Genomic DNA, 72,089 nt, shown 5'->3' with positions numbered 1-72,089 from the left:
CCTCAGCCACTCCTGGGACACAACATAATGCCCCTAATGATTTGAAATTTGGTGGAAAGTGGGTCACCAATCCCTGTGTCCAGGGACAAAAAGACATCAACAGCAAAAAGTGATAAAATAAGTGGGCCTAACATCTGCTTCTTGTGGGAGGTAGGGATTTAAGATATAAGAATTTAGCTGCAGGAGCAAGCTCACACCTGTAATCTCAGCACTTGGGGAGGCCAACGCAGGAGGACAGTTGGAGCCCAGGAGTTTGACATGAGCCAGGCAACGTAGTAAGTCCCCATTCGTACAAAAATGTTTTTGGAGAAAAGTAGTTGAGTGTGGGGGCACATGCCTGTAGTCCCAGGTACGTGGGAGGCTGAGGCAAGAAAATTGCTTCAGCCTGGGAGATTGAGGCTGCAGTGAGCTCTGATCACCACAATGCACACCAGCCTGTGAGTCCGGAGACCCGAGCTGGCGCCTTGAAGCGGGGTCCCCCTGCACCGGTAGAAGTCGGCTCAAGGAGGTTCTGAGAACAGGACTCCCGGGGGTCCGGCCCTGGAGGACCCGAAGCCCCCACTCCCATAACGCCCCTTACTACATCCCCACTCCAGCCGCCACTGCAACTGCCACAGAACCCCCGCCACGTGTTGCCGAACCTGTTTAAAGCGGCCACAGCCAGAGTTTGAAGAGCAAAGCAGGAGTCGGCCTGGGCAATGCGCATGCGGGAGGCACGAGCCCATTCTCCCGTGACGGTGACACCAACGGTTGGCTGAGGACGATTCCCTGAGCCTTGACAAAGCAGGAGCCCTCCGTGGCGGTGCGTCGGTGTCGAGGCTCCAGTCTGACTAATCCAGGGGGTCGACAAAACAGATTCGGGACACTATGCTACACGGAGGGCCTACCAGGATGCAGAAACAGCAGACGGAGTCCAGGGAAAGCAGTGCGGCATCCCAGCCTCAGGCCTGCCCGTACGGTGTTCGGGTGAGTCCCCCCAAAGTCGTGACCCCCGTGATCTCGAGGACAGGTCTGCCTCTGTGCCCAAGGACTACTCTCTCACCCGAGGGTCATTCTCACAAAGAGCAGAAACCCGCAGCCTCAGTGATTGCCTGGGGGTTGTGTGTCTCTGCCACTGCTGTATGTCTGGGTGCGTGTGTCTCCCATTCTCTCTTCTCTCTGTCACTCACTCTCTGTTTCTCTCACTTTCTCTGTCTCTCTCTGTGTGTGTGCCCGTGAGCGTGTGTGTTTATGTGCCCAGTGCGCTACAAAGCGGTCTCTTGCATGTCAGCGTGTCTTTAGTGGGCCTCTGTCTGCATCTCTGCCTGGGTCATGTGGGCGGTTGTCAATCATTTCCACGGCGGTTCCACTTTGGCTTTCTGAAGACCTCGACAATGTGAGAAGCTTCGGTCTCAAAGAAACCGAAATTTCATCACGATCCTGAGCTACCTCTTTTGTAGAATCAAGATGACCACACTCGAACCAAAAAAAAAAAAAAGGTAAAAGGAGCTCATTGTTTTCCAGGAGGGGAGGAGACCAATGTGAAAGGAGATGGTTCTATCTCCTCGCGGCTCTTCTCTGAGGAATGAAGCCACGATACGAAACAGTCTTCAAGAAGAAGCTGAAAACCGGATATGACACGGATGTCCCCAGAACACAGCAGGCATCCTGAAGCTCCGCCTCCTGAAGCTCCCCCTCCCTCGGTGGAAGTCGGCTCAGGGAGGTCCTGAGGACAGGACTCCTGGGGGTTTGGCTGCAGAATGAATTCATTAGGACTTTATATAATTTTTCAAATCATGAAATTGCGCAATCTTTTGAATATGGAATTGGGAGGCCTTTCAGTTCATTCAGTAGAAAACTGGAACATTTTTGAAAGGTGATCTGCTTGACACCTTTCAAAGAGCACAAAACCTTGTGAAGTAGCAGATGCAATGATTACCAATGTACTTTATAAAATGACTTTCAGAGTTTGAGATTAAATTGGCTTTTCTGAAATATGTAAGTCTCTGGAAAAACTCAACATTTCTAATCTTGCTTTGGAAAGCCTTTAAGTATGTAAAAATCAATTTCTTAGATCTTCTCTGAAATAAACATGGAATATCCTAAGGTTTTGTTCATGTTTCATGAATTTCACAGCATTCATCATATTTTAAAGTTATTTTTGATGCTTTGCATTGTATTAAAATCTCTCTTGGAATGAGAGGCCTGAAAAACAATCATAATATACTGTTGTTGTCTAACAATATATCAAGTTTTTAATGACTCTTACAATGCAATATTTTTATCATTCTTGTAGTTTATCCACGTGTATTTAATATTACTAGCAGAAATTTAGATTTTAGTAAATTAATTCTGATCTTTGTAAAATAAAATACTTTAGTTTTCAATCTATATCTATTAATTCTTTAGTCCATGAATCCATCTAACAATTATTATTGAACAAGTTCTAGGAGATAAGTACTATACAGTTGCTAAGAATTCTGAAAGATCATCTTGTACCTATTATACAGAAGCAGAGCGAGACAAATGAACCAAAACTTACATAACACTGTGACATGTGTTTCAAGTTTAAACATCTTAAAAAATACATTTCATAAAACTAAAGATAAAACTTGATACTTGTTTCTACTACATTTGGTTTTATATACTTAGGCATATTATTTTTGAGTCTGATATTAAATAAGCCAACGTATGTTTGCAGTCTATATCTTTATTCATGCCTTTGATTAAAAATTGAATAAGCAAGATCTAAAGGAAAGTAACATACTGAATATGTGACTAGAAACCTCTCTCCAAGTGACCAGCCTGGACAAAATGCTGAAATCCCATCTCTACCAAAAAATAAGATGTGGTGGTGCACCCCTGTAGCCCCAGCTATGCTGGTGGCTACTCAGGAGGCTGAGACAGGAGGCTCACTCAAGCTCAGAAGGTAGAGGCTACAGTGATCTATGACTGCCACTGCACTCAGCCTGACTGACAAAGTGAGACACTGTCTCACAAAAAAGGGAAGGAAACCTCTCTCTAAGATGAAAAAGGAGTAAGAGGGTTTTTAAGGCACACATCCCCAGTGAGGCAGATTAAATCAATATGAGCTTAAAATCCTTCCTAAACAATATTTACTTCACTTACATTGTTCTGTTATACAAAATCAAAGTATTCCTCTTAGAAAAAATATTTACCAAATTTTCCTTTAGTATACCAATTGTGATACAATTATGCCACTTCTCTTTAATCCTGCCTGGTAGTCCATGCTATCTGGTATAGTGTTCAAGTGTGCAGGCTTTAAGCCACACCATATGGGCATGAAAATTTCCTCTGCCACTTAAAATTGGGTGACTTACTTCACCTTTCTATGCCTCAGTATGACACTAGTTGCTACCTCCTATAGTTGTGAGGATAAAATGAGTGTATACAGGCAAAGCACTTAGTATTTAAATACAACTTATAGTCATAATTATTACTATTACTATGATTATGGTTATTATTTGATTAACTGCCTCGATGAAAACAAAGCATAGGAAGTTGAATTAGAAAAGATTAGAATGGTGTTAAAGTTGGGTCCTGTGAGGTAAAGAGAAGAGTCATGACAATTCCTTTGGCAAGAGAAGCCTCAAAATAGAATCTGGGTTTCAAAATCTACTTCCAAAGTAGAGAGATATGAGAGCTGGAAATGACATAAAGCTATTTAGGTAGTCAAGTGAGTTTTCTTCTAAATCCATAGCTTTCTTCTAAATCTATAACAACCAAATGAATTAACCCTTTTCTTTGCTCAGGTACCTATTTTTAAAGTTAAGCCATTCTGGATGCAAGTTCCTTTGTGTTTTGAGATGATCATGATGGTCTTCACTCAGTCTTTCCCCCAGGTTGACACGTGGTAATTTCATTTAATAAGATTAAAATCAATACCTGGAAATACAAAGAAATGTATTTTTTAATTTCTCAAAAACCAATATTCACCAGTATGGAATGAATAATTGCATGCCTAGTTTTCTGTATACTTGCTCTTTTAAGTAATATAGCTCAGTTTGCTTTCTTTTTCTTTTCTATCTACAATCAAATTCAAACTGCTATCACTGGGTCATACACAATCAATCAAATAAACTAAAAAGCTACTGAAAGAATTTTCCATCACTAAGCTGCCTTTTGGGAGCTGTATAATTGGTCTGCTTTACTAGACAGTCAAATGCATGCAAATGCGTTAGTGCTCATGACTTGCTTCCAGGCCATCCCCAGGCTCACACTGCCAATTTTTTTTTGTCATTGTAGGTAGGCGACTTTATGCATTTTTGGACTTTTATTGTATAATAATAGGGACAAGAAAAATAAATGTTCACCTAGGCATCAAAGATAATTATTAAGCCACTATTTTAAATGATAGTTGACTATGGGATTCTACTGTTTTCTGAGGAATAGAGAAAAATGTTTAGAATAATTACTCTTCCTGGGACGCTTTGAGGGATCAAATGTATTCTGTTCTTAAGTATCAGTTAAAACATCTTTTGCATTCTCTCTGATCTTAGTGTTTTGATGTTGTGTACAATGAACCAAAACATTGCATTACATAAAGAAATCTTTATGCAGTTGACAGCTTGTAGGTCTCTGAGGAATCTATTCAATTAGTGTCATGTCCTGGTTCCCTATCGTATCAAAATTCACAGAGAATTGAGATGTCTTAGAAGTTGTATCTATTTTTTTTATTGTACTTTAAGTTTTAGGGTACATGTGCACATTGTGCAGGTTAGTTACATATGTATACATGTGCCATGCTGGTGCACTGCACCCACTAACTCGTCATCTAGCATTAGGTATATCTCCCGATGCTATCCCTCCCCTCTCCCCCGACCCCACAACAGTCCCCAGAGTGTGATGTTCCCCTTTCTGTGTCCATGTGATCTCATTGTTCAATTCCCACCTATGAGTGAGAATATGCGGTGTTTGGTTTTTTGTTCTTGCGATAGTTTACTGAGAATGATGATTTCCAATTTCATCCATGTCCCTACAAAGGACATGAACTCATCATTTTTTATGGCTGCATAGTATTCCATGGTGTATATGTGCCACATTTTCTTAATCCAGTCTATCATTGTTGGACATTTGGGTTGGTTCCAAGTCTTTGCTATTGTGAATAATGCCGCAATAAACATACATGTGCATGTGTCTTTATAGCAGCATGATTTATAGTCCTTTGAGTATATACCCAGTAATGGGATGGCTGGGTCAAATGGTATTTCTAGTTCTAGATCCCTGAGGAATTGCCACACTGACTTCCACAATGGTTGAACTAGTTTACAGTCCCACCAACAGTGTAAAAGTGTTCCTATTTCTCCACATCCTCTCCAGCACCTGTTGTTTCCTGACTTTTTAATGATATATAAAAAAAGAAAAAAAAAAAGAAAAAGAGGAAGAAAAAAATAAAAAAAAAAGATTTGCATCCCATGCAATAAAATTGTTTGTTAATGAGAGAATAAAAGTAGGCACTTTCTAAATGAAAAAAAAGAAAAAGATAAAAAAGAAATTGTATCTAATAAACCAAGAAAAGCATCATGAAATTTTTTCCTTAAAATGAAAGATAGAAAAAAATGTGTTTCTGCATAACTCACGTAAAAACAGCAGCCTAGAATCTGGCACTTACTTGTTCGTCACTGAAATGTGTTATCTCGGTCTGCTAACTTGACATTATATAGCTATAATTTAAATCAGATATATCAAAACCTACCTTGCCTTTGACTCATGCTGCCTATTTTTTTTCTCAAGGGAATCTGAGAAAATCCTATTTCTTGGGGAGGAAAGGACATCAATTTGAGATTATTGATTGGAGTCCAGCATTGGGATCATGTGGAATAGGATAGATGCTCAGTGTGGATGGGAATGAATAGAATCTTCTAGGTGAATGTCAACTGCTATTCATGGAAGGCACAGAAAATGAAGACTAGACCAGAAGCCATGTTGAACTTTATAAAGGCCTTTTCTGCATCTATTGAGATAATCATGTGGTTTTTGGGTTTAGTCCAGTTTATGTGATGAATCACTTTTATTGATTTGTGTATGTTGAACTAGACTTCCACCCTGGGGATGAAGCCTACTTGATCATGGTGGATAAACTATTTGATGTGCATCTGGATTTGGTTTGCCAGTATTTTGTGGAGGATTTTTGCATCGATGTTCATCAAGGATATTGGCCTGAAGTTTTCTTTTTCTGTTGTGTCTCTGCCAGGATTTGGTATCAGGATAATGCTGGCCTCATAGAATGAGTTAGGGAGGAGTCCCTCCTCCTCAGTTTCTTGGAATAGTTTAAGTAGGAATGGTTCCAGCTCTTCTTTGTACCTCTGGTAGGATTCAGCTGTGAATCCTTCTGGTCCTGAACTTTTTTTTTGTTGGTAGGCCTCTCAATAAAGTAGCTATTAAAGGAATATACCTCAAAATAATAAGAGCCATACATGCAAACCCAGAGCCAATATCATACTGAATGGGCAATACCTGGAAGCATTCCCCTTGAAAAACAGCACAAGAGAAGGTTGTCCTCTCTCACTACCCCTATTCAACATAGCGTTGGAAGTCCTGGCCAGGGCAATCAAGCAAGAGAAAGAAATAAAGCATATTCAAATAGAAAGAGAAATTAAACTATCTTTGTTTCCAGATGACATGATCCTATATCTAGAAAACCCCATCATTTCTATCCAAAAGCATCTTAAGCTGATAAGCAAATTCATCAAAGTCTCAGGATACAAAATCAATGTGCAAAAATTTCCAGCATTTCTGTATGCTAACAATAGGCAAGCCGAGAGCCAAATCAGGAATGAACTCTCCTTCACAATTGCTACAAAATGAATAAAATAGCTAGGAATACAGCTAACAAGGGAAGTGAAGGACACCTTCAAAGAGAACTACAAACCACTGCTCGAAGTAGAGAAGACACAAACAAATGGATAAACATTCCAAGCTCCTGGATAGGAAGAATCAATATCATTAAAATGACCATACTGCCTAAAGCAATTTACAGATTCAATGCATCCTATCAAACTACCATAGACATTCTGCACATAATTAGAAAAAAAAACTATTTTAAAATTTATATGGACCCAAAAAACAGCCTGATTAGCCAAAGCAATCCTTAGCAGAAAGGACAAGGCTGGAAGTTATCACACTGCCCGACTTCAAACTATACAACAGGGCCACTGTAACCAAAATAGCATGGTACTGGTACAAGAACAGACACATAGTCCAATGGAACAGGATAGAGAACCCAGAAATAATGTTGCACACCTGCAACCATCTGATCTTTGACAAACCTAACAAAAACAAGCAATGGGGAAATGATTCCCTATTTAATAAATGATGCTGGGATAACTGGCTGACATCAGTTGAAAAAACTGGAACTGGACCCCTTCTTTACACCATATATAAAATCAATCCAAGATGGAATAAAGACTTAAATGTGAAATGCCAAACTATAAAAACCCTAGAAGAAAACCTAGGCAATATGATTCAGGACACAGACACTGACAAAGATTTCATGACCAAGATGCCAAAAAAAATTACAAAAAAAGCAAAAGTTGACAAATAGGACCCAATTAAACTAAAGTGTTTCTTCACAGCACATACACACACACACACACACAAAAAAAAAAAAAAAAACAACTATCAACAGAGTAAACAGACAACCTACAGAAAGGGAGAAAATTTTTGCCATCAATCCATCTAGCAAAAGTCTAATATCCAGCATCTATAAAGAACTCAAACAAATTTACAAGAAAAGACAAATAACCTCATTAAAAAGTGGGCAAAGGACATGAACACACATTTCTCAAAAGAAGACATACATGTGGCCAACAAACATATGCAAAAAAGCTCATTAGTCATCATTGGAGAAATGCAAATCAAAACCACAATGAGATACCATTTAACACCGGTCAGAATGGCAATTACTAAAAAGTCAAAAATAACAGATGCTAGTGAGATTGTGGAGAAAAAGGAACTCTTTTACACTGTTGTTGGAAGCGTAAATTAATTCAACCATTGTGGATGACGGTGTGGCGATTACTCAGAGACATAAAGTCAGAAATGCCGTTCAACCTAGCAATCCCATTACTGGGTAATTCCCAAAGGAATATAAATTATTCAATTATAAAGGCACATGCACAAGTATATCATTGCAGCACTATTCACAATAACAAAGACACAGAATTAACTTAAATGTCCATCAATGATAGACTGGATGAAGAAAATGTCACATATATATATACACCATATATATATATACACACACCATATATATATATACATCATATATATATACCATATATATACACCATATATATATACACCATATATATATACCATATATATACACCATATATATACCATATATATACACCATATATATACACACCATATATATATACACACACACCATATATATATATATATATATATACACCATGAAATATTATGCAGCTGTAAAAACAAATCAGATCGTGTCCTTTGTGAGGACATGGATGAAGTTGGAGGCCATTATCCTTATCAAACTAATGCAGGAACAGAAAACCAAACACTGCATGTTCTCACCTATAAGTGGGAGCTAAATGATGAGAACACATGGACACACAGGGTGAGGAACAACACACACTAGGATCTGTTAGTGGGGGGCAGGAGGAGGGAGAGAATCAGGAAAAATAGCTAATGCATGCTGAGCTTAATACCTAGGTGATGGGATGATCTGTGCAGCCAACCCCCATGACACACATGTACCTATGTAATAAACCTGCACATCTGCACACGTACACTTAAAAGTTGGAAAAAAAATCCATATAAAAAAATGAAGAGTAGAGAAGTTGGATCTACTACCTACATGAAATAATGAACAAAGTTCTATGAATGACATTAAAATCTTACCAAAAAAGTAGGTGGGGAGTTAAATATAGGCATAAAATAAAGAGCAGGGAACAAGTAGCAGGAGGAAGCAACTCAGGAATATTTTGTTTTTAGCTCCTCAAGCTCACTTTAATTGGTTATTGTCACTATATTGTATAGCCTTTTGGTTATTGATTGTGTAATATTTGGTTGAAAGGTTTGGCATAAAGGTACAGTTTTTTACATAGACAGCTTCCTTCCCAGGCTGCAATGACTGCACATCTGCTCCCACCTGCTTGATACTGGCCTCTGCTCTTGGAGAATATAGAGCGACGGATGGCTGCTTAGGGTGCCATCGATGCCCTGATAGCTTGAATGATTTCTGACTCTACCTAGACCTACAGCATGACTCCTTCAAATCCTTTGATTTTTTTTTCCTTTCTATGCCTATGTTCTTCTAGTTTTTCTTATTTACTGCCTGCTTAGATATACTTCTTTGTCTCAACTTCCATTTCTGGCATGATGTCAATTCCTGGTTGCCTACTTGCCTTGTGTGCAGGGGTATCTTGATCTCTACTCTGTTATTGGTCCTGACCCTGCTCTATTCAAGTGGTCACAATTTATCAACAACCTCACACTTCACTCTTCATTCAGTTAATGGGCCCACTATTTGCCAAATTTTGTTTTTATCTTATAATCCTAGAAAGTAAATAATTAAACAGCAAGCATAAAATACATTTTCTCCTTTAATCAGAATTTGGTACCTGGAGACTAAAATAATGACTGTCATCCTGGCAAACAAATTGATGATATTTGCTGGTGGGAGAGTTCTTACTTTGGAAATACTTTTGGCAAGATATGCCTGATTTTCTAGCCTTGTCAATAGCAAACAGCCATGCACTTCAAAGATTTATGAGGCATGATTATCCGAAGACAAATGACTATATTTTATACCAAAAATTACTCCTCCTGTGTATGTGATGTGACTCCATATGTGTTCTGGAGAACTTCATATTTTAATCTGTGCCAGGTGTATGTTCACGGCGTAAGAAAAGGCCTAGAGATTTATGTTCGTCGTCTTGGACCCATTTTTGTTTGTTCTTTGTCTCATGATTAATTGTTTCCTTTGAATAATTAGTAAAACTTACATTGGATAAGCTTTCTGATTCTTATGATACTGAATGTACAATCTAATCCTTTTTGCATTACTATTTACTCAATATTGTTTTGCTGTTATTAATCAATGTCCACAGTTCTAAGGCTGAAAAACTATTAAAATCTCCAAGAGTAAGATAGTTTCATTATAAAGTTCTGTCATGAGAAAATAAATCATTGTGAATATATGAAAGAACTTATTTGAGCACTGCAAGGCAGATCATGGCTTTCACTTAAAGTTATTTATTTTTAATATATAACTTCTGTAATCTCTCTCAGAAATATTCATCAAGAAAAAATACCAATTATGTTAGTGCCATTTCTAAGAACCTACCTTTTCTTTTTCTAGAAATATGGGAATGTTGTAAAAAATTGTATTTCCCCAAAATTTTGGGTAAATATAATTGCAAAATGCAACCTATGGCAAATATTTAAATCTTTATTAATCCAAAGGAAAATAAATTGGCTTTCACTAATAATTACTAAATATCTACTAAATACCAGGACATGTGCTATGTTTAACATGTGTTAATTAAATCTCATATGCCCCACAATTTTTTTCAGGTAGCAATTATTATTTATAGGTGAGAAAATAGATTTGAGAAATTAAGGAGTAGGTAGTCCCTGGATTACAGTCACAAAATGACAGAGGACAAATTAAATCATAGCTCGTTTAATGAATGCCCATCCTGTCTTTCCTACAGCATGCTGTCTAATATAACACTGATCTAAGCACACATTGCTATACAGTAAACTGGGAAAAGAGTTGCTCTGGATTCTGTACAATTATTAGAATGTTTAATAATAATTTTATAGTAACTATTGATTTTTAGTTTAAAATTCCAAACAATTGATAGCAATTCATCTTTTAATATTTTAAACACATTTAGTTATATCTCTGTTTGTAACTGAATCAAACGTTGTCAAATTAATTCCAACAAAACTATATTATTTATCATTTGATATAAATTATTAATTTTAATTTATTGATTGTGTGGTTATACATGTATTGGATTTTTTTATAATTGCATAAGAACTGTAAACATGAAAAGTTTGATGGAGATTTATAAAAGAATTTAAATCAACAGTAGGAGCTCAGACTTTTTTTTTTCTTGAAAAGGTGGGTACCTTGGACATTTTCAGAAACAGAGACTAAAATTCCTTGTGCTTGGACAATTATGGTGGACAAAGCTAAGAGATTACAATTTGGCAGGGAACAGAATGCTCAGGCTTTTTGGATCTTATGGTGGTTGTTTGTCAATGCAAATCAACAATCTTTTAATTAAGTTATCTTTCCCAAATTTGTATATATTTTCAGTAACGCAAGTTTCTTAGAGCCTGATTAGTTCTGGGCCCTCTTTTAAAAAGTGAAAGGTGAGATAATAGAAAATAACCCCCTAATATTGTTGTTACTAGCCCACCTTCAACTCCATATTAAATTTTATATAAAAAGTTAAAAATTTCTAGGTTTTTAAAATGAGAAATTGAGGCACAAAATGTTTACTTCATCAAAATGGGGACATACGTCATACATGAATGGGGAAAGAAGGAAGGGAGACAGGAAGCACAGGTAGAAAGAAAAATGTATCCTACAATTTGACTTGAATTTAGGCATTGGGATAAGGATGTTTAGGCATTCGAGTTAAACAATCAGCTACCTGCTTTCAATATTTCTTCCAAGTCTGGTTTTGCTTTACGTGGATATTTATTTTTCTAACAGAATGAATTAGTTTGAGAGAAACTACCACCGCTCAAAACTGAGCTATCATGTTTGCTATCATTAACAGCTAACAAAGTAGTAGTATTTTAAAATTCCTGCATTTTTAACTCAATGTAATCTCATGATGTTTCAGAGAGGTAGGTACTGGGATTATGACCATTTTACTGATGGAGAAGTAGAGAAATGAGAGAAAGATGATGTAATTTAAACAGACTGTAGGGATAAATTCAAACTAGTGTACAGCTCCTTAGTCACTATATTGTATAGCCTTTGCATGACCTGGCAAATTAGTTTTGGCAGTCAATGGTTTTTTTTTGTTGTTGTTGTTGTTGTTGTTGTTGTTGTTTGAGATGGCGTCTCGCTCTGTCGCCCAAGCTGGAGTGCAGTGGCGCGATCTCGGCTCACTGCAAGCTCCGCCTCCCAGGTTCACGCCATTCTCCTGCCTCAGCCTCCCGAGTAGCTGGGACTACAGGCGCCCGCCACCATGCCCAGCTAATTTTTTATGTTTTTAGTAGAGATGGGGTTTCACCGTGTTAGCCAGGATGGTCTGGATCTTCTGACCTAGTGATCCACCCACCTCAGCCTCCCAAAATGCTGGGATTACAGGCGTGAACCACCACGCCTGGCTAATTTTTTGTATTTTTTTTTTTTTTAGTAGAGACGGGGTTTCACCGTGTTAGCCAGGATGGTCTCGATCTCCTGACCTCGTGATCCACCTGGCTCAGCCTCCCAAAGTGTTAGGATTAACATATTTATGGATGATTTAGTTTAAGACATGGAATCTATAATGGTCGCTATTAAAGAGTATTGATTATTTGTTGGGTGTGTCACAGCTAACTCTTATTCAGTAACTAAAGCTGGTATGTGATGCCAAGGATTGAGCACAGAATGCATGCCTGCTAGTCACGGTGATCTCTTTATAATACTGTTCTAAGGACTGTGCATCAATAGTTTGTAATCTATAGGCTCAATATTTGATGAGATATTTTATCTCTATTATACTTCAAATTAAACTTATTTTGCAATTAAAATGTTTTAAATAAATTGGTTATTATTTTGAGGTTTATGCCTTTTAGGTTGAAAATGTTATGGTAATACTCATGATTTTATGAGTAAAAATGAAGACTGTTTAAAGTGGATTGATTGGGAATATGTACACACTGAGGCACCCTTATGCTCAATATCTCACAAATCAGTTGGTAGAATTAACTTTTAACATGGTTAAAGTTTTGACTAAACCTACATTCTTATTGTGATTAAAAATGGGCTATGTATGAAGTGCAGTTTATGTCAAGAAATCTAATCATATTTTATTTTCCTCATAGGAATATTTTATTTTACTTTGATTTCTATTTATAATTGATTTGTATCAAATAATGCTGCTTAAAATAATTATCATATTAATTAATATAAATAAAGTATCCCAATCATAAATTAATTCTATTTTCCTTTGGTAGATATTTCAAAGCATTTTGTCATTATTTATGACAGATACACAGAAGTACATACACCTCCATAACCTGTTAATTTTCATGGTGGAGCCATCAGATTAAGCTTCTTTCTACTGAATTTCTAATTTGTGGTAGGTAGCCAGATGTAACTCTTTCAGTTGATTTGGTAGCAGGAGATAGATTCACCCACACTCCTTCTGCTAGCATTATGGTGGTATAGTAAGAAGAGAGATTATAAAAAGAAGCAAGCTCTGTTCTGTTACATTGATCTATATCTCTGTTTTGGTACCAGTACCATGCTGTTTTGGTTACTGTAGCCTTGTAGTATAGTTTGAAGTCAGGTAGTGTGATGCCTCTCAGAAATAACGCCACATGTCTACAACTATCTGATCTTTGACAAACCTGAGAAAAACAAGCAATGGGGAAAGGATTCCCTATTTAATAAATGGTGCTGGGAAAACTGGCTAGCCATATGTAGAAAGCTGAAACTGGATCCCTTCCTTACACCTTATACAAAAATCAATTCAAGATGGATTAAAGACTTAAACGTTAGACCTAAAACCATAAAAACCCTAGAAGAAAACCTAGGCATTACCATTCAGGACATAGGCATGGGCAAGGACTTCATGTCTAAAACGCCAAAAGCAATGGCAACAAAAGACAAAATTGACAAATGGGATCTAATTAAACTAAAGAGCTTCTGCTCAGCAAAAGAAACCACCATCAGAGTGAACAGGCAACCTACAGAATGGGAGAAAATTTTCGCAACCTACTCATCTGACAAAGGGCTAATATCCAGAATCTACAATGAACTCAAACAAATTTACAACAAAAAAACAAACAACCCCATCAAAAAGTGGGTGAAGGACATGAACAGACACTTCTCAAAAGAAGACATTTAAGCAGCCAAAAAACACATGCAAAAATGCTCATCATCACTGGCCATCAGAGAAATGCAAATCAAAACCACAATGAGATACCATCTCACACCAGTTAGAATGGCAATCATTCAAAAGTCAGGAAACAACAGGTGCTGGAGAGGATGTGGAGAAACAGGAACACTTTTACACTGTTGGTGGGACTGTAAACTAGTTCAACCATTGTGGAAGTCAGTGTGGCGACTCCTCAGGGATCTAGAACTGGAAATACCATTTGACCCAGCCATCCCATTACTGGGTATATACCCAAAGGACTATAAATCATGCTGCTATAAAGACACATGCACCCGTATGTTTATTGAGGCATTATTCACAATAGCAAAGACTTGGAACCAACCCAAATGTCCAACAATGATAGACTGGATTAAGAAAATGTGGCACATATACACCATGGAATACTATGCAGCCATAAAAAATGATGAGTTCATGTCCTTTGTAGGGACATGGATGAAATTGGAAATCATCATTCTCAGTAAACTATCGCAAGAACAAAAAACCAAACACCACATATTCTCACTCATAGGTGGGAACTGAACAATGAGATCACATGGACACAGGAAGGGGAATATCACACTCTGGGGACTGTTGTGGGGTGGGGGGAGGGGGGAGGCGGAGGGATAGCATCGGGAGATATACCTAATGCTAGATGACGAGTTAGTGGGTGCAGCGCACCAGCATGGCACATGTATACATATGTAACTAACCTGCACATTGTGCACATGTACCCTAAAACTTAAAGTATAATAAAAAAAAAAGAAGCATGCATAGTATTACGATCAGATACTTGAAAAAAATTATAATGCCAGTGAAAAACTCAACGACGCTTCAGTATCCTTACATTCATTTCCAAATGCAAGTACCTTTTATTCCTTCTCACCAGTGTCATATCACAACTATACTTTCACCAAACCAATAGCTGGCAAACATTTACTTCTGTGAGTAAACTCAGTAGTTCCATCTATAAACAGTTATTTCTATATCAGCTGCTTGGTTGTTAAAATTATTTAGCTGTTGTTGAAAGATTATGATCCTTGTTCTGTTAAATAAGTTGATAATATGTAAAACGTTTTGACCAGTGCCAGGATATAGTAAGCAATATAGAATGTGATGTGTTATATTTTTTCTCAAATTAAAGCTTGGATCTTTTGGCAGATTTTAAGATGAGACAATACATCTAACTTTCTAGATTTAAAATATAATACACACACTAACACATATTATTTAAAATATATCTTTTAATTTCATCCAGCTACCCCCATACTGGGTATATCCCCAAAGGAAAAGGTATATCCTCTAGCAAAGTGGCACCTACTGAATATTGCTATTGGTAAACTTCATGATCACATAGCACTGTGACATAAACTGTGTTGCTATAGTCAAATTCTAAGGAGAAATTTAATGCATATTTTAAAATGGTTTTTTTGTAGGATGCTAGCCTTTAGAAAAAAAGATATGTATAATCTTAATTCTCATATAAGCTGTAACCCGCACTTTTCAAATAAGCAAACTCAGAATTGTGAACAAAAGAGAAGAAACAGGCTGAACAGGAGCATTTCCTGTGTCCTTTGTCTGAGAAAACCTAGGGAATAAAGTATCAGATCAAATGCCATTTTCAAACAGCAGGTTGAGTCAGAACAAATGAATAATTTAGGAAACTTATTTTCTGGCTTTAATATCTTTAGTAAAGCATTGAGGTCTAGGCACCCCTCACCACTCTCCACTGCTGTCCCCACTCACCTTCAACAACAATGGTCAACATCAAAGTGATTTGCTTCTGGGCATTTCAGCATACTAATATGACATTCTAATTAATCCAAACAAGAAGTCCTGTTGCTTTTAGAAGCTAATAATCAGAGGAAAGCCATGATTAGTCATGTCAGGTTAAAAAATTTTATCAGTCTCATACTTTCTTACATTACCAAATTGACAGAAAGTGACAGTCCTTGAAAAAGATGACAGCTGTTTACCACTATTTCAGATAGAATCAAAACAAATCCAAACGGGACAAAAGAGATAAAGGGAGACAGAGAAAAGGAGCAAGAGTAAAATAACGAGAAGAAAGGGATTATTTAGCTACTACTTTGTATCATGTAGTAGCAGCTTTACATTCCAAGTAGAAAAGTCTAAGACATCCAGAAGTTCTCTTCAGCAGTTGGTGACACTTGCACCCATATGCTCATCATTTGAGCCTTTTCCTATCACTGGAGTATAGGACAGAACTAGCCAATCACACCAAATGTGCCTTTCAGAAGGAAGTCAACTAGTTCACCATGATACAAGCATAAAATAATTAAAAGATGATGAAATTGATATAAGTAATTTTCAAATTATACTTAAAAATGTATAGCAAGGATTTTATTCAATGATACTTTAGGTAAATATTTTTAAATATGAAAGTTTCATATTTTTTCCTAAGAAATAAAAAAAAGTTGACATGTGTTACATGGAATGCATAATTTTATTGTGCTAGCTGAATTGTTAAGATTTGAAAATGTATTTTTATGTTTTAGCACAATATTTGGCATTCTAACATGGTGAACATTAAAGAAATTGATAGTGACATTCACAGAGTAGTACTTAGTTTCTTACAAATTATTTATAGAAGTACATGTGGTGGATGCTAAGAAAGACCCCATGTACAGTCACATAATATAAACAAAATTAATTTTTACTACCTAAAATTCCAATGGAAAAAACGCACTGAAAATAAAATGCAAAACATCTCCATCTAAAGAGCAAACAACTTCCCTTTTAAAGCAGCTTGAAATCACTCCTAACTAGCTCAAAATCAGGAACCACATTACCTAGGACGTCTTGATCCAACTTCTTACAATGAAGATGTCCTCACATAGTTGCAGAATACTCCCTAGTTCAGCAAGTACTGCCAACAGTCAGCATGTTTAATTTATGGTGGAGAATGGGAACTGTGGTGGTTTTTATAAAATAGCCTCCACAAATTTTTTAGAATTGTTTTCCTTTTATCAATGGTCTATGTTGCCTACCCATGGAAATCTCAGCAGACTTGAGCTGGCTGAGAAGAAAGTGACACAGCCTGTCATCAGAGGCTAAGTCATAAAAGGCCATGTAGCTTCCAACTGGTTATCCTGGAATGTTTGCTCCCAGACAGGTTTGTCTTGAGTGTGTGCTACTGGGACACAACAGTCATGCTGCAGGAAGCCCAAACCACACAGAGAGAATACATATAGGTGTTCCTGTTTATAGTTCTAGCCTTTGAGTGATTCCAACCTAGGGTCCAGGCAAGTTAATGAAGACAACTCTAGACAATTCCACCTACTTAGGTCTTCCCAGCTGAGGCCCCAGAGTTTGTGGGCAGATTACCTTCCTCTCTGTACCCCATCTACACTCCTGACCCTCAGAACTATGAGCATCCTAAAATGTTTGCTATTTTATGCCACAAATTTTAAGGTGGCTAATATACATCAATAGATAACCAGGAAACAAAAAAACTAATTATCAAGGTAGTTTTACATACTAAATCTGTGTATTTCGAATCTTACATATACTTCATTTAATCTTTACCACAACCTAAGAGACAGGTATTTTTAATCTGCTTACACATGGAAAATTGAACTTCAAAGAAGTTAAGCAACTTTCCTGAGAGCATTCTACTTTTAAGTGGCAAGGTTGCAATTACTCATGTCTGAAGTCTATTTTTAAAATGTTATTGAGTTTTTCTAGTCAGGTTTATAAAAATTAAAAAAAGAAATGGTCTTCTTAAGTGGTTATTTTAATGTTTCTCAAGCTCATTATTCTAGATCTTGTCAAACATGATTCAAATTAACATCTCTTCATTTCAATGAAAACGCACTTTTGCATAACATAATCTGAAAGAAGGGGCAGTTGCTGAGTTCATATTTTAATTAGTCTGATGTCTGACTCTTTTTAGTGGATACTTAAACATACTTCTTGAAAAGATGAATGCATGAGTGAATGACTTAACCAGTTCATGTTAACCTTAGAGTTCTTTGAGGAATGTTCTAGCAGATTGCTTGATACTTTCAAAGAAGCATGCAGTAATCTTTCATGATCATATTTGCTTTGTCCTGCTCTATTTATTGTAAGATAAGAGTGACAGATATTTATTCCTTTCATTACTTCAAACCAGTAAAATACTTTATTTAAGTGAATACTTAATACTTTTTGATAATGCCTTAAACTGGAAAGCGTAGAATGGAGATACAGAATGAATCAGCATTATTGAGCCATTTCTTCTAAGTGAACTTGAAATTACTGCACAGCAAGAATAGGTGTCTTCCAAATCTCATAGACATGCTATAAGATTAAAAATGGTAAGACACAGGAAACATTTTTAATGTTTTGGAAGTTAAAATGCTGTTTGTAATAATGTCTCTTATTAATATTATCATCATTAAAATATTGCCATCTTTAAATAAATGATATTAACGTGTTTGTTGAAGACTTTTTTGTTGATGTTTCTATAATACTAAAAATCAGATAAGTAAAGACAAAAATTTGTAAGCCTCTACAAGTAGTTCAATACATCTTATATTTTCATTGCTTAATTACTAGGTTAATGATGCTTTTAAGTGAAAAATAGCTTCAGGGAGTCATGGAGGCTAGAAACGTTAAGCACTTAACTGACAGAAACCTGCCCCTTCATCTCAGATTTATCATGACCCAATCTCATATTTATTTCATTTCATAATGGATTACCTTAGCTTTATAATATTTCATAGGGGGAAATTTTTGTATAAAGATATGGGCAAAACATTATTAAAAAACATTTGGACTACAGAGGAAAATTCTTAAAAGACACAATTCTGTTACAGAAAAATGCAGTTAACAGAAGTCTTCTGAAGACCTTTTGCTAATTACAAGTACTACTTGCAAATATAATCCATCAAACAAACTAACAGAGATCAACACATTAATTAAGTAGCTATGGTTATTTTTAAAAAGTATTTCTGGTTTTAGTGTTTTCTTTTAAAAGTATCTACAATCTAATTGGTGACCCAGATACTAAGCAATCATTTGAACTTAGTTGAGAACAAAGCTTAGAATCCAGGTACATATTGCAGCAGTAAGAGTGTATTTAATAGGACCATTTTACTCATTAAATGAAGTGAGTGGATGCTTACTAAGAAGTTGCTATGCTGAATTAAAATCCTACTTCATCTGGCAGGGTTGAGATTAACTTTACTAATTAAAGGGTTTGAAATTCTTGGGGCACTACCATTTGAGGCTAAACAAAGTTGAAAACCTGTTTTTCTGCTCGTCAAAGTCCTTCCTCCCTGATTCTCATCTCCTTTCTGGGGATCAGTCTTTTCTTAAAATGATTTAAAGAAGAAAATATGATCTGTCTTTAAGGTAAATCTTACTCTACACACTACAACAATATCCCAACTGGCAAGGCCACAAACCTGAGAAATAATACTCATTTAATGAGACCACGTCTAGTACATCAAGCATCCAGGCCTGGTGGAACTTTGCCATGCTGGGGTTCATTTTCTTAACAATCTCTCTACCTGAGAAGGACTATCAATGCTATATGTCTTCTCTCCAGTGCTCTTTCTCCTTATTCCTTATTTCTAACTAATGACCGTACTTTACAAGTGCTTGAGAACCACCCATAGTTCATGGTATCTACTACCACACGAGAACACAAACACTTTCCCCAAAGAAGTTGCAGTATCTATAGAACCATAACTCTTTTAAAACAATTGAACAGCAATTTGAATTTCCTTCACAGCTGGATTTTTGGATTAAAGTGTCTGCAATCAGGATATTCTAGTTTCTCTCAAGATAATGGGTCATATTTGCTTCACATATATGTAAGGAAATGATTGATTTTTGCACTTTTCATAAAACCAAGGAATGCTATTTCTTACATTTGAATTTGTGTCCACCTCTTGCTAAACTGAAATAATATATGGCTGGTAAATAGTTGTTTCTGCTCCAGGTACCACTCAACATGGTTCAAAAATTTCAAGGTTGTTAGAGCCAGGACACCCTTTGCTATTCACAAAATAATAAATTCTGAATTCTAACAGTGAGGAGGCAAAACTGATGAGCATATTAAAAATTGAGTTCTATGTGGCAATACATTAAGTTACAAAGTACAACTCTGAACTATAGACTTTTAAGTTACTGTTTGCGTATACAGTTTTTGCATATTTATGGTGGGAGAAATCTAAATAAAAATATTAGCTTAGATCATTCATTCTTTACATATTTTTATTTAGACACTGTAGATAGAAAAATGAATAAGACATTCTTAAGAGTTGATGGGTGGAGAGTTATATAAATAAAGAATTATTTCAAAAGATGTTTGTAGAGTGAGAATGACATTTAATAGGAGCATTTTACTCATCAAATATAGAGGTTATGCTGAGTGTACCCAGGTGAGAGCTGATCATTTAACCTGGAACCAAAGTTTAAACATCATAATAAATTAATTGAGGAGATGTTTTTAAGTGAAATATACATTTTTAAATATGACCGAGTCCTTTTATAATTATCAACAGTTTTGGTTTTCATTAAACATTAAGTGCCTCTTTCTTAATTCTTCACCGGCTTTCCCTGCCACGTGCTACACATTATGGTTCCCCCAACTACCAATCTTTAGTGCCCTATAAAATGAAACTCATATTAATTTTAGCATGAATAAAACACAATAAGAAGGATTAATCAGCCACCAGAAGCTCACATAATATATTCCAGGCACAAATTTAAGTGACATTTGTTTAATAAACTCCTTTTATATCCATGAACTGGCTTGTCTTCATTGAAAGTAAATATTCAAAGCCACTGGGATTGAGCTAAAAAGTCAGAGTAACACTTTTGGACTCTCCCAATTTATTCTTGATTAATGACTAAGGTATTAGGTTTCATTTCTTCTCAATTCCAGTAAAAATTAACTTTTTAGTTTTGCTAATGCCTTTTCATTAAATGTAAAATACTGATTACTAATGATTTTCTTCTATGTTGTGTAATTTAAAAAATAAGATTTAATTTTCCCAGTAATAAGCACAGTTTAAAAATTTTTTTCCACATAAGTTTATCATTCAAAATTTCAGAACTTGCTATAATTGCCACAAAAAAGTCTTGATGTCACCTCCTCTGAAAACTATTTTAGGCAGAATAGATGGGCCAACCTGAGTCACAAACAATAACTGTGTCTTGTAACTCTACGTACTATTATCCAGAGTTTCTGCTGTGCCACAATGGTGTCTAGAAGAGAGAAAATTTCCTTCCTCTGGTGTTCCGTTTAATTAAGAGGGCTCCATGTTGCAGATGAACTCCCACTGTTCATTTAGTCAAATTCTTTGAATTCACTTGGCGTTAATTTCCCCAGTACACACCCTGCCAGTAGGATGGTTGGACTACAAGGGATTGTGGTGTCAGTTGTTTTGCATATATCAAACTAACATTTCTTCTCCATCCAGCTTTTGTGGCAGATAATTCATTAACAAATTTATTCTTTTCCAGTTCTTACAATCGGTTCCCTAAGACACCTTATTTTCCTTTGCTCCCATTTGGCCTTGGTCAAGTATCATAGCCTATGTCATCAGCTAAGTTATAGTAACTGTAACCCACAAAGACACAACAGGTCGTGAGCCCGAGTGGCCATCTCCTCCCTATGTAAATTTGTGGGCACAAACAGAAATGTGCTCTTACTGAATACATCATAATCCTGTATGTTCTACAAATGTTCTTACTTATTCAGGAAATTATTGACAGTTTTGTGGCCAAACACAGCAGTAATTTTCATAATTATGCTATGAATACTTTGGAAATACAGATCCTATGAAGTATAGATTTTACTATATAGCTACTTGGTCATTCTTACTGATGTTATTACAGGATCATTTCTACTTTATTTATGGGACTTTTTACTTTGTCAGAGGTGATTTCAAGTCTCTCTGTACAGTCATGCTTATTTCACTTTGCATTTCTTGAATTTGTCCAAATTTTATGTATTTGGGACATAAAGATTTCTAAATATTATATATTTATTATAAACTATATCTTTCAATATTAAGATTTCTTAACTCTGATAGTACAATTTCAATTCCTAGTTTCTTCTCTTGTTTCTTTGCCAGGTTATATTTTTTGCTATCATTTTACTTTCTGCTTTAGGTACTCTTACTGAGTCTGTAGTATATACCAGCTGTGTGTTGGGTGTGCTTTTGTGTTTTCATAACACACTTTAATGATCTGTTTTTCATGTTTTCCCCCAATTTTTGGTCGTAATAAGTATTACAACATTTAAAAATGTATATTTCACTTAAAAAACAGGAAGACCGAAAGACCAGAGTGAATAGAAGAGCTTGGGAAAACTGGAGCCGAGGCTGAAGTGATGTGCTGTATCGATGGAGGCAGAGGCCAAGAGCTCAGGGATACATGTGACCCCTCAAACCTGGTGAATTCTCTCTTGGAATCTCCAGACAAAATATAGACTTGATGATAACTTGATTTAAGCACACTAAGACCCATTTTGGACTTCTGACCCACAGAAGTATAAAGAAAAAAATGTGTTGTTTTAAGCCTCTGAGTTTGTGTTAATTTATTATAACAGCAGTAAGAAACTAACACAGTAAGACAGTTTTTATTTTTCTTTATTTGATGTATAGAATTAAATTGGATATTCTAGGAAATATTGGGAATTTATTTTCTTTTCTTTTTTCTTTTTTTTTTTTTTTTTTTTTTTGAGACTGGAGTCTCGCTCTGTGGCCCAGGCTGGAGTGCAGTGGTGTGATCTCGGCTCACTGCAAGCTCCGCCTCCTGGGTTCACGCCATTCTCCTGCCTCAGCCTCCCAATCAGCTGGGACTACAGGCGCCCGCCACCACGCCCGGCCAATTTTTTGTATTTTTAGTAGAGACGGGGTTTCACCGTGTTAGCCAGGATGGTCTCGATCTCCTGACCTCATGATCCACCAGCCTCGGCTTCTCAAAGTGCTGGGATTACAGGCGGGAGCCACCGCGCCCAGCCGGGAATTTATTTTCTTAAGGTGGTTCTTCATATTAGAATAATGAGAACCATCGAGAAATTAAGTATTCTATTTTGTGAAGGATGATTATATAAACAGTATGAAGGTTAAAAAAATGGGCGGGGCCGGCTGGGCACAATGGCTCATTCATGTAATCCCAGCACTTTGGGAGGCCGGGGCAGACGGATTGCTTGAGCCCAGGAGTTTCAGATCAGCATGGGCAACATGGTGAAACCCCATCTCTACAAAAAATACAAAAACTAGGCAGACTTGGTGGCTAGCGCCTGTAGTCCTAGCTACTCAGGAGGCTGCGGTGAAAGGATCTGAGCCCGGGAGGTGGAGGCTGCGGTGAACCGTGATTATGCCACTGCGCTCCAGTCTGGGTGACAGAATGAGACCCTGTCTCCATTAAATAAATAGATAAATAAATAAATTACTAAAAGGGGAAGGTGTCTTTTGAAGACTATTAAAGTCATCTAAGTGTCCTCTGATTATATGAGGCTGGGATGGTGCATGGAAGGTTGTGTCGATACTCTTTCTGAAACTATAGAAGCATTAGTAATTTTAGCCTGAGAGTGCTATAATCTGGGATAATTTGGTCCAATACTTCCAGGGAGGGTTGAAGTTTTGAGATAGCTTGAGTTATTTCAGTTGAAGACCAGAATATGAGGCAACTGGATACTCAATTATAATTCAATTTCTACTCTTTATATTAAGTATATATTCGCCAGCCACTTATGTGTGGGACATTATGTTAAAAGTAATGCAGCCATAGTGTAGAGGTAGAAGCAGATGAAAAGTACTACAATAGTCATATAGATGAGGTACTGGAAAGAAGCAAAGTTGAAAAATTGGAGATGACAGTTTTCCAGAGCCATAGGATTAAAACCAAATAGGATTACAACAGATTCAATTCACTCAAGATGTCTAACTTGGTAATAGGTCAGAAAACTAAATTTGTCATATTTTCTTAAAAGTAAACAAAAATGTTCCTTTTGCTAAAAAATGTGTAGTGCACCTTCGGATTTGATTTTTCTTTATATTCTGTAAACTGCTCACAGTGAAACAGAAAAAAAATCTGACAAATATGATGGTCCTTAAATCTTGTAGGAGTATGATGTTCATCCAAAGAATAGAGGTTTTGCTAGGAAGGCCCTAAGCAAGGAATCAAATTTCCTTTTGCAAGAAATAAAATTCTCAAAAGTTCCCTGCACCTTGGAAAGGCTCTGGTTGAAATTAATAGCACAACGTTATTTATTTAAATTTTAACTTTTAAGTTCAGGGGTACAAATGCAGGTTTGTTACGGAGGGAAGCTTGTGCCATGGGGTTGGTTGTACAGTGTATTTCATCACCCAGGTATTAAGCCTAATATCCATTAGTTGTTTTTCCTGATCCTTATAGCAAATATTACCCCCATAAAGTTTTATGGTTACTTTTTTCTTATCTTCTGATTAATGCCATTAGATTCACAAATTGAAATTATTTTTCAGTAGTTTAGTTTCCTCTGGAAGGTTTAAAAAATGTATCCTAATTTCCTAAGTCTTCTTTCTTTGTTAGTCTTCTAAAAAACTATATTAAATGGAATTCATGTGCTCAGGCACACTTTCACTAAAAGCATATCTTCAACATTTGACCTGTTTAAAAGTTCTTAAGGTGTTGAGGAACATTAGGTATCAGAGTTTATGGCATTTGATTAATCTGAATAAATCTTGGCATCAAATTGAATTCAGCAAAAATAACAGTGATAAATCAAAGAGCAATATTTGAAATGTCTCCATCAAACATTTTAAATCAATTCTTAAGTTCACTAATTTGAGTCATTACACTTGGCCGTAATATAGTAGATTTTTAAATGAAGCTGAGTCAAACTTGGCAGATATCATATACCAACTTTTAATAGTCATAACAATTCCTGTACCTCATTTGGAAAAAGATTATTTCCAGAGCATCAGTGCTTTGACCAGAAAGGCATTTATTATTCTGTAACACTTTTCTTGAGAAATTAGCATGATTTATCATTTGAGTACACGCTCTCAGATAGGATTCTAATATTTGGGTGTGAATAAAACTTCAGGGCATTGAAAGCAGCTGGAAGATAGACAATAGGGCAATCATCCTCTCTTGTCATTCTCTATCAAGGTCCTCTTTAATTATTGGCCTAGACAGCTATAACTTTATAGTGAAAACAAACTGCTTGGATATAGTGTTAAAGGTTGAAATAATGAATTATACATAAATCTATTTAGTTCAGTTATATTCTGTTGAATTGGAAGAAAATCCAATTTTTAAATGTCTCTGCATTTCTTGAAGTTAGGAATAAACGCTGGGGTGGGGTGTCCTGAAATAATGAGGTCTAGAATAATTTCTGTTGTTAAATTTACTTTTTAGCAGGATAAGTCTACTAAAATCAATATGAATGGAACCTTCAATGTACCACTTAAGATAATTAGTCTTTGAGAGGTTAAGTAACTATTACAAGGTAATTTACCTAATTAGCAACTAAGCCAACCGATTTTTAGATTTCTTAACTTTAAGACTATTGCTCACATAGTCACGTAAAGTATATCTTCCACATAGTCACAGGCAATCACAAGCTAACATGAGCAGGTAGCACAAAATATATGTTCCACACAGAATGCAGAACAAAAAAAGACACTTTTAAAATCCTTTTCCCTTTTCCAAATTCATATTTAAAAAGTTTCTTGTGGAATTTCCCAAATGCCAGCATGGCCACATATAATACAGATTGATTACTCAGACCTCTAATGAGAAACACTTAGAATTATGCTAAACAAGGAACATTCTATATTGATTTAACAAATTCTCCTCTTTCTACTTATAGTTTCTCCTAAAATAAAATGTAACATGTTTGTCTTGTTTGGAGTCTGTATAGAAAAAGTGTGATAACTGAAGATATAGACACACAGGTGTATGTGTGTCTGTGTTTCCTGTGTATTATAGTCTTTCTTTAATAGTTTTCTCTTTTTTTAAAATATACTTTAAGTTCTAGGGTACATGCACACAACGTGCAGGTTTGTTACATATGTATACATGTGCCATGTTGGTGTGCTGCACCCAGTAACTCATCATTTACATTAGGTATATCTGCTAATGCTATCCCTCCCCTCTCCCCATATCCCACAACAGGCCCCAGTGTGTGATGTTGCCCTTCCTGTGTCCATGTGTTCTTGTTGTTCATTTCCCACCTATGAGTGAGAACATGCGGTGTTTGGTTTTTTTGTCCTTGCGATAGTTTGCTGAGAATGATGGTTTCCAGCTTCATACATGTCCCCACAAAGGATATGAACTCATCCTTTTTTATGGCTGCATAGTATTCCATGGTGTATATGTGCCACATTTTCTTAATCCATTCTATTATTGATGGACATTTGGGTTGGTTCCCAGTCTTTGCTATTGTGAATAGTGCCACAATAAACATACATGTGCATATGTCTTTATAGAAGCATGATTTATAATCCTTTGGTTTTATATATATATATATATTTATTTATTTATTTATTTATTTATTTATTTTTGAGACGAGTCTCGCTGTGTCTCTCAGGCTGGAGTGCAGTGGCCCAATCTCAGCTCACTGCAAGCTCCGCATCCCGGGTTCACGTCATTCTCCTGCCTCAGCCTCCCAAGTAGCTGGGACTACAGGCGCCTGCCACCACGTCCGGCTAATTTTTTGCATTTTTAGTAGAGACAGGGTTTCACTGTGTTAAACAGCATGGTCTCAATCTCCTGACCTCGTGATCCACCTGCCTTGACCTCCCAAAGTCCTGGGATTACAGGCATGAGCCACCGTGGCCGGCCTCTATTTAAGTTAGCTCTGTCCAGGGCAAACCAGCATTTCACAGATGCAAACTGTTTTTGCAAAAAGCAGGTATGCACCTATCCATAGTGCAGACATTATGCCTACTTATTTCTCTGTAAATAGATCTTTCATTTTAACAAGTACTTCACCTTCACAAAATTTAGTTTGAGTCAGTGAACTCTTATCCAGATGCTATACCTTGGCCAGGCCATCAAGAATTGAGCCTCACAGATAGGTTGTTTCCATTTCCTTAAACAAAGTTTATCAGCCCTGGATTACTTCTTGATTTCTTGCCAGTGGCCACTTTAAGGCTTTAGATCTTTTGCTCAATATCATCTTCAGGCAAGTTCAGCCATCATTTTAGTGGCTCAACATTCACATGAAAGGACCATTACAAACCTCTATTCCCCATTTTTTGACATCTTTATTTCCATTACTTTTTTCCTTTCCTCCACTTTATTGTCATCAAATCTGAAACATTTTCTATAAGGATATGTACCACCAGGATCTAGATGCAAATATTCTGCCTCCTGGACATCACTCCTTGCAAGCTCATTGGCTCGGATATCCTCATTTCTACAATCCTTCATTTTTATTGAGACTCTCCTTAGGACACAGCTGCTGCTGCTCCCTCACAATCCATCGGTACTCTCTTGCTTTCAGTTTCCACGTTTTGCTCCTCAAATGCCGTAGTTCATTTGTACTCTCTTGCTTTCAGTTTCCACATTTTCCTCCTCAAATGCCATAGTTCATTTTTAGCATTCCCTTGCAGCTACCCTGAGCTTCGTTTTCCCACCATTAATAGAAGATTTATTTGTTTCTATTTCTCTTCCCAAATTTTAAATATTGATGTTTCTAAGGGTTCTGTCCTAATTGCTCTTCTTTTCTCTCTACACACATACTCTTTCTAAGCTCTAAACACTACTAAACAGCTAATAATTTCCACTTTTAGAGTTTGGCCCAGACTTTTATTCTGGGAGTTGATGATTTACATGACAATAGCACTCGAATAATTCAGAGGTAACATGTCCCAGTTTCCCACATGTCAGTAAGTGGCACTGCCAGCCATGCTAGATGCTTATAAGTCATTTTTGGCTCTTCCTCAATATTCTGACAATATCCAATTCAACATTCATTTAAAAAATATTTTGGTTCCAAATATATCTGTAATTTCCTCTACTTATTTTGATTTCCAATGTCCCCAGCTTAGCCAGATCCACTTATTTTCCTTACCTACTCTATTTTCTTAGGCTCATCCTTAGTCAACCAACTTTAATTCTTAATTTCCTATACTCTGTTAGCTACATAGACACCAAAGTGATCTCTTAACATGTCTTTCAGTTTCCAACTCTCCCACTTTTCTGGTGTACTTGGACTAAGACCTATGTTCCTCATCATTACTAATGAAGACCTGTAGAGTTTCACATACCCTTCTCTTTCAGCCACATCTCACATTAGTCCTTTTGTACTTCATCCAGATTCCTACTTTTCAGTTTTTTAATTTCATCCAATTCACAGATTTCTTCCACATGCCAAGATCTTGCTCATACATTAGGGTCCTTGAACACTGTGGGTTTTTTCCTAAAAGACAGACCTTTCTGTATTGTATGAAAAGCTAACTCTTTTTATTCTCAGGTCTTAGCTTAAATATTCTCACTTGAAAGAAGTAGTTAGAATCTGTATAATCCAAATTAGTATTTCTTTTTTTCTTTTTCTTTTGAGACAGGGTCTCGCTCTGTCACCCAGGCTGGAGTGCAGTGGCACAATCTTGGCTCACTGCAACCTCTGCCTCTGGGGTTCAAGCAGTTCTCCTTCCTCAGCCTCCTGAGTAGCTGGGACTACAAGCACGCACCACTACACCTGGCTAACTTTTTTATTTTTAGTAGAGATGGGGTTTTGCCATGTTGATCATACTGGTCTCAAACTCCTGGACTCAAATGATCCATCCGCCTTGGCCTCCCAAAGTGCTGGGATTACAGGCATGAGCCAACACGCCCAGCCCAAATTCATATATCTATATATAAAAATTATATGTATGAATCTTATATAATCTGAATTAAGATTATATCTGTCTCATGTTCCCCCCAACACCCTTGTTGTGTATTCAGTCCCTTGCTTGACTTTGCATGTGAACACATTTTGTAATAATCTCCTCTCTTTGCTTAGTTGGATTTCTGTACCTGTCTTTGTCTTCAGAATTAAAACCCTAGGAGTACAGGACTATGGCTTTCTTACTCACCACTGCAGCTCCGTAACTAAGATAGCATCTGATACGTATTTGTTAAGGGAATTGATTAAATATAGACCACTAGGTCCAGTGGAGTCCACAGTCTATTCACTTCATGTAGTTTCCAAGAAACAAAGGTTTCTCAACCTATATTAATGAATGAGATATGGGCCAGGGTATCTGGTCTGGCTGGAGATGGCTTAACTTGAGAGAACTTGAGTTCACTTGAGAGAATATCAGTGTAAGCAGGAATGCTTTTACTCACTTCAAGAATTTCATGGTGTTTAGGACGAAAAATCACCCTGCTTCTCTGGAGAGACTTGAGGGCTCTATGGCTCCTGTGGGCTCTCAAACTATTGGAAGATGACTACTAAACCTGAGTTTTCAGGTCTCTTAGTTACGTTCATTTAAACTTAGACATAGATGTTTTGTCACTATTTTAAGTTGTTTTTCACTGAAAGGTCAGTCTGAATATAGAGCCTTATTTCATTCAGATCAGAAAAACTGGGTTACTGTGAAATCTGTTTATCTATAATTTTAAGTAAGTACAATTTTATAAAGCAGTTATTCCTAACTTGAGAGGCCTGGAGGATTTATTACAATGTGTATTTCAGGGCCACATCTGCAGAAGTTTTGATACAACATTTCCTTACTAATACCCCTGACAGCACATTTTAGCAGGCATCCTGTGTTATTCAGAAGCAGAATGTTTATGCACTACACTTTGGGAGAGAGAAGTGCATGTTATGTTACCATTTAAAGATGCCTGGTTCTTGTGGGGGAAATTGGCAAATGATTTATCTGAACTAATGGCAGAGTGGAATTTTAATACTTTAGAGTTTTCAGGAATCTTAGAGCTGTTTTCATTTGTCTCATACATAGAGCCTGAACCTTGAAGACATTAATTAATTTGTCACAGAAATTACATGGGGTCAAAATTTACATTTCCAACCCATGTCTGTGCTCTTCATTCTAAAGCACAATGGCCTAGAGTCATATTTTAACCTCTAAGTTTTATCTTATTAAAAAAATTAAATTAATAATTGTAAATACATGCATGTATTATATCTACATATACAATTTATATACATTACAATGTTAATTTGAATTACACAGGACTTTGGACATCACTATTAAAGGCCAGGTACAGTTTAGACTGAGATAAGCCCTACCTGTGAGAATTTACTAAGGTCAAAAAGACTCCTTTTAATGGTGACTCAGTGGCACCTAGTCTAAGGACAAAGGCTCCAGTATATATCTTAATCTGAGTTATTACTGAATGTGAGTCATGTGAGGGCTTCTAATGAAAATTTTCCATTGAAAAAAATCAATGTTAATAAGTGGAACTCGAGAGCTATAATGGGCTCTGCTGTGTTTTTCTGGCTTAGACTGTGTGCTATAATATGCTAAGAAGAGGAATTGATGACCTGTGAGCTCTGGTCACTTCCTGACCTCATTTGATTCTTTGATCTTTAGTTTTAAAAGGGTGATCAGAGAGGTTGCTTATAATGGAGAAGTTGAACAAAAGGACTGTCAACCTGCAGGCTCACTGGCACAGCCCAAGTTTCACCGGATAAGCATTTCAGTAAAGAGGACTATTGCCAACAGCAATGCTTGCAAGGAAGCTTTGTTCCAGAGAGGATTTTTTTTTAAAGAAGCTGCTAGAAAAACTGACACTAGAAGCTAACTAGAGTCACTCTTTCTAGATAACAATGAAATTGCCAGTCTGAAGACATTACTTACCTAGATATAGAAATGGACTTTATTTAAGAACCAACTTTATACATACATAATATACCCAGGCTTGTTGGTCAGGTTGGCTGGCTGGGGAAGAATAAAACCATCTAGAAGATCCACATGATGAGAGGAACCATTCGGGGAGGGCAGACAGATACCTGATGCTGGCCACAGATAGAACCCAGAGATGCTCTGTGATTGAAGTGGTTCTAATACCTGGAAGCTTCAATTTGCTCTTATAGTGTTCTAAAGCCGTTTAATTCAAGACTACCCTTCCTAGTTGGTACTTGTAGATGTAATGAATCTCTTAAACTGTGGTGGTATTATTCTAGGCTCCATCGGACAGAACAACTATCTGGAGGTAGGTTGTGGAGCCTCTGGACTCCACGACACATTTCACAGTGCTGTTTACTCCAAAACACTTGCCTAATTAAACTAATGTAGCTATTGGGTAAGACGAGAAGTAATACACGGACATTCTTAAAGTCTGTTCTCTTTTGCCTTGTGACCTTAAACATTTGAAAGACCAAGATGAACACTATTGAATGGAATTGTGTTTCCATCGTCATAACCAATCTGAAAGCTTAAGTTTTATCTCTCTTTCACTGCATATCCAATCTATTTTATGGGCAGAAGAGCACAATGGGCTCAACTATCCAGGCTTTAGGAGTTATTTTAATCTTTAAAGAGCAATAGGTACAAGTAAAAGTACATACATAAAGAAGGTATTTAATATTTAATTTTTATTCTCATATGCATGAAAAGGGTGTTCCAAAAAAAGATTAGAGAAGTCCATGGCATGTCTTTATGGTTAATCTTACTTTATTTTTTGGTTCATCTAGCATGCTTCTTACAAGTTACTTGTTTTTTGTTTCATGGAATTTTTTTTTCTTTTTTTTTTTTCTTTTTTTTGTTTTTTGTTTTTTTTTATTATTATACTTTTAAGTTTTAGGGTACATGTGCACATTGTGCAGGTTAGTTACATATGTATACATGTGCCATGCTGGTGCGCTGCACCCACTAACTCGTCATCTAGCATTAGGTATATCTCCCGATGCTATCCCTCCCCCCTACCACCACCCCACAACAGTCCCCAGAGTGTGATATTCCCCTTCCTGTGTCCATGTGATCTCATTTTTCAGTTCCCACCTATAAGTGAGAATATGCGGTGTTTGGTTTTTTGTTCTTGCGATAGTTTACTGAGAATGATGATTTCCAATTTCATCCATGTCCCTACAAAGGACATGAACTCATCATTTTTTATGGCTGCATAGTATTCCATGGTGTATATGTGCCACATTTTCTTAATCCAGTCTATCATTGTTGGACATTTGGGTTGGTTCCAAGTCTTTGCTATTGTGAATAATGCCTCAATAAACATACGGGTGCATGTGTCTTTATAGTAGCATGATTTATAGTCCTTTGGGTATATACCCAGTAATGGGATGGCTGAGTCAAATGGTATTTCCCGTTCTAGATCCCTGAGGAATCGCCACACTGACTTCCACAATGGTTGAACTAGTTTACAGTCCCACCAACAGTGTAAAAGTGTTCCTATTTCTCCACATCCTCTCCAGCACCTGTTGTTTCCTGACTTTTGAATGATTGCCATTCCAACTGGTGTGAGATGGTATCTCATTGTGGTTTTGATTTGCATTTCTCTGATGGCCAGTGATGATGAGCATTTTTTCATGTGTTTTTTGGCTGCATAAATGTCTTCTTTTGAGAAGTGTCTGTTCATGTCCTTCACCCACTTTTTGATGGGGTTGTTTGTTTTTTTCTTGTAAATTTGTTTGAGTTCATTGTAGATTCTGGATATTAGCCCTTTGTCAGATGAGTAGGTTGCGAAAATTTTCTCCCATTTTGTAGGTTGCCTGTTCACTCTGATGGTAGTTTCTTTTGCTGAGCAGAAGCTCTTTAGTTTAATTAGATCCCATTTGTCAATTTTGGCTTTTGTTGCCATTGCTTTTGGTGTTTTAGACATGAAGTCCTTGCCCATGCCTATGTCCTGAATGGTAATGCCTAGGTTTTCTTCTAGGGTTTTTATGGTTTTAGGTCTAACATTTAAGTCTTTAATCCATCTTGAATTGATTTTTGTATAAGGTGTAAGGAAGGGATCCAGTTTCAGCTTTCTACATATGGCTAGCCAGTTTTCCCAGCACTTTTTATTAAATAGGGAATCCTTTCCCCATTGCTTGTTTTTCTCAGGTTTGTCAAAGATCAGATACTTGTAGATATGCGGCGTTATTTCTGAGGGCTCTGTTCTGTTCCATTGATCTATATCTCTGTTTTGGTACCAGTACCATGCTGTTTTGGTTACTGTAGCCTTGTAGCATAGTTTGAAGTCAGGTAGTGTGATGCCTCCAGCTTTGTTCTTTTGGGTTAGGATTGACTTGGCGATGTGGGCTCTTTTTTGGTTCCATATGAACTTTAAAGTAGTTTTTTCCAATTCTGTGAAGAAAGTCATTGGTAGCTTGATGGGGATGGCATTGAGTCTGTGAATTACCTTGGGCAGTATGGCCATTTTCACGATATTGATTCTTCCTACCCATGAGCATGGAATGTTCTTCCATTTGTTTGTATCCCCTTTTTTTTCCTTGAGCAGTGGTTTGTAGTTCTCCTTGAAGAGGTCCTTCATGTCCCTTGTAAGTTGGATTCCTAGGTATTTTATTTTCTTTGAAGCAATTGTGAATGGGAGTTCACTCATGATTTGGCTCTCTGTTTGTCTGTTGTTGGTGTATAAGAATGCTTGTGATTTTTGTACATTGATTTTGTATCCTGAGACTTTGCTGAAGTTGCTTATCAGCTGAAGGAGATTTTGGACTGAGACAATGGGGTTTTCTAGATATACAATCATGTCGTCTGCAAACAAGGACAATTTGACTTCCTCTTTTCCTAATTGAATACCCTTTATTTCCTTCTCCTGCCTAATTGCCCTGGCCAGAACTTCCAACACTATGTTGAATAGGAGTGGTGAGAGAGGGCATCCCTGTCTTGTGCCAGTTTTCAAAGGGAATGCTTCCAGTTTTTGTCCATTCAGTATGATATTGGCTGTGGGTTTGTCATAGATAGCTCTTATTATTTTGAAATACGTCCCATCAATACCAAATTTATTGAGAGTTTTTAGCATGAAGAGTTGTTGAATTTTGTCAAAGGCTTTTTCTGCATCTATTGAGATAATCATGTGGTTTTTGTGTTTGGTTCTGTTTATATGCTGGATTACATTTATTGATTTGCATATATTGAACCAGCCTTGCATCCCAGGGATGAAGCCCACTTGATCATGGTGGATAAGCTTTTTGATGTGCTGCTGGATTCAGTTTGCCAGTATTTTATTGAGGATTTTTGCATCTATGTTCATCAAGGATATTGGTCTAAAATTCTCTTTTTTTGTTGTGTCTCTGCCTGGCTTTGGTATCAGAATGATGCTGGCCTCATAAAATGAGTTAGGGAGGATTCCCTCTTTTTCTATTGATTGGAATAGTTTCAGAAGGAATGGTATCAGTTCCTCCTTGTATCTCTGGTAGAATTCAGCTGTGAATCCATCTGGTCCTGGACTCTTTTTGATTGGTAAGCTATTGATTATTGCCACAATTTCAGCTCCTGTTATTGGTGTATTCAGAGATTCAACTTCTTCCTGGTTTAGTCTTGGGAGAGTGTATGTGTCCAGGAATTTATCCATTTCTTCCGGATTTTCTAGTTTATTTGCGTAGAGGGGTTTGTAGTATTCTCTGATGGTAGTTTGTATTTCTGTGGGATTGGTGGTGCTATCCCCTTTATCATTTTTTATTGCGTCTATTTGATTCTTCTCTCTTTTTTTCTTTATTAGTCTTGCTAGCGGTCTATCAATTTTGTTGATCCTTTCAAAAAACCAGCTCCTGGATTCATTAATTTTTGAAGGGTTTTTTGTGTCTCTATTTCCTTCAGTTCTGCTCTGATTTTAGTTATTTCTTGCCTTCTGCTAGCTTTTGAATGTGTTTGCTCTTGCTTTTCTAGTTCTTTCAGTTGTGATGTTAGGGTGTCAATTTTGGATCTTTCCTGCTTTCTCTTGTGGGCATTTAGTGCTATAAATTTCCCTCTACACACTGCTTTGAATGCGTCCCAGAGATTCTGGTATGTTGTGTCTTTGTTCTCGTTGGTTTCAAAGAACATCTTTATTTCTGCCTTCATTTCGTTATGTACCCAGTAGTCATTCAGGAGCAGGTTGTTCAGTTTCCATGTAGTTGAGCGGTTTTGAGTGAGATTCTTAGTCCTGAGCTCTAGTTTGATTGCACTGTGGTCTGAGAGATAGTTTGTTATAATTTCTGTTCTTTTACATTTGCTGAGGAGAGCTTTACTTCCCAGTATGTGGTCAATTTTGGAATAGGTGTGGTGTGGTGCTGAAAAAAATGTATATTCTGTTGATTTTGGGTGGAGAGTTCTGTAGATGTCTATTAGGTCTGCTTGGTGCAGAGCTGAGTTCAATTCCTGGGTATCCTTGTTGACTTTCTGTCTCATTGATCTGTCTAATGTTGACAGTGGGGTGTTAAAGTCTCCCATTATTAATGTGTGGGAGTCTAAGTCTCTTTGTAGGTCACTCAGGACTTGCTTTATGAATCTTGGTGCTCCTGTATTGGGTGCATATATATTTAGGATAGTTAGCTCTTCTTGTTGAATTGATCCCTTTACCATTATGTAATGGCCTGCTTTGTCTCTTTTGATCTTTGTTGGTTTAAAGTCTGTTTTATCAGAGACTAGGATTGCATCCCCTGCCTTTTTTTGTTTTCCATTTGCTTGGTAGATCTTCCTCCATCCTTTTATTTTCAGCCTATGTGTGTCTCTGCACATGAGATGGGTTTCCTGAATACAGCACACTGATGGGTCTTGACTCTTTATCCAATTTGCCAGTCTGTGTCTTTTAATTGGAGCATTTAGTCCATTTACATTTAAAGTTAATAGTGTTATGTGTGAATTTGATCCTGTCATTATGATGTTAGCTGGTTATTTTGCTCGTTAGTTGATGCAGTTTCTTCCTACCCTCAATGGTCTTTACAATTTGGCATGATTTTGCAGTGGCTGGTACCGGTTTTTCCTTTCCATGTTTAGTGCTTCCTTCAGGAGCTCTTTTAGGGCAGGCCTGGTGGTGACAAAATCTCTCAGCATTTGCTTGTCTGTAAAGGATTTTATTTCTCCTTCACTTATGAAGCTTAGTTTGGCTGGATATGAAATTCTGGGTTGATAATTCTTTTCTTTAAGAGTGTTGAATATTGGCCCCCACTATCTTCTGGCTTGTAGGGTTTCTGCCGAGAGATCCGCTGTTAGTCTGATGGGCTTCCCTTTGAGGGTAACCCGACCTTTCTCTCTGGCTGCCCTTAACATTTTTTCCTTCATTTCAACTTTGGTGAATCTGACAATTATGTGTCTTGGAGTTGCTCTTCTCGAGGAGTATCTTTGTGGCGTTCTCTGTATTTCCTGAATATGAACGTTGGCCTGCCTTGCTAGATTGGGGAAGTTCTCCTGGATAATATCCTGCAGAGTGTTTTCCAACTTGGTTCCATTCTCCCCATCGCTTTCAGGTACACCAATCAGACGTAGATTTGGTCTTTTCACATAGTCCCATATTTCTTGGAGGCTTTGCTCATTTCTTTTTATTCTTTTTTCTCTAGACTTCCCTTCTCACTTCATTTCATTCATTTCATCTTCCATCGCTGATACCCTTTCTTCCAGTTGATCGCATCGGCTCCTGAGGCTTCTGCATTCTTCACGTAGTTCTCGAGCCTTGGTTTTCAGCTCCATCAGCTCCTTTAAGCACTTCTCTGTATTGGTTATTCTAGTTACACATTCTTCTAAATTTTTTTCAAAGTTTTCAACTTCTTTGTCTTTGGTTTGAATGTCCTCCCGTAGCTCAGAGTAATTTGATCGTCTGAAGCCTTCTTCTCTCAGCTCGTCAAAGTCATTCTCCATCCAGCTTTGTTCCGTTGCTGGTGAGGAACTGCGTTCCTTTGGAGGAGGAGAGGTGCTCTGCTTTTTAGAGTTTCCAGTTTTTCTGTTCTGTTTTTTCCCCATCTTTGTGGTTTTTGTCTACTTTTGGTCTTTGATGATGGTGATGTACAGATGGGTTTTTGGTGTGGATGTCCTTTCTGTTTGTTAGTTTTCCTTCTAACAGAGAGGACCCTCAGCTGCAGGTCTGTTGGAATACCCTGCCATGTGAGGTGTCAGTGTGCCCCTGCTGGGGGGTGCCTCCCAGTTAGGCTGCTGGGGGTCAGGGGTCAGGAACCCACTTGAGGAGGCAGTCTGCCCATTCTCAGATCTCCAGCTGCATGCTGGGAGAACCACTGCTCTCTTCAAAGCTGTCAGACAGGGACATTTAAGTCTGCAGAGGTTACTGCTGTCTTTTTGTTTGTCTGTGTCCCGCCCCCAGAGGTGGAGCCTACAGAGGCAGGCAGGCCTCCTTGAGCTGTGGTGGGCTCCACCCTGTTGGAGTTTCCCCGGCTGCTTTGTTTACCTAATCAAGCCTGGGCAATGGGGGGCGCCCCTCCCCCAGCGTTGCTGCCACCTTGCAGTTTGATCTCAGACTGCTGTGCTAGCAATCAGCGAGACTCCGTGGGCGTAGGACCCTCCCAGCCAGGTGGGGGATATAATCTCGCGGTGTGCCGTTTTTTAAGCCCGTCGGAAAAGCGCAGTATTCGGGTGGGAGAGACCCGATTTTCCAGGTGCCGCCCGTCACCCATTTCTTTGACTCAGAAAGGGAACTCCCTGACCCCTTGCGCTTCCCAGGTGAGGCAATGCCTCGCCCTGCTTCGGCTCGCACATGGTGCGCGCACCCACTGACCTGCGCCCACTGTCTGGCACTCCCTAGTGAGATGAACCAGGTACCTCTGATGGAAATGCAGAAATCACCCGTCTTCTTCATCGCTCACGCAGGGAGCTGTAGACCGGAGCTGTTCCTATTCGGCCATCTTGGCTCCTCCCCCAGAAAATGTTTTTTAAATGAATTGATTTTACTTTTCATCAGCACAACTGTTGACTAATACCAAAGTTAGTTAGAAGGTTATGATTTTTATATTTATAGAATGGCAGGGGCAGCATTTACATAATACATCATAGTAACTTGGCATTTATGAAATATTAGTTTTCCATGCACATCAACTCAGAGAGGAAGGTTACATTTTTTTTAATTATAATAACATTTTGAAAACCATCTGTCCTTTAAAATGTTACTAAAATATGTATTGGAACTGGTGTTTTAGATGCCAGTCCTTCCTGAAGAGTGTTTTGAGATTTTTTTCAAATACTGCCTCAGTTCCATATAAAATAGTAAAAATTCTGCCTTTTAAAATGACTACTGGCTGTAGGTAAGGAGAAGTTAAGGAAATATTACATAAAAATAAATTTGCAAAAGTAATTTACGGAAGGATTATTTACACCTTGATGAGTGGATCTGGATATTTTGATACTAAGTGAAAGTGGTTCCCCTATAATTATAACGGAACAAATATCTGCAAGTAGTAGTTAAAAGAATGTGTATAGGCTGGGCACGGTGGCTCATGCCTGACCTCAGGTGATCCACCTGCCTCGGCTTCCCAAAATGCTGAGATTACACTCATGTTAAGTGGTACTCTAATTATATCAGTAGTTTAAACCTCAAAAGAGATTCATTATGTACACAAAATTAATCTTGTGTAATTAAATTTATAAGTAAAATTAATCGAAGAAATCAAAAAACACAAGGTGGCTCACACCTGTAATCTCATTGCTTTCGGAAGTCTAGGTGGGATGATCCCTTGACCTAAGGAGTTTGAGACCAGTCAAGCAACATAGTGGGACCCCATCTCTATAAAAAAAATTAGCTGGGTATGGTGGTGTGTGCCTGTAGTCGTAGCTACTTGAGAGGCTGAGGCAAAAGTATCGCTTGAGCCTAGGAGTTGGAGTCTGCAGTGAGCTATGGTCACACCACTGCACTCCAGCCAGAGCAACAGAGGGAGACTTAAAATATATATATATATATATCACAAAACACTTGTGACTCCAAATCCAGATATATAAACCACAGGAATACTTATATAAACACACGTTATACATACATATAGTATATGTATGATAAAATATACTTGTATGTTCAACTTGGGAAAGGTTGATGATTTTAGAAACAAACTAATAATTCTATTGCCTTATGCTCTAATGATTTTCAATTTGAAGATGTATTTGGGATCAAATACTTGAGGCTCCATACACACGACATCTTTTTTCCCCTCTTCTCAGAATCATTTTTTGGCTGATTATTGGACTACAATTGGGAGATCTAGAACTAAATTCCTGCTTAGTGTTTACTTGTTCGGAGCATAGGCATTGAAATCGTCCTGTTTTGCCTCAGTCTCCACAATAGTACCTACTAACCTCATGACTAGGGGATCGTGTAGCATTTCTCTAAGCCTTGTTTTTCTTAGCTGTGAAGTGGTAAATTTTGAAAGTGCTTTGTTCATAGGATTTCTGTGAAAACTAAATTGGGTAAAGAATGTAAGGCGTTTAGCACAGTAAAATAACCTGGATTACAGTAACTTTTCATGGAGTGTTTATTAGTACTTAAACTGTCATTGTCATCAAAATTCTGTTTTTACATATGAACTCAGAAATGTCATTGTAACCTTCTCAACTCATTTGATCATTTAAAATGGAGAGGTTGAGTTAGGTGTTTCTTAAATTTCTCTTTAGCTCTGATATTATGAGTCTGAATTAAGTAATGCAAAGTTGTTAATTAAATCTTCCCCTTTCGTGATGTAGGAGAAAGGGAGAAAGAAAACTTCTGGGTGACTGGATTCCCTTGCAAGTTTATTAGAATTGTAATTATGTAGCATTTTGAATAAAGCATTCATTCTGGAAATCATTAAGTTTACTTTTCTGAACTCCGTATTTTGTCAACTGTAGAAAAATTGGGATTTAGGAGTAACCTCTGATTTAAAATTCCACCTGTTAATCATTTAAATTGTAGTCTTGTAATTTCCTAACTTTGGTCTTGAAGGTGTTTATCATTCTTATGCGTTATTATACTGTATTATATATTTATGCAACATAAAATGTATAGTTTTAACTATTTTACATGTTTACATATGAAAGGTATAGATTTGAACTTATCATTATTCAATTTGCTAGTTTTGCTTCACTATTCATTTTTGACACATCCATATTAGTACATGCAACTCAAGTTTATTCTTTTGATCTAGTGTATATCATTCAAATGTATGAATAAATAACCTTGCTTTGGTGGACATTTAAGTATTTTCATGTGTCAGTATGAAGAGCAGTTTCAAAATGAACATTCAAATATACATTGTCATATATAATATTTGTATATATGAAAGTTCCTGTGGGTTATATCTCTGAAATCAAAATTACAAGTGTTTTGTAACTTCTATAATTAATTTTACTCTCAATTTTTAGTAAACAAGATTAGCTTTTGTACATGATGAGTCTCTTTATTCAGTTAATTACTGACATAATTAGAATACCACTTAAAACTTGAGAATATTTTCAAGGGTATTTATGCTAAACTTACAGAAATGTGTTGAAAAGTCCTTTTGTATATATGTAGAGATTACATGGTATGTTAAATTCATCAATTTGCCTAAATATCAAGTTATACTTAAGTAGTGTCCATACACAACTTTTTTGCTTGACTGAACTCCAATATGTATATTGGGAGTACTTTTTAACATTCTTAGGTTAAATGGCCTGTTTTGGAAAATGATATTAAAAATGTAACTCAGATGAATGCTTAGAATAAAGATTAAAGATGAATGAGCTTTCATATTAATCATCAATATGACAATCCTAAAGGGAAGCATGATTTTCAAATGTACCTCCTTGTAAGCAGGATAATTCAGAAATGCACAATGCATATTAGATATGGGATTTGAGCCGTAATATATTTCTCTAAGAATGTAATTTATTATACTTTCACATCCACCCCACTGAATATGCAGAGTTTAAGACGCGATGGCCAAAAGACATGAAAGTGTCACTAGAAGGATGTGGACGTGGGCTCTGGGACTGTTGATGATGACTGTGGTCTTTTGGGGTCATCAGGGGAATGGACAAGGCCAAGACAAGTGCAAGGATGTTCTAATTCTTTGAGAGTTGGATGGAAATTTCACTTTATGATGAAATTATGTGAGTCTTTGGTTTGACGTTTAAGCAATTTGTTGTAATCTTCTGCCAGGTTTTTGTTACAGGGTATTGTAATGCCTCTGCACCAGTTAAATTGAAATAGAATTAGGTGTGAGTAAATGCATCAAAATTGAAGGCATCTTTCTGAAATTGGCTTTTCTCTGTTGGAATTGATTATATATATATATATATATATGTATGTGTGAGGTATGAGGCTATATATGTGTGTGTGTGTGTGTTTTGGGTGGGTGGGTATGCATGTGAGTTTGTGTGTGTGGTATTTTACAAGAACACGTAGCATATAAAGTTGTTGTGATTTTGAAGAAAAGTTTTTGGATGTTTGTTTCTTTTCATTAGGGTTTTTAAATTTTACATTTTAAAATTTCAAGAACCTATTCTTAAAGGATGTGATGTTCTTTAGAAATTAAATGAAAAATGTGACGTTTCTCATTCTTCTGCCAAGTGTATTTAGGGGAAATTAATGATAGAGTGGAACTGCAAGGTTGTGGCATCCTGAAATGTCTGTTGGAGAGTAGAAAAGGGCCATAGATTTTGTAATAAGGCTTTCAATACTGATTTGATCAATAGCTGTATGGAGTGGTTTGTGCCAAATCTAGTATCTGTGAATGTATTTTGTATAAGTATTGTATTATTTTTGGAGGTATGTTGCTTGCTCAGATACAAATTGCAATTCTGTATTTTATGTGATAAAACATCCTGACACCCCTGAAATTTTCTTTTCCTTTTGGGGCAAGTATATTTGGCATTGATTTTCTGCATTTTCAAGGCTTGAAATGAAATCTGTGAGCAGGAAGTTCACAGAGTTTATTTCAAGGGATAGGTATATTTCTCCAGATAAAATTGAAAGTGTGCAGTGTTATATAATTGTGATGAAGTTGAGCTTTGCTAGTTTGAAGTATCTAATAAAGTTTAACACTTTTTAAAAGATCCTTCAAAAAGAGCAGTTTTCTTGCCATATGTAATATTGTTCAGTGAATTTTTGAAATGAAATAGATATTTTTCAAAACCACAAATGCATCTGTGCCTTTGTATATGAATAGTTGTATATACATGTAAGCAGATAATACATTTTGTTAATTAAGATCAGCTTTGATTTTAATTTTTCTTTCATGCCATTCAGAATTTATATTAGCATTTAATAGAATTCTCATTTTTCTTTTTTGTGATAAAACTAATGTAAAATATATTTAATACACATAGGAGTTTTTTCACCAAAGGTCTCAAACAAGAATATGTAGACAGTAGCTACGTTGGATTTCTGTGGCTATAAGAGTTGTTTATTTCTCTGGTGATGTGTAGAATTACTAAAATGCAGCATGACAACTCTTTCTCTGTAACAGTGATCCAGCATGACATGTAGTATTACACAGGGTTGCTAAAACCTTCCTCTGACCATCATTTCCAGTAATCGTGGCTTGTTTTAGATGAGGAATAGGTTATTAGATATTTAAAATATTTGAGAAAAATAGGTATCTTCTCTCTTATTTACCCAAACCCTTTTATTTACTCAGTATTGATTGCTCAAATATTCTATCCTTCACTGGGGACCATCATTTATTAAAAAATGGCCTGAAATCAATTCCAAGTCTAGCTGCAGTGAAGCTTCGAGTGGGAAATGCAAGTTAAGTAATTTGTTTTCTTTCTAAAAGGACAAATTAAAATAGACAATGATTCAAAGAACAAAACAACTTAATAGAAAACATAATGGAATGCTTTGATATTATGATTCAGGGAATTTTGCTTCCTTTATGGTAGCTAGATTGAGTGAAGGAGATTGCTTTGGTATAATGAGCAAATCTTATAATTGCAAGTATAACCCAAGCTGCATATCATCATTTAGATCAATAAGCCTCATTAATATTAAATATTACCTTTTAACTTTCATGCAATTAAGCAGAATTTAAAAATAAAAGTTTTAAAAATTAAAGTTTTTATTACTAAGTATCTTTTAAAATACAAATCTCATAGCTCATTATTATTGTCAAGAAAAGAATATATGAAGATTTATAAATAAGGTTTTCTCTCTATTAAGTTTACAGTCTTGCATTAAATATTGGTTACTGGAACCCGCAATGTCCAAGATTATGATTAAGTATCAATGAAGTATGACTCTTGTAGCAAATAAGCATACAAATGTTATAAGATTATTTTCACATTATTTCACATAATTTCTTAAGCGTAGTAGTATAAGTAAATTATACTTTCTACACAAGCTCTTCATATTTATGAATAGACTATGTTCTAAATGTTTAAGTCATTGGGAAATCCCAATGTTCCTTCCTAGAGAAACCGTGTGAGAAATTGTAGCTAAGCTAAAAAAATGGAAGACAAAAGTCGATTTAACGAGGAATGTAGATTAATATCATAGTATTGTCTCAACTGTGTGCAACCACTACTTATAAAAATGGTATAAGAAATGCAGTCTGAAATCTGAATTCTAAATAACAATGTAGGGCCATTATCCCTCTGGGACCCTTAGGGTCAAAATAAGAGAAAAGGGATGAATGGTGGGTTGGAAGTAAGTCAATGATCCTGGTCAATTTTTTGTATCTGTCAAGAAAAGCATCTGCTTTAGGATATCCATTTTCCTACTTCTGAGTTACCAAATAATAGGTGCCTATACTGAATGTAACATTCCCTGACGTGGACTCTGTGTCTATGCTGCTTAGGTGGTTTGTGCATGAGAAAGTGTTTAACATCTGAAAATGGAGACAATCCTTAGAGAAAGATACATATGAATTTTAGAAGGAAATATACCTACGATGGAAATAAAACAAATAGCATAAATATCTAGCTGTATTTTGTCTTTTTGGTAACTATTACAATATATACATTTTCAAACAGCTAAGTTCAGCACTGACTTCGGGAGAATCTAGATAAAACTGAACTGACATATAATAAGCATGGGTGTAATTAATAGCACAGCAGGCAAAACCATGGGGATGTTTCCTGAGAAAGAGGGACTATAGAGAGGCACCAAAAAACCCAGCACATTTACAGGATTCTGGGGAGTGTCAGGAGCAGTTATTATATTCAGAACTGAGAACTTATTTCCTCAGCAACTTGTAGTTCTGGCTGAAGTGCAGTGGTGCAATCATAGCTCATCACAGCCCCAAACTCCTAAGTTCATATGGTCCTCTCATCTCAGCCTCCTGATAGCTATGACCACAGGTGTGCACTACTATGCCCAGCTAGTTTATTTTATATTTTATTTTCATTTCATTTGTAAAGACTGGGTCTTGCTATATTGCCCAGGCAGGTCACGAACTCCTATCCTCAAGCAGTCCTTTAACCTAGGCCTCCCTAAGTACTGAGATTACAGGCATGAGCCATTGCATCTGGCTCAAAAATATTTCTGTCTTAATGGCTTTAACAAAGAAGTGCCATTTTGGGGACATATACAATGGTGTGCTGTTTGGGAGTGACACAAAAATAATTATAAGAAGAATGGAATGAATATGTCAGTATGTTTTCAAAAGCAAGTTAGCCCAAGTTTTTCAACAAGCATAATTTTAGAGTTTTTGTAACTAACTTAGGGTTTAAATGTAGCAAAAATTTTAAACATTATCATGAATACACAGAAAATTTTAATCAATTTGGTTTCCACGATGAATTTACATGCTTAAATTCCAATTTTGATTTGCTGCTAGATATGAGAAAGTTTGAAATTTTGAAGAAGCAAGTGGCACTTACAAATGTAGCAAACTTAAATTTTGAGGACAATTTAATTTAACTTCCATTTTTATGACCAGATTTTGGGTCAGCTATTAAGCATTCAAAAAATAAAATCTGATAATATCTGGCAATTCCAATTTTCAGTTTTAATGATCTTCACCATGAAATAATATTTAAGTTAAGGGGCAAAATTTTGGAAAAGCAGACCACTTTGTTGTGCTATTTAGTAAGTTCTCAAATTCTGCCATCTTGGAATCATTACAAGTAATTATACGAAGACAATATCTTGTATTTTGTATTTCATTGTTACACATCCAGTTTTCCTCTAGAGATACCAGAGAAAACCTACTCAAGAAGGGAAGGTTAGATAAACAGCCCTCTCTCTCTCTGTCTTTGCCTCCATTCGGTTCCTTACAATTGTTTCCTGGTGCATTTCAAAGTTACTTTTATTATTCCCTTCATTTTCTCTTTCATTCCAGAAATTTAAGTGATTGTGTAATTCTTTTGACAGCTGAAGGTGGTATCCGACTTTGAATTAAAAGTTTGTAGCTACAGCTTTTCAATTAGAAAATCTCAGATCATGTGATCTATGAGTTTTAATATCTTAGGATCACTACTAATAAGGAATAATCATTTTGAAAAACCTTAATGCTACCTAGAGTTTGTGTTTTGTGAGGTTGCTTGGTAAATTATTTTCATTTGATAATTGAATATGGCTTCAAGAGAGGTGAGCTCAGACATTTGGCAATGAATATTGAATGTGTATTCCAAGAGACATGACCTTAAAATATCATCAAGCTAAGTAGTAGTGAAATTGAACTCTGCTGTATTATAGATGTCAGTGTTTCTTACATCTTTATGATATATAAATATTTTTACATTGTGGTAGATAATAATTTGTATGGAAAAATTTAATTGAATTTAATTTATCCTATGGCAGAATTATGTTACATGGGTCATTTTAGTTTTGGATTTAAGCATCTTAAAATTATAAATGCAAATATTCAACACATAAAACCCACATGAATACACACTCCCAAACATTTGAAATCCTAACAGTCATTTCTAACAGCTTTTTCCTACAAAAGAAGTCAACTATTCTTCAAGATTACCTGCATTCCCATAGCTTGAGAGGTTCACACTATAAGGTAAACAGAGAAAGTATTATAGCAGTTTAAGAATACCAGTGGATTAACTTTAAAGACAATATACTTTTGAATTACTTGTCTTCAAAATTTAGTTTCTTGAGAAAATTATCTGTGTAGATTAATCATGCATTTCAGATACTTTCCAGACATCTGAGTGTTGTTTTCTTAAAAGTAGTCAGCAAGCCTTTTTATGCAGTCTACATGGGAGATAGTAAGAGATGTGTATGCTGTATATCTACTAGTAGAGATTTGTTTTTGAGTGCTCCCTTAAAAAATTATTTTTTCTGAAGAAAGGGATTTCTTTTTTATAATTTAGATTAGATGATTTTAAATGTTCTTATGTTTTAGCCTCTCTTTCTGATCATCAGGGTCATTGCCATGGAAAAAATGCAAGTTATAGCATATTTCATTTTTATAAGGAAAGAAGTTGATAATTTAGACTTTTTTCTTTTACTAAATTGAATTACATCACTCAATATTTGGATGGCATTAATTCACAATAGTAACAAAAATATCTTACTATTCAACATAATAAAGTATGATTTCTTTCACATTTGTTTGACTTAATTTGTTCTTTAAGATACATCTCCTAATGAAGGTTTTCTCATCCTCTGAAGCTGAATTTATTTAGGAAAAAATATTTTAAATACCATCCCAAGTGATATAACTATTTTTATTGAGCTTTGATGTTCCATTTGAACATATTTGAAGACTACAAGCACTCAATTTAGAATTAAGATTTCATTTGGAGATTTTGGTTGTATTTGAAATCTGTTGTGGAATTCAACATGAAGAATAGGTAAATTTAGTAGATGTCACTGTCTATGACACATTTTAGTTTTATCTCTCTGCCTATATGTAAAGAGGAATAGAAATAATTAGTATAAACAGGAAAAAAGAAGTAAAGTGGTAGGATCAGATGTGAGAAATATATAAGCTAAGATATTCTTTGTTTGTTTGTTTGTTTTTTGTTTTTTTGAGACAGAGTCTTGCTCTGTTGCCCAGGCTGGAGTGCAGTGACACAATCTTGGCTCACTGCAGCCTCCACCTCCCAGGCTCAATGGTTCTCCTCCCTCAGCCTCCCGAGTAGCTGGCATTACAGGTACGCATCACCACACCCGGCTAATTTTTGGATTTTTAGTAGAGACTAGGTTTTACCATGTTGGCTAGGCTAGTCTCAAACTCCTGACTTCAGGTGATCTGCCCACTTCAGTCTCCCAAAGTGCTGGGATTTCAAGTGTGAGCCACCAGGGCCAGCCTAAGCTAAGGTATTCTAGAAGCTAATAATAGTAAAACATAATGTAAATTGTTTAAAATTAATCTGTATATGAAATTTTTTCTAGGACTTTCCTGCCAGAAAAGTAGGAATAGAAACGCAGAAGGAAAGAGGTTCCTTCTACAAGCAGGCACACATCCTATTTCTCTTTATCCTGTGATCGGTCTCATAACCATCTCCTGGTGTGAAGTGCTAAAACTGTGCTTTAAGAATAACTTAAGTCCTTTATGTACAAACTAAAGTATGAGAGCCTGAACCTTGGAAACCAAGAGATTCCAAAAAGCCTTATGTGTGAGACTGGGTGCCACAGATCTTAGCAGAAATTACTGCTTATTCTTAATTCTTATTGTTCCTTTCTAACACTTCAACTTATAATGCCAATATCTCCCTCAGCCTAAAGACAAGCTCTAGAATCACCTGTGTTATTACATTTCTTTTAAAAAACTCATGAATTACACATGAATTTCAAAGTTGCCACCTGAGATTCCAAGGACTTAAAAAAAAAACCTGGCACTTTTCCATTATAAAGGCTGTACACAGTGTTCATAGTGTTTGTCTTTAAGGGACATGCCTCATCCATCAGCAACTTTTCTTCCTTAAATCATCATATCTTGCCTAAAAATGTTTTCTCAAAAGTTAGGAAGCACTAAGATTTACAGATTGTTCTATCACATCTTAATCTACTTATCAACTTTAGCATTATCATAGCATGAACTGTTTTTGGGTTTTCATAGTTAATTATGTTTGTCATAATAATTGGGGTGCAATTGTTTTTCTTATGATTATTTTGTACTTGCTTTTCTTATGGTAACTTCTGATGCTTGTTTGTAAAATCTTCCTCTCTTTTCTCCATCTGGTTATCTTCTTACTTTCTGTCCTTTAACTCAGATATCACCCACACTGTGTGTCTTTCTGAATTGCTTCTTATTTAACTGTTGCTTCTCATAGTTTACATACCTCCTCCTATACCACACTATTGATATTTCTCAAACTGCACTATAATGCTGGTTTGTGTCTTTATTTATTTATAAGCTCCTTGATAATTCGGACTACATATTTGTATATTCAAAAAATACTTATGACGTGTTTACTTTGGGTCAGGAATTATTGAGTGAAGGAAATTGACCAAATCTCTGCCATCACGAAGCTCGCATTCTAACTTAGGGAGACAGATAACAGACAATGAGCCACATAAATATGTGAAGTATCGTAAGTTAGATGGTGAAAAGTAATCCTGGATGGGGATCAGATAATTTTGATAGGGTAATTTCTAACTAGATAGTCAAGAAAGGCCACACCGAGAAGATGGCAATTGGAAGAACAAGGTAGTGAGAACTGCTGAGTCTGGAGCAAAACACACAATTTGGAGTATTAGAAGATTCCAGAAGTAATAGAATAGAGGCAAAGAAGTGGGAATTGTGTGGAGTCTTACTTGCTGTTGTAATGACCTTGGCTATGGTTTGGAGTGAGGTGGAAAGTTGGTAGGGACCTTAGTTTTCTTTCTAATAATTCATTATGAATTTTGAATGGTCACTATTAAAGACTCAATAATTTTGCTTTATTACTCTTGCAATTGACTACAAAATAGTGTATTGAAGAAATGTTAAATTCTAATTTAAACTGATTGAAATAGGTTTTTATCTTTTTATATTTCTCATTACTGAATATCTCATTTTTAATTAATTTGAAAGCATTCTAGAATAGTGAGCCAATGCAATTTAGCATAATGCATAACTTATCATTCATCAGATTTAGGTATTTAACTGAAGATGCTAATTAGAAAGTAACTTGTTCTGTTGGATGATTTTGATAAAGCTACTTTCAAATGATTATCACATCCATTGATGTCATATTAAGTTGTGTTTCTGGAACCCAAATTTAGGCAGTGGTAATGAGTTAATATCTCTAAGTGGATACCTTTTATCTCTACAGTCAAGGGTACTTGAAAGTGGGAAAACATACTGGCTTCAAGTCTTGGGAACTAGGACTTACCAGAAAGGTTTTCGTTTGTTTTGTTTCCTGGCGGAATTGTCTTCTTGGAAAGATGGTGTTTCCTTCTACCAGGAAAAAATTGATCCTATGCTGCTTTACTTTAATGCTTTGCTTTCGTCAAAATAGTGTTTTCTTAGGAAAATTAACCTATTGTAATATAATGAAAAGAGAAATGCTGAAGACACAAAGTGATGTACATGTTAATATTGAGTAGGAAGCATCAAGGACATGAGAAGAGAGGGAAGCAAAGAGAGGGAGAAGAGAAATATATAGTATAACAAAAATTAGTAAAAAGGATTAGCATATACATGTAGTCAATAAGTCAATAAATGGATATTTATAGAAAGCCTACCAGGCACTAGGGGATATAGCAGTGAAGATGGCAAAGACACAATTGGCTATACTGTAGTGAGGAGGGAAAGAGGACAAAGACATACAAATACCTAAACAAAGCAATGGTGTGAAGGGCTATAAGGTACACTACTATGAAGTCTTAAGATTACATGTGATAACATGGTTGAGTAAAACTGGCAAGTAGGAAGGCACTGATCTGGCTATAAGTATTTCAGAGAATTTTTCTCTCTGAGGAGCTAATATTTCATTTGAGAGTTGAGTGAAGACAAATAGGAAGGTACTTTGAAGATCTGGGGTGCTCTGAGCAGAAAGAAGGGCAGATATAAAGATTCTGTAATTTAAAAAGACAGCTTGATAGTTTCTTACAAAGAAAAGAAGGCCGATTTGGCTGGAATGTCCATGAAGGAAGAGCATGGAGAGATATTACATGAGTGCCCTCAGGGACCAAATTTAGATCTTATATCAAAGTGTAAATAAAAATTAACTACATTGAAAAATGTATGATGGATATGTGATATGATGAGGTTAGCTCTTAGGAGGCTGTACTATTGTGGAAGGGTACAGTAGTGAAGGAAGGGGGTTCATTTAGCACCTGTCCAGTTGAAGGATGATGGTGGTTGGGATTATGATTGTAGCAATAAAGTTGGAGAAAATCAGTTGAGATTGGAAGTTGATTTGAAGATGATTGAATTTACTGAGCAAGAATTATAGCAAGGTATTTGGATTTAGGGACATGGCGGATTATGGTCACTTTTAGTGATATGGCAACGTCTTGATGACATGAGGCAGTTTGCAAGTGACAGAGGTGTAGGTAGGTGCATATGTGTGATTGATTTTACATTTTTTAAATCTTAAATTAAGACGCTAGTTAGAATCCAAGTGGAGACATCAAGTAGGCACTGACAAGTTGACTTGGCTAGAGATGTGAGTTAGATAATCGTAGCCTATAGAGCATGCCTAAAATCATGAATCTAGGCGAGGGGTTGGCAAACTATTATAGTCCATGAGCCAGATCTGGTCTGCTGCCTGTGTTTGTATGGCTCATGAGTTATAAGTAGGTGTATCATTTATAAGTCTAAAATGTAAAATATAGGGAAATTTTTCAGCATGGAAATTTCCATAAATTTGCCTCTTGGCAACACAAAGCCTCCAATATTTACTGTCTGGCTCTTTGTCAAAAATGTTGCTGACTCCTGATCTAGATGAAACCCTGTGGGGAGAGAGTGTTGATAGAAAAGAGAGAAGCATCATAGTGGAAATTAAAATTATGTCAACTGAAGTGTATAGGGTAGAGAATTTAAGCCTGAGTATAACAGTAAGAGATTAACAATAAATTCATTGTCAGCATGATCAATAAAACCTTTGGGGGCAAAAAGGAACTATCTTAATCAGACCTTTCACTCACCCATACAAACATCTTAGGCAGGAAATATAACTTGTTTGAAGATCTGAGATAAGGCTAATGTAGTTTGGACAAAGAAAGCCAATGGGAGGATGACATTACGTCTGGCCAAAGATTTAGGGAAGAGCCAAATACTTCAGGCTTTTTAAAGTGATCTTTAGATAAAGAGGAAGTCATCAAGGCATTCCGAAGTTGGAAGATCAAATCACATCTGATGGGAAAAAATCTGGCTGTATGTGCATCTAGGATGTAAGGAAGCCAACGTGGATGTGAAGTTAAAATGGTCCATTGCAAATAATAAAATGAAGGCCCTAGGTAGCCTTGGCAAGGGCAGATTTGGTACAAAATCCTTATTGGAATGGGCTTAAGCATTAACGGGAATAAGGATCTAGCTGTTGTGTTTGGTGGAATTTTATCAGGCTTTTTGTTGTGTATGATATATAGGTGGTCAAAATAAAGAACTTCTACATTTTTGGTTTTTGTTTTATTTTAATTGAGATTTGAATTAAAAATAAGAAACTTTTATTTTCAAAATTGGAGACTGTGTTTAAAAAGTATGGAGTAGGGATAGAAAAAAACATAGAACTCTCCTGATGAGGAGAATGCTAATCATGACTCTAATAATAATAAAATACTTCTCTGATAACTTAATTTTTTTACTGCTTCATTATTTATGTATGTATGGGAAGTTGTACCCTAGCCACATGCCAATTCACCTGGTGAATTTGTTCTTCAACGTGGCCCAAATATTTCCTTCTATCTTTAGCCTTCCGTGGTTTCTCATATGGACTATTGGCTCTTCCTACTTGAGCCGTCTGGTAGTACCCTGTAAGAGACATGCTACTCCATGACAACAGGCACCACGCTGTAGGGGAATTGCCATACCTGTCAATCACTATCTCTAGAATGTGGCCTTTCATGAGCCCTGAGATTTCATACTGTTTCTCTGAGCTGTAACAATATTTATATTGAAAAAATAAACATGTTCTTCTATCTTTAATATTTTATATCTTATAATTTGAATGTCCCATTTTCATTATACTACTTAGCTGCTAAGTTATGTTATAAAAACAAGTTTTAATTATCTGCAAACACCTTCAAATCTAATCCTTACCAGTGAAGACTGATGTCTGGTTAGCATCTGTTAGGAAATTTATTTCCATACAGTATTTACAGCACATTTTTGTTATTGAAATGATTACTGTTTAGTTTGAAACAATGCACCCTGAGGATTGGAATGATAAATGTGTAACTCTTACACAAAGATAATATTTTTAGATGTTTGTATTTAAAATACTGGTTATCAAAAGAAAAAGCCAGATGTTATTTGTTTACGTTTCTGCTTGAGGTACTGAATCTATTTCAAGTCATATTTCTCAGTATTGATATACTTAATTTTGCTGAAATAATAACACACTATCTTTAGCTACTTTTTTTCTCAGTACGTCTCCGTGTCGCTCACTATTTCTGCCTCATCTCACTTCTCTTTGGTCTACTTTTACTTTAGGGATTCTTTCAATTTAGAAGTTTTCTTGTTTTTGAATAATTACTATTATTCTTGGATATATACAGATATCATTTTCCATTTCATTTGTGAATTTATCTCAGAGGCATTTTGTGTATGCCTTTTACTCATAGCTTCTAAGAAGTCCCTTTTGAGGTTACTGATTTAATATGTCATGTACTGTAAGGTTTGCATGGCATGGTGGCAGCTGACTTTTGACTTTACATTGATTGAAATGTTCACTCAACATGGACTGGTAAGATTTTCTTTTTTCCTTAAACATTACATTGCCTTGTAAACAAACAAAAGCAAACCAAAAACTCAAAACTAACATTAGTATTGGTGCCCCTGGAAATAGCTGCCTTCTCACTAAAGTTGATTTTGTCATCCAACTTTGTGTGTTGTTGAACACACATGGTGCTGTATGAGCACACACTCACTAGTCTAGAAAACATTGCTGTGACCAGTTACAGAAAAATAAATTCAGATTGCTCTTTACATTCCACAGATGACCCTTCTGAAAGCTATTTGAATTCATTATAAATTATAGTTATATTAGTATGACTTTAATTCTTTTGTAATCTGAACTTTATGTGCAATGCATTTTTTCTCGTGTTGAATCATTTTTGAATGCTAAATCATTTGCAAACAAATGGCTTGTCCTTGAGAAAGAATTTAAGACTGAAAGTACATTAAGTGCCATCTGGGAATCTGTGTCAATGGTTTTATCACTACATATGCGTGTGTGCGTGTGTGTGTGTGACTGTGCATATCACCTACTTTCATCACATTTATTTGATAAAATTGATATGCAATCTCTAAATCATTGTGTCTCAAACTTGTGTTATCCCACAAATACAAATTTTTATCCTAAAATTGGTGGTACCCTTTGTAAAATTGGAAGCTCTCATTTGTGCAAAGGAAGGAAAAATAAAACAAGAAACATTCAATTAAAAAATTAAAGGTCAGATTTCTTTTGTAGCTGCTGAGTTCCTTTCTTTCCTTTCCATCCTCCTCACATTCCCAAATCTCAACAAAGTTAAGAAATTAAAACACGCATCATGAGGTCATATGTTCACCTTGTTAAGGAACTGAAGGACTACATATACAAGATTATACCTTAATAAGTAGAGGGAGAAATATGAAGATATAAATAGAATATGAAAATTTATTATAATGCAGTTCTATTCTAAAGTGTTTTCTAGGCAGGCTAAGAGTATGTTGCCAGGAAATTTTAAGAGACCCACTCCATTATATAGAGGAGGATGTGTGTAGATCTCTTAATTCTGAAATGTTTAGAACTGAGTACAACAGGTCTTCGAATAACGACGTTTCATTCAATGTCATTTCATTATAATGTTGATGAGAAAAAACAAATTGATTCCAGTTGGGGTTCACTGTCTGTGTAGAGCTTATGTATTCTCCCCATGTCTGCATGGATATTCTCCGGATGCTCCAGTTTCCTCTCACTTCCCAAGGCTGTGCATATGAGGTCGATTGACATGTCTGTGTGGTCCCAGTCTGAGTAACTGTGGGTATGTGTGAGTGCACCTGCAATGCGATGGCGTCCTGTCCAGGGCTGGTTCCCACATTGCATCCTGAGCTGACAGGATAGGCTGTGGTCAACTGCAACCCTAAACTGAAATAAGTAGGTAAATAATGATTTTACTAGTTTTTATTAATATTAAATGTATGAATAGCTCAAATTTATTTCAGCATTTAATATTAGAAGTGTTTTGATCTTTATTTACAAGTTTGTTGATGTTTTTGTTACCAAAAGCCATAGAAGCTTAACTCTTTTTTATGTCAATCTACGGTAAAATGGGTTTCGCTTACGGTATTTTTGCACCAATTAACCATCCCCAATTTATCCCTCCTGTATTCGTGTATCAAAACATCACATGTGACCATAAATATATATACCTATTACCAGTTTTCAAGAACCTATCAATGATGTTAAGACTTATTGCAGTCCTTTTTTGACATAACAAAAATGTGTGTTTTGTTCGAGATTGGAAAACTTCTTTATGTGAAGAACTAGACAGTAAATATTATAGGCTTTGCTGGCCATATGTAATCTCTGTCTCTCCTTCATCTACTCATTCTTCTTCTCCCCTTCCTTCTCCTTCTTTAAACACTTCAAAAATGCCAAAACAATTTTTAGCTCTCAGCCATATGAAACAAGCCATTGATTGAATTTGGCTCGTAGGTCCATAATATGTGAACTCCTTTACATCATCAGAATGACATATATATATGAAATGTTATTTATGAGAAATTAATGGTGCTGCCAGCAGAGAGAAATTAGCCTAAGTTAAGTTTGGGCTTTGGAATTCAGTGGAATACCATGCACGAAAATGCTCTGCTTTTAAAACTAGTTACTAACAATACATTTCTGATATCAGAAATATACGAAAACTACTAATTGAAGCGGCATTATTCACTACTTTAGTGCTGCTACTCATGTGTGGTGGAAAAAAATCCATAAAGTGTTCCTTTCCATTTGAACATTCATGCAATAAAAATTTCCAAATCTTTTTTTGAACAATTTTTTATCTGATAGCTCTCTTGTGTACTTCATAAGTACCTTTTGCTGCTTATTCTCATTAACTGTATTGAAACAATCTCTGTTTTCCTTTATCACTGAAAATAAAATAAGAAATTTAGCTTAATACTAATATTAAGCTGAAGTGCAAGATATATGAAAAAGAGAAAAAAGAAGCAGGATAAATTGACCTTTTGGTAACTGCAAAGGACAGCAGATCAAACAAAGACTGGACTTTAATGTCTTACATTTTCAGAATGTAGCACAGTAAGTTCATTGGGTCCAGAAATAGCTTTTAATCCTACATTGAGGTGACTCACAATGCTGTCATGACATTGAGTTTTGTGGAAAAAGTGAAGTTAATGTTTTTCTCAATTTTTTTTTTAAATCAAACAATGATTGATTTAGCTATAAAATGGGCTGATTCTAAAGAGCTCATTCTGACTTGAGAGGTGAAAATGCTTTTACTCTAATCAATTTCTCTAGATATCTGATTTTATTCTGCTTTATAACATAAAGAATGAAACTATATTTATTAATGAAATGTAATCTAGCAAAGTGGCATAAGCATAACTATCAGTCACTTACTAAAATTGTGTGTTTTTTTCCGTTGCATGAAAACCCTGCCTTGTTTTAATTTTTATTAATTGACTTTTTAAAAGCAATTTTAGGTTTGCAAAAAGAAGTGAATAAGCATTCACATGTCATCCTCAGCCTCTACCCTAATTTCCCTGACTTTTAACATCTTGCAATAGTGTGGTACATTTGTTATAGTTGATGAGTCAATATTGGTACATTATTACTGACTAAAGTCTATAGTTTATATTAGAGTTTACTCCTTATGAATTCTGTAGGTTTTGTCAAATGTGTAATGACAAATAATCCTCACTACAGTGTCACACAGAATAATGGATTCACTTTCCTAAAATTCTTCCTTGCTCCATCCATTCATCACTTCCTCTACTATTTTATCTAGAAGATAAATTAGTAGATTGAGGTGATGTTTATAGGAGTTTAAAGCACAGATAGACAACTAGATTGTCCTACCTACCCAGACTGTGCTTCTCACTCTCACTGTGCCCTTTCTTAATCTTTGGAAATGCTTTTATTTATATATAAAATAGGCTATAACTTCATATAGTTGTATTATGAAAAGTTAATGCACAGAAAAAGACTTGTGCTAGGTATATGGTTTCTTCTCAATTAAATGGAAGCCATTGCCTGTATTTGTCAATAGAATTCATCATACTTTATCTCACATACTCAGTGCTTTACATCATTGTTGGCACATGGTATGTTTAGACTGCGCAAATCTCCTCCAAATCCCTCATAGCCACTGATCTCTTTACTGTCTCCATAGTTTTGCTTTTTCCAGAAGGTCATGTAGTTGAATCACACGGTATGTAGACTTTCAGACTGGCTTCTTTCACTCAGCAATATGCATTTAAAGGTTCCTGTGTGTCTTCTGTGGCTTGATAGAATAATATTCCATTGCCTGGATATACCACAGTTTATTTTTCCATTCACTTCCTGAAGGACATTTCGATTTTAGTGATCATGAATAAGTCTCCTATAACATTCATGGGAAGAAGGTTTTTGTGTGCATGTAAGTTTTCAAATCCTTTAAGTAAATACCAGGGAATGTAATTGCTGGGTTGTGTGGTAATAGTATGTTTAAGTTTTGTAAGAAACTGCCAAACTGACTCCCAAAGTAGCTGTACCATTCTGCATTCTCACCAGCAATGAATAAAAGTTCCTGTTTCTCCTCACATTTGCCAGCATTTCATATTATCAGACTTTTGGATATTGGCCATTTTAATAGTCATGTAATAATATCTCACTGTTGTCGTGACTTGCAGTTCCCTAATGATATATGACTAGTAACTTTTCAATATCTGTATTTGACAGCTGTATTTAGACCTTTGGCCTATTTTTTAAATGAGTTGTTTTCTTTCTTATTTTCGAGTTCTTTGTATACTTTAAATACCACTAATTTATCTGGTATGTGTTTTGAAAAGATTTTCTCCCAACCTGTGGCTTTTCTTTTCATTCTAAGCACATTTTGAATAACAAAAGTCTTTAATTTTAATGATGCTCAATTTCTCAATTTTTTCTTTAACCCAATAAATCAGAAAGCTGTTTATCATTTCACATGACTTAATATTCAGGCAAGGCCTATATAGGTCCCTTTCAAACAGTCATAAAGTTTAGAAGCTCTCACCTCACAAACAATAACAACAACAACATAGAAACAAAAATGACAGCTTTTGATGTTGTCTCCGTAATTTCTCAATTCAAGAACAGATTACTGAGCTTTACAAGCAATACATATAGATATCAATTTCCCAACAAAATACCTTATGATATTTATCAAATCACCTTAGTTTTGGTCTACTTATTGCTATTAGACTAAAATGTAATTTGTCAGACATGAGAAATCTTTTTGTAGTGTTTTTTATAGAACCAAGTATTTATTTTAGCTTTTTCAGTTCTTCCCTTGCTGTTTCCCCAGTGTGGTCATTCCAATTGTCTCTATAGATGTATTAATACCAGGTATATAATAAATACAATTATCTCCCACGTGTACCCCAACCCCCTTCCCTGTTCATGCTGTCAGCATAAAGGAAGCAGGTCAAAGGAAATCATGTACCCTCTGATATGCTAGGTTGTAAGGAAAGGTACAAAGTTAATTTACCATGTCTGAGTTTTCTTCTTCTCTTTATTTGTTCCATTTAATGCATGTATGTTTTTATTTCTCAGGCCTCTCCAGTCCTACCACTCTCAAGGACACTTGATACAGGTATAAGGCTGTGTCTTCATCAGGTCCCTTTGTGTTACCCCCGGCCAGGGGTGTGAAATAGAAGAAGTGAATGTCTCTATCTTCATTATGTATCACACAGAGCAGAAATAGAAAGAAGCCTGTGCGGTGAATGGGTCTCTTCTTTCTCCAAAAACCACCTACCCCTTCAACTCCCACTGCTTCAATGAAAATCTTGTATTAGTCTCCCCATTTCCCCCTCAAACTTGCTTTAACAAAGCAGTTCCTAAACCTCTGTTAATGTATGTCCCCACCCCTAACTCAAAACACAGTCTTATGTCACATCACAGAAAAGAAGTTCAAAACAAAACAAAACAAAACAAAGCCACAGTCTTATAAGAAAAATAGGTAAATTTTACAAAAGTTGTGTACTATATCTCTGCTTTGAATTTCGTCATTGGCCAAGGATAGTAAAACTCTTGGAAAACTATAAAACAGGAACTTACTTAATATGTTTTACCCAAGATTTTTCAAACATTTTTGGAAGGATACTTATTAACATCTTGCAGAGGTAATGTTACATGAAAAACTTAGCATAAGACCAATCGGGTATTCTATGCAATAATGCAGATATATGAAAAATTAATATAATGAAATAAATGACTTTTCAAAAGGTATTGATCCTAGATCCACATTCTTTTTTTGGTTCAGGTGAGGCAATTAGAATGTCAAAAAATTAAAGAAGCATAGAACAACCGTCTAATAAGAGGGATGAATGCGCCTGGGTGGAAAGTTATTAGAAGATAAATTAGTAGATTGACCTTTTTGCCGTCTATGTAGTTTGTTTGTTTGTTTGTTTTTTGCTAGTACCAATAGAAAGAAATTCATTTCATGGTTTGTGTCACCGGAAATGTATAACTTAGTGGTAGCTATATAGCAAACTTTCAATATGTATAATAAGAGATTAGATGTAGGTTTAATATCATTATTTAATTTATTTGCTTGAATACCAGTGAGGAATTTCCACTTAAACTCTTGTTTTCAAGATGAGTGTTTAATTGAATTCCAGAATTCATTTTGAAATAGAACTTTGTGTAGGATATAAATTTCTTTGCAAGAAAAATCATTTGTACACTTGGGTTTGAGAGCAGTTTAATGTCGATATAACTTGTTTCCAGGCTTTCATTTCCTACTTTTTGATATGGGAATAATCTCATGATGTGATTGTGAAAGTCTTAAAAGATACTGTCTGCAAAGATACTCTGTGCACTCAAAGTGTGCTCTATACACTTCACTGCCGTTCACCTTTTGGGTTTATGAGGCTTCCATTTGCTGGCAATTCGAATGTGACTCTGAGTTAGATGCTGTGGTATGGGAGATATGTTTATAGGAGTTTAAAGCACAGATAGACAACTAGATTGTCCTACCTACCCAGACTGTGCTTCTCACTCTCACTGTGCCCTTTCTTAACCTTTGGAAATGCTTATATATAAAATAGGCTATAACTTCATATAGTTGTATTATGAAAAGTTAATGCACAGAAAATGACTTGTGCTAGGTATGTGGTTTCTTCTCAATTAAATGGAAACCATTGCCTGTATTTGTCAATAGAATTCATCATACTTTATCTCACATATTCAGTGACTTACATCACTGTTGGCATATGGTATGTTTAGACTGCACAAGGGTGAATTAAGTCAAATTTATCTATCTACAGGAAAGAATATAGCCCAAGGTACCTTGTTTAGCTGAGCCAAAGTTTGCATTTATTAAAAATGTAAATTTTATCTTGAAATGATGCCTAATCTCACAGAACTATAGGTTCCAATCTCTAAGTCACTGTGATCAGTAGTACAACTATGTACTCTGTGTCCGTCCTACTAGCTATATTGCTGGGATCTGGAGCGTGACTTTTGGGTCTTTCTGTAATGCCTTACCTCTCATCAAAATTCACAAGACCTGCTCTCTGGATTGTGAGACTTATGCATTACAAATAAAAAGGTGCTGTCCTAATGGCATTCCAAAGCCATTTGAAATGAGTTGCTTTCGTTTCCAGGGAGTCATTTTTTATGTTGATTATCATTACTTTACCATTACCTTTTAATTTGGAAATGTTAAAATCCATTGCCATGTTCCTTGGAATATAAAGATCATATAGGGTCACTGAGATGAGTCTGGAAATATCAATCACTGGAGCCCTTCTAGTGGGATAATGTTGTTGTTAATATTGCTGGTATTCTATTCTTCACGTTTCCTCCAGTAAAATGTAAAGCGACCAAAATATAAGCGTCATGCAGGCAAGGGTTCTTTTATCTGTTCAATGAACACTGCCTTCACGTAGTAGTCAGTTAATATTCACTACTAGAATGCATGTTGAATGGCAGCTCCTTTATTTGCCATTAGCATTGGCCCACTTTATAGCAGTTGCACCAACAGTTGGACAAAGTGTGTTGATCTTTTATGACAAAACAGATATCTCTTTCTTTCTTTCATTGTTGCTTTTTCTGTGGGCAAGTTGATAGACATTGTAGTCCTGATGTTATTTAAGGGCATACAGTTGAAGTTATTAGATACTTTAGAGTTTATTTAATTATAATATGAAGCTTTGAGTTTCTGTTTCATTATTAAATAATTTATTTTACGATAGTGTTGCTTAACTTAGTGTGCAAGGCCTACAAATAAACCTAATAAATATCTTACAAACTACCTTAAAAGAAATCTAATGTTTTTCACTGAAATATTTTTAAACATATTGAAGTTGGAATTCCAGGTAATTGTATACACACATACACACACAAAACACACACACACACACACATACACACATTAGGTTTTCATTTGGTTTCTTTGTTCCTATTATTGAAATTCCTATGCTAATAACCATATCAATTTATGAAACTCATTTTGAGAAAAATTGCCTAAAATATAACTCATTTTTAAAATTATTTTCTCTTAATTTATAATGTAATATTTTAATAAAATATGGTAGGGCAATTTTGTATAAATATTTATGCTAAGCTTTCTACATAAGTTACTGCATATAGTCTAGTTTTTAATAGAAGGTTTTTTTTTACTTCAGTATCCACTTTAAAGTCATTGACATTTAGTGTTTTTTACTTTACAGTTCTAAGTTACTTATGCTTAAAAAGTCATCTGACTTTTAAGTTAATGTCCAACTTGATTGTTATCTCTCTATATCTTATTGATGTGTTCTTGAAAGTAGTTAGAATTTGAAAAACATTACTAAGAGGGTTTTTTTTTCATCTTTGGAAAGAAACTTGGGATAAATGGTTGTCTTTCATCTTTGTCCTCCTCTCTACTCACAACTCCCCGTTCCAGATCATTAGCTAAACTTGTGTGCTGAGGTTAATATTCTGTTTTACCTTTCTTGTCAAATTGCTAGATACAACTTTGTTCAGTTATATACTGTACAAACAGCATCTTAACTTTTTAATCTCTCTCTTTTTAACAAATGTGTTCACCCTCAGATTTGTTGTCATTTAGAAGAGGACTTCCTATTGGAAATATAATAATTTTCCTTCATGTGGAATCTTCAATACAAACAAAAACAAAAACAAAAACACGTATCAATGGTTTGCATGTGTCATGCTGATAGTTGGAGGGCAAATGATATTAGAAAAAGTAACACTATATTTCTGAACATAAACCTTGTTTCATCTTAGAATTTGGTGTTGAACCAATTTTGTACCTCATTGCTATAAACCTTATGTATCTAAAGAGTTGTTAATATGTGATTAACTGCCTTGGCCAAACTCAAAATCTTATTCACACATACAATACACACAGATAACTTATTTTTATTTGTTCAATCACTCCTTTAGTCCCTCATTTATTTCACAAACATTCATTGACACTTACGTGGCAGCACTCTTGTAAGAATAGAATATGGTGATGTCATGCTCTCCCTGGCCGTGTCCGAGCCGCGACGGGCGAGGGGCGGACATTCGTGACGAATGGGACCCTTCTTCTCGCCCTGCCCGCAGGGGCCCCTTCTCTCTCCTCTTCCTCGCCTGCGGGTGGTGCGTTGGGAAGGCATGGGGTGCGGAACCCGGCCTGACCTCGCTGTCCCGCCCCCGCCTTCTGCCTCGCGGGGTGGGTCGGGGGGTCCTCTGACGCGGCAGGCACCCCTCGCCCTCGCCTCCTGTGGTTGTCGACTTGCGGGCGGCCCCCCTCCGCAGCGGTGGGGGTGCTGTCCCGCCGGCCCGTCGTGCTGCCCTCCCGGGGGGTTTGCGCGAGCGTTGGCTCCCCCTGGGCCTTTGCGGTGCTCCTGGAGCGCTCCGGGTTGTCCCTCAGGTTCCCGAGGCCGAGCGGTGGTGTGCCGTTCCCACCCCCAGCGCCCCCTCCTCCGGTCGGCGCCGCGGTGTCCGCGCGTGGGTCCTGAGGGAGCTCGTCGGTGTGGGGTTCGAGGCGGTTGAGTGAGACGAGACGCGCCCCTCCCACGCGGGGAAGGGCGCCCGCCTGGTCCGGCGAGCGCACGTCCCGTGCTCTCCTCTGGCGGGTGCGCACGGGCCCTGTGAGCGATGGCGGTGTGCTCGGGCTGGTGACGCGTGCGCCGGCCGGCCGCCGAGGGGCTACCGTTCTGCCTCCGACCGGTCGTGTGTGGGTTTACTCGGAGGTGCTTTGCCTCTGAAGAAAAGAGGCGGGTGGACGGGGTGGGGGGGGTGGTGGGAGGCCGGGGCTTGTGGGGTTGGGCTCACGCTCGCACCGGCCGGCCCCCACCCTGACCGCGAACGCTCAAGGATGCTGCACGCAGGTTTTTCCTCGTACCACAGGCCCCCTCCCTTCCCCAGGCCTCCCTGAGCGCCTCTGCGGGCCCCTCGGGCCCCACGAGGGGCGGCTGGCGGGTGGGGACTGTGACCCATCCTCGGTGAGAAAGCCTTCTCTAGCGATCCGAGAGGTGTGCCTTGGGGTACGGGATCCCCCGGCCTGCCGCCTCTGTCTCTCTCTCCGTTATGGTAGCGCTGCAGTAGCGACTCGCTTGCAGAGGAACCCTCCTCAGCTTCCCCCTGGACGGGGTGACGGGAGAAGAGCGAGGGTTCCGCCGGCCACCGCGGTGGTGGCCGAGCGCGGCTCGTCGCCTACTGTGGCCGGCGCCTCCCCCTTCCGAGTAAGGGGAGGATCCCGCCTGCCAGGCCCAGCGTCCTAGCGGGTTGGGACGCGGCTGACAGCGAGCCATGGCTGTGCGCAGCGTTCCGTCCGGCGAGTGACCCCCCCTCCGCCGCGAGTCAGCTCTCCGCCCGCTCCCTTGCCAAGTCGCGACCGGTGCCGACGACCGCGTTTGCGTGGCACGTGGTCGGGCTGCCTGGCCCTGGGAAAGCGTCCCACGGTGGGGGCGCGCCGGTCTCCCGGAGCGGGACCGGGTCGGAGGATGGACGAGAATCACGAGCGATGTGGCCCTGGCGTTGAGTTTGTGGCTGTGGTCACTTCGGGGCCCCGGTGGCGGGACCCGGGGCTCGTGAGGCAGGTCTTGGTGGGTGCCGAGGGCCTTCCGGCATCCCAGGCGGGGCGCCGCGGGACCGCCCTCGTGTCTGTGGCGGTGGGATCCCGCGGCCGTGTTTTCCTGGTGGCCCGGCCATGCCTGAGGTTTCTCCCTGAGCCGCCCCTCTGCGGGCTCCCAGGTGCCCTTGCCCTGGCGGTCCCCGGCCCTTGCCTGTCTGCGCCCCCTTCCCCGCCCGCCGCCCGCCGATCCTCTCTCCTCCCCGAGTGGCTCACCGGCTTTACGTCGGTTGGTGGCCCCGTCTGGGACCGAACCGGGCACCGCCTTGTGAAAAAAAAAGAATAGAATATACCCTGTTAAATCAGACATGATACTTGCTTTTGTGGAGCTTATGCTTTAGTGCAGAAACAGAAAGTCAAGCAAAAACTCAAACTGTGTAACTTTAAATTGGATATGTGCTAATGAAGGAAAATGTGGCACTGTAAGAAAAAATAATAGGGAGTTAAAGGATAAATAGGAGTTTGCTGGATGAAATTTATGAAGGGCTGAAGATTTCAAACAAAAGAAACTGATGCAGGAGGGTGCAGCTTTGGAGTCAAGAATGAAGTTCTAGGAGATAAGAGAGCAAGGAAATGGTGGGAGAGGAGGTCAAAGTAGGTAGGATTTTATATATTATCAATGGGAAAATATTGAACAATCCTAAGCAGAAAGGCAATGATATATGTTCATCTTCATTACAAATTCTTATATTTTTAGTAGACCTGTTTTCAGGCAAAACTTCGTAAGAGAATAGTAACAAAGAGAAAAAAAGCAGTGGTCTCAAATTATCTCTAACTCACCTGATGACTTTAAGTTAAATGGCCTCAACATTTTGTGATGCTTTTCCTTCTTATAAAGTAAGGAGTTTAGATGAGGTGAGGTATCCAATTTAGTTTAGCTTCAATTTCCCGTAATTCGACTGCTGTCAAGTCACGCTTTGCTTTGTTCTGTTTGTGAGCCAGAGTAACTTTAAGGCAGTATATTAACTAGAAGAACTATTTCTTTACTTTTAAACTTCAAAATTATGGTGACATAAGAAGTGTTTCAAAGAACATTTAGAAAGTAGACAAATGAAAAATTTTTAACATTTTGGAATGCTTCTTTTATTTCTTTTTGAAACCTAGGTTTTTGGTGGTAGTGGTGATATTTATTTTTTGCCAAACTAACCATTCTATGTAATTTTGTAGCATTTTGGGTTGATGACCACCGTAAGTCTAGTATTCCCATATGTGTTAAAATTTATCTTTACAATTAATATATTTTCACTGAATTATTTAATTAAAAATTAAACTACAATTTCTAATACATGTTCAATGAGATATCATTAGGCATTACCTGAAAAGGATTTCTGGAGAAAGAAAGAATTTCTGGTTTAAAAAAGGTTGAACAGGTTTTCCTAGTGCAGTTCTCTCGGTCTCTAGGATGGAACTACAGCATAAAGTAGCTTCCAAATTTACTTCACAAATTAGCCCTTAGATTTCAAGAATTACTTGTAATTTTTTTTATAGAGCACAATTTCTTTGCTCTTCAGTATTACACTTGCTTATGTGAGTTCCTAAAACTAAGTTTAATTTTGGAAATTCTTAATTTTATATTTACATTTTGAGTTGTGTTTAAATAAAAAATTAAGTTTAGTAAAAAGCTAGGTTTTTATTTCCACCTACAAATTCAGTGTCCCATCAATAGAAAAAAATTCTCAATAATATTTTAAAGTTACTTACTTTAGTCTTTGTCATTAAAGACTAAAATTTACCAGGCAGAAATGCCCCCAGAAGCTACCTATGGAGGAAATATAAATATTAGTATTACCTACTAATATTAACATACAAAATAGTCAATTATGGTATAGCAGTTAAATATATATAAAAGTTAAATATTTATAAATGATACAGGACTCACATGTTTGCATGCCTGTTGTGCAGTCACAGTCTGATAAATTGATAAACAGAGTTTGCAGTAGAGAAAGAGTTTAATGATTGCAGGGCAGCTGAGTGAGGAGATGCGAGCACCCTCAAATCTGTCTTTCCAGAGAGTACTTGGCTGGGGTGAAGGGATTGTAGAGGACCAGGGGCTGGAAAATTGGGGTCACTGACTGGTTTGGTTAAGGGGGATTAAATCACCAGGATGTAGAAACTTTGCCCTTTAGTGAGTCGGCTTCTCCTGGAGCCCTTCGGAGCAGCTGATGTCAGTAGTTTCACTGGTATGTAGGATCTGAAAGAATACCTCAAAGAGAAAACTTAACATTTCACAATGCTCAAGTTGTTATCTATGAGTAGTTAAGTTTAACTATAATCTTGTGACAGGATATAAATGATTGTGGGGCCATACCTAGTGAACAATTATGAGGAAGCAGGACAGACAGCAAGTTAACTTAACGTTTAAGGCTGGATGTGCTGGAAGCTTATTTTTATTTCATCTGCTCCCTCCTCTCCCAAATAATTTTATAAAGATTATAGGGGTGGTTTCACTATACATATATATATATATATATATATATATATATATATATATGTAACTTCTAATATGTTATCAGTTAATAAAAGCTCAAATTTTCTAGACATTTTTGTTGATTAAGCCAATAAAGTGGCTTCTACCAATGGATCTTGAAATGTGGTATGCTAAATGAATTTCTGTTTTCAAAAAGAATTGTGCATGATCAATAAATCACTAAAACATTGAGACAGTAGGCAAGTAAACTATATTTTTAAATTTACTAGTGGTGCAATCTTCTGCAAGTCACGTGACACTTTATGCCTTAATTTCTAAAAGAAAAAAGAGAACTTCCTAAATTACAGAGCTGGGTTCAAATATGAATTAGATATATAAATATGAAGATATTGGAAATATTAGAAATATGAATATGAAGGTACCTGCCATAGTGTTAGTGACTAACATATAGTTAACTATCATTGACAAAATTATTATTATTTTCTTGTTTTTTATTGGGGGGGTTCTTTTTTTTATTGTACTTTAAGTTTTAGGGTACATGTACACAACGTGCAGGTTTGTTACAAATGTATACATGTGCCATGTTGGTGTGCTGCACCCATTAACTCGTCATTTAGCATTAGGTATATCTCCTAATGCTATCCCTCCCCCCTCCACCCACCCCACAACAGTCCCCAGTGTGTGATATTCCCGTTCCTGTGTCCATGTGTTCTCATTGTTCAATTCCCACCTATGAGTGAGAACATGCGGTGCTTGTTTTTTTTTGTGCTTGCAATAGTTTGCTGAGAATGATGGTTTCCAGCTTCATCCATGTCCCTACAAAGGACATGAACTCATCATTTTTTATGTCTGCATAGTATTCCATGGTGTATATGTGCCACATTTTCTTAATCCAGTCTATCATTGGTGGACATTTGGGTTGGTTCCAAATCTTTGCTATTGTGAATAGTGCCACAATAAACATATGTGGGTGTGTGTCTTTATAGCAGCATGATTTATAATCCTTTGGGTATATACCCAGTAATGGGATGGCTGGGTTAAATGGTATTTCCCGTTCTAGATCCCTGAGGAATCGCCACACTGACTTCCACAATGGTTGAACTAGTTTACAGTCCCACCAACAGTGTAATAGTGTTCCTATTTCTCCACATCCTCTCCAGCACCTGTTGTTTCCTGACTTTTGAATGATTGCCATTCTAACTGGTGTGAGATGGTATCTCATTGTGGTTTTGATTTGCATTTCTCTGATGGCCAGTGATGATGAGCATTTTTTCATGTGCTTTTTGGTTGCATAAATGTCTTCTTTTGAGAAGTGTCTGTTAATATCCTTCACCCACTTTTTGATGGGTTTTTTTTTCTTGTAAATTTGTTTGAGTTCATTGTAGATTCTGGATATTAGCCCTTTGTCAGATGAGTAGGTTGCAAAAATTTTCTCCCATTCTGTAGGTTGCCTGTTCACTCTGATGGTACTTTCTTTTGCTGTGCAGAAGCTCTTTAGTTTAATTAGATCCCATTTGTCAATTTTGTCTTTTGTTGCCATTGCTTTTGGTGTTTTAGACATGAAGTCCTTGCCCATGCCTATGTCCTGAATGGTATTGCCTAGGTTTTCTTCTAGGGTTTTTATGGTTTTAGGTCTAATATGTAAGTCTTTAATCCATCTTGAATTAATTTTTGTATAAGGTGTAAGGAAGGGATCCAGTTTCAGCTTTCTACATATGGCTAGCCAGTTTTCCCAGCACCATTTATTAAATAGGGAATCCTTTCCCCATTTCTTCTTTTTGTCAGCAAATAAACTAGAAAATCTAGAAGAAATGGATAAATTCCTCGACACATACACTCTCCCAAGACTAAACCAGGAAGAAGTTGAATCTCTGAATAGACCAATAACAGGCTCTGAAATTGAGGCAATAATTAATAGCTTACCAACCAAAAAAAGTCCAGGACCAGATGGATTCACAGGCGAATTCTACCAGAGGTACAAGGAGGAGCTGGTACCATTCCTTCTGAAACTATTCCAATCAATAGAAAAAGAGGGAATCCTCCCTAACTCATTTTATGAGGCCAGCATCATCCTGATACCAAAGCGTGGCAGAGACACAACAAAAAAAAAGAGAATTTTAGACCAATATCCTTGATGAACATTGATGCAAAAATCCCCAACAAAATACTGGCAAACCGAATCCAGCAACACATCAAAAACTTATCCTCCATGATCAAGTGGGCTTCATCCCTGGGATGCAAGGCTGGTTCAACATACGAAAATCAATAAACGTAATCCAGCATATAAACAGAACCAATGACAAAAACCACATGATTATCTCAATAGATGCAAAAAAGGCCGTTGCCAAACTTCAACAACGCTTCATGCCAAAAACTCACAATAAATTAGGTATTGATGGGACGTATCTCAAAATAATAAGAGCTATCTATGACAAACTCACAGCCAATATCATACTGAATGGACAAAAACTGGAAGCATTCCCTTTGAAAACTGGCACAAGACAAGGATGCCCTCTCTCACCACTCCTATTCAACATAGTGTTGGAAATTCTGGCCAGGGCAATCAGGCAGGAAAAGGGAATAAAGGGCATTCAATCAGGAAAAGAGGAAGTCAAATTGTCCCTGTTTGCAGATGACATGATTGTATATCTAGAAAACCCCATCATCTCAGCCCTAAATCTCCTTAAGCTGATAAGGAACTTCAGCAAAGTCCCAGGATACAAAATCAATGTGCAAAAATCACAAGCATTCTTATATACCAATAACAGACAAACAGAGTGCCAAATCATGAGTGAACGCCCATTCACAATTGCTTCAAAGAGAATAAAATACCTAGGAATCCAACTTACAAGGGATGTGAAGAACCTCTTCAAGGAGAACTACAAACCACTGCTCAATGAAATAAAAGAGGATACAAGCAAATTAAAGAACATTCCATGCTCATGGGTAGGAAGAATCAATATGGTGAAAATGGCCATACTGCCCAAGGTAATTTATAGATTCAATGCCATCCCCATCAAGCTACCAATGACTTTCTTCACAGAATTGGAAAATACTACTTTAAAGTTCATATGGAACCAAAAAAGAGCCCACATTGCCAAGTCAATCCTAAGCCAAATGAACAAAGCTGGAGGCATCATGCTACCTGACTTCAAACGATACTACAAGGCTACAGTAACCAAAACAGCATGGTACTGGTACCACAACAGAGATATAGACCAATGGAACAGAACAGAGCCCTCAGAAATAATGCTGCATATCTACAACTATCTGATATTTGACAAACCTGACAAAAAGAAGGAATGGGGAAAGGATTCTCTTTTCTTTTTTGAAATAATGGAGATATAGTAGAGAATATTTTGTTAATTTGAGGTGTTTTAACTGTTTATTCAGTAAGTTCTTTGTAAAAATTTACAGGAAGAACTGAAGGGATACAAAAGGTTCATAATAAACACAGCAGATGATTTCTGATCCTTAAATCCAGAAACTGGGCCCTAATCTATTTTGCTCTCTTATTTCTAGCAAACTACCTAGAAAAAGTTGGAGAATGGCACTATTTTTTTGTTGATCTGAGCTTCAGTTTTTCATTAGTAGTAGTAATTCAAGCTAGAACATATTGTATATTCAAAATTACACCAAGTGATTTACTTTAATATAAGTTATTTCATTTAACCTTAGGAATACTTCATGGATATATTTATATTTATTTTTACAGATTAAGAGATTGTTATTAGCAGAGGTTGAGTAACTTGCCCAACTCTGATACATTGCTAAGGAGGAATTGACCTCTAATTGAGTCACGTTTCTTCTAACTACTATGCTCCACTGTAAATAAATGAGATTACAGGTTAAAGTTTGATAATTACTTCTAAGTAATAAATAGCACACTCAATTTTAATATCGATTCTGGTAAAATTCTTTATAAAGGGTTTAGCATTCTTTACAATGTTTGGGGTTGGGTCAGGGAGAAGATAATGAAAAGAGAACAGAGCAGATAAGAAACATTTTGCACATCTGACTTCCAAACTGATCCTCTAAATAGATTTTTTATGCTATCTCATCACACTGAAACTTTTTGATGGATATAGAAACAAAAAATATTGTATTAAAAATATTGAGAAAGATTGGGGAGAAAGATAGAAAATTGTTTTCAAGAGAATCAAAGTATATTATTTAAGGTATATTTCCGTGTGAATCTTGAAACTAGGGAAAGAAATATGTCAGCAAAAATACTGGAAGTAATTTATTTCATTGACACAAAAACAATAATTGAATGATTAATATGTAGCAATCACTAATCTAGAATGCTCTTGCTCTGACTTATATTCCCTTCCCAAATATTCCAAACAATGATCTTGTATTAATAAAAGAAGACATTAAAGTAGTATATTGATATTCTTATATATTGATATATACAAGAATATACATTCTAAGTATGTATATTTTGAAATTTTGTGGTGATCTGATGAGTGACTTTGAGTCTCAAATTTAGAGTTTCTAATAATTCTGGATTAAACAAAATGTGAAGGGAGTTAATCTTGAAAGCAAAAGAAAAATAACTCATCCATACAAGGAAATGACTTTATGATTAACACCTGACTTTTCATCAGAAACAATGGTAGTCAGAACAGAATGGGATAGCACATCCAAAGTGCTGAAAGAAAAAATAAGTGTTTTGTTCTGTTTATCTTACCAAAGTGGTAATGTGTGTAGGATTTATATGTAAAGGGAAAAAACTTTAAGAGGAATTAGACATAGTCAATGGAAAGAATATGACCAATAATGTGTTCTAGGTCAGGCTTGGTTAGATATAACATGTTTAACTTTGGATAATTCATGAATCATTTGCAAATCTTTCTTTGCCTCCAATATATCTCGGCTGGAGTCAACACTAAAAACTTGAACTCCATATATTGTGTATATCTGTTATTTCAAGTTATCTTTGCCTCCAATATAACTGGGCTGGAGGCAACACTAAAAAGCTTTAGCTCCAAATATTGTGTATATCTGTTATTTCAAGTTAGTATATTTTATGTTTCCTTCTTGATGGAAGCTTGTCTTATTTTTTTCTCTACAGTCTGTATTTTTTCTTTTCATAATTCTGTAGCAATCGTGTTCCAAATATAAAAATAATTCTTTTGTGCTGTGTGAAAATATGCGTTCTTTTATTTAAGCTTCCAGACTAATGTGTTATTTCAAGTGGGAGACTATGATTTTTCTCTAAAGATGATGGGTAGGGTTTTGTTTTTGTTGTTGCCGTTTGTTTGTTTGTCTAACTTTACTAGTAGGTAGATTATTTGAATGACTGATCTCATTAACCATCACTCCTGCTAAGTCTGTCTCCTTTTCCTTCTAAATCTGTCTCCTTTCCTTCAAGTCTTTCATCTGAGTGACATTAGAAATTCTCAATACAACTGGTATTGTGCCCAGCTAAATCCATCTGATTTTTACTTTTAAAAATGGCAAGTTGATGTAACATTTCATTATACTATATACAAGAGAAAAATCAGAGCAAAATGTAATTGACAGTTTTCTGAGTTTCTTTAGTCTTAAGTTTTGAAATTGTTTTTATCTATTTTTATTTATTTATTTTTTACAGACAGGGTCTCACTCTGTCACCCAGGGTGGAGTGCAGTGGTGCAATTATGGCTCACTGTAGTCTTGATCTCCTGGGCTCAAGCAGTCCTCCCAACTCAACTCCCAAGTAGCTAGAACTACAGGTGTGTGCTTTATAATAAAACACATTATTATAAAAACACCCAGCTTTATTTTTTATTAAAGAAAAAAATTTGTAGACATTGGCTTTCATTATGTTGCTCTGGCTGGTCTTGAACTTCCAGCCTCAAGTGATCCTCCCACCTTTGCCTCCCAAAGTGCTGGGATTAAAAGTGTGAACCACCTCATGAAACTTTTTTTTTTAATTATCATTATAATACTTGATAAAATAAAATAAACAAACTAAAACAAACATCTGAAAATGATGCTAACATAGTTGGGTGCTGGCTTTAAAAAGTCCATTATGTCTTTTGTCAATTATATTAGTTTTCTAAGGTGGCACTTAAACACATGCACACACACACAGACTGGGTGGCTTAAACAACCGATATTTATTTTCTCACAGTTCTAGAGGCTGTAAATCCAAGGTCAAAGTGCTCCTCTGAGGACCATGATGGAAGGATTTGTTTTAGGCCTCTCTTCTTGGCTTACAGATGGTTGCCTTCTCACAGCTCTATCTTCACACAGTTGTACTTCTGTGCATACATGTAGCTGATTTTTACCCCTTTCTAAATTTTATTTTATATGGACACCATTTTTTTGGATTAGGACCCACCCTGAGGGCCTCATTTTAACTGAATTCTTATTTAAAACATCCCAATATGGTTACTTTCAGAAATACTAGGCTTTAGAATTTCACCTTATGAATTTTGGGAGAGAGGAGCACAGTTCAGCCCATAACTAACACACGGTAAGTAACTATT

General features: G+C 36.7%; 2 protein-coding genes and 1 long non-coding RNA gene across 3 annotated transcripts in view; 2 read left to right on the top strand and 1 right to left on the bottom strand.

Annotated features, from left to right (window-relative positions):
• Positions 1 to 15,828: 15,828 nt before the first annotated feature.
• LOC117977171 (basic salivary proline-rich protein 4-like) lies at positions 15,829 to 62,548 on the bottom strand. The gene is made up of 3 exons (XM_055104688.2): positions 62,438 to 62,548; positions 61,545 to 62,364; positions 15,829 to 15,936 (listed from the first exon to the last, which is right to left on the bottom strand). Exons 1-3 carry the CDS (start codon positions 62,546 to 62,548, stop codon positions 15,902 to 15,904), a joined length of 966 nt encoding a protein of 321 aa, XP_054960663.1. The 3' UTR covers positions 15,829 to 15,901.
• Positions 62,549 to 63,054: 506 nt separating this feature from the next.
• On the top strand, positions 63,055 to 63,468 carry LOC134729683 (uncharacterized). Its single transcript, XM_063600908.1, has one exon. It carries the CDS (start codon positions 63,055 to 63,057, stop codon positions 63,466 to 63,468), a length of 414 nt encoding a protein of 137 aa, XP_063456978.1.
• A 7,290-nt stretch (positions 63,469 to 70,758) lies between these two features.
• LOC117977180 (uncharacterized) overlaps positions 70,759 to 72,089 on the top strand; it is a 13,709-nt gene continuing 12,378 nt past the window's right edge. The window contains exons 1-2 of the long non-coding RNA XR_008622243.1: positions 70,759 to 71,330; positions 72,002 to 72,076. This is a non-coding gene — a long non-coding RNA (uncharacterized LOC117977180). The remainder of the gene's footprint in view (positions 71,331 to 72,001; positions 72,077 to 72,089) is intronic.

This window comes from Pan paniscus, chromosome 21, assembly GCF_029289425.2.
Source record: "Pan paniscus chromosome 21, NHGRI_mPanPan1-v2.0_pri, whole genome shotgun sequence".
NCBI classification, from domain to species: domain Eukaryota; kingdom Metazoa; phylum Chordata; class Mammalia; order Primates; family Hominidae; genus Pan; species Pan paniscus.
This window is presented reverse-complemented; position numbering and strand designations above follow the sequence as displayed.

What these genes read in the sequence shown, in the direction of transcription:
- LOC117977171 (XM_055104688.2), bottom strand. Translation starts at nt 62,548, where the DNA reads ATGGGTCACAGTCCCCACCCGCCAGCCGCCCCTCGTGGGGCCCGAGGG. An exon ending in TGTGGTACGAGGAAAAACCT is followed by an intron (nt 62,365 to 62,437) that starts GCGTGCAGCATC and finishes CAACCCCACAAG; the next exon opens with CCCCGGCCTCCCACCACCCC. An exon ending in TCTTACAAGAGTGCTGCCAC is followed by an intron (nt 15,937 to 61,544) that starts GTAAGTGTCAAT and finishes TCTGATTATTAG; the next exon opens with CTTCTAAAAGCAACAGGACT.
- LOC134729683 (XM_063600908.1), top strand. Translation starts at nt 63,055, where the DNA reads ATGGACGAGAATCACGAGCGATGTGGCCCTGGCGTTGAGTTTGTGGCT.